Source organism: Petromyzon marinus, chromosome 37, assembly GCF_048934315.1.
Source record: "Petromyzon marinus isolate PM22_M1 ecotype Great Lakes invasive population chromosome 37, UKy_Petmar_22M1.pri1.0, whole genome shotgun sequence".
Taxonomy (NCBI): Eukaryota; Metazoa; Chordata; class Hyperoartia; order Petromyzontiformes; family Petromyzontidae; genus Petromyzon; species Petromyzon marinus.
In genome coordinates, this window is record NC_133703.1 from 13,471,342 (window position 1) to 13,536,552 (window position 65,211).

General features: G+C 50.3%; 1 protein-coding gene across 7 annotated transcripts; it reads right to left on the minus strand.

Annotated features, from left to right (window-relative positions):
• Positions 1–2,398: 2,398 nt before the first annotated feature.
• Positions 2,399–56,722, minus strand: SUZ12 (SUZ12 polycomb repressive complex 2 subunit). 7 transcript variants are annotated; one of them, XM_076072314.1, is made up of 20 exons: positions 55,786–56,722; positions 54,523–54,737; positions 50,205–50,251; positions 49,418–49,485; positions 37,014–37,085; positions 36,358–36,410; positions 35,693–35,784; positions 29,751–30,003; positions 28,644–28,746; positions 26,264–26,369; positions 23,672–23,867; positions 22,086–22,174; positions 20,745–20,888; positions 18,308–18,409; positions 17,138–17,295; positions 16,400–16,598; positions 15,443–15,522; positions 15,044–15,157; positions 14,323–14,566; positions 2,399–7,682 (listed from the first exon to the last, which is right to left on the minus strand). In XM_076072314.1, exons 2-20 carry the CDS (start codon positions 54,662–54,664, stop codon positions 7,506–7,508), a joined length of 2,439 nt encoding a protein of 812 aa, XP_075928429.1. In that variant the 5' UTR covers positions 54,665–54,737; positions 55,786–56,722; the 3' UTR covers positions 2,399–7,505. The 7 variants fall into 7 exon arrangements, 5 of the variants coding, with proteins under 5 accessions (XP_075928429.1, XP_075928428.1, XP_032823250.1 ...); XM_076072313.1 differs by having other exon boundaries at positions 55,537–56,722; XM_032967359.2 differs by lacking the exon at positions 15,044–15,157 and having other exon boundaries at positions 55,537–56,721.
• Positions 56,723–65,211: the final 8,489 nt, after the last annotated feature.

Genomic DNA, 65,211 nt, shown 5'->3' on the forward strand with positions numbered 1-65,211 from the left:
GGTCCAGGTCCACGTGTTGATGACTCTTGTAGGACGTAGAACGTAGATTCTTCAGGATGAACAACAGCAGCCGGTCCCACTCGGGGACCCGGCTTATATCCTCTGTGGCGGGGCTGGCTCCGCCCTTAGCCACGACCACCTTCTAGAATCTTCTAGCAGGTTCTCGACCCTGACACGTGACCACCCCTAGCCCCCACCTGGGGGCCCTGTGTAGACTTTACTGGTCACGTGTCCTTCGGGGTCAACCAGAATGCCATGGCCCTTAGTCACCCCATTCCCATGGCCGGCACTCTCACACCCTATCCTGTAGGGGTTGGCACTGCACGTAGAGCGTGGTGCCATCCAGCATTGCCAGTCAGTGCTCACCGAGCCCCTCTAGGGCCGGCATTACACAGTGACATCCGCGATATCACTATATATGCATTAGTGTATGAAAAAATATAGCTTTTGACATTTTTTTTAATGTTTCACAAAACCGCGGTGTATTTTTAGTAATTGATTTGTCAACGGCTAAGCTCTCAACGATGGGCCCTCGTTCTCACTAGCTGGCTTTTTAGTGCAGCTTATTTTGGTTGTAAGGGCAGCTTAGCTGCCAAAAATGGCAGCTAGCTAACTAATTTGTTATCAAGCTGAATCATATGGGCAGCAAGCTAGGGAAAATGCGTAGCTAGCTAAAATAAAGGAGAGCTAGTTACTGTAAGTCAAATAACGAATGGCTTGCCATAATGATGCCCTTCAAACTGTCCTGTTATGCAGAATGAACTGACTTGTTGGTGAAAATTGTATCTTGTCACAGCATATTGTAGCGTGCCAACCAGTCGCTCAGTTGTACAGAAGCACTGCACTCTCCGAGAGGCTCTCGTTTGAAGCATGCACTGTATGTACCAAGGGGCCCAGGTGTTACGCTCGATGTATGCACCGATGGGGCCTGGGGGCCCGAGTGGTAAGCTCACGCTATAAGCACCGAGGGGCCTCATGTTGTAAGCGCTGTGGGGCCCGGGGGACCTAGTGGTCAGATCATGCTTTAAGCCCCAGGGACCTAGGGGCCCTAGTGGTCAGCTTATGTTTTAAACACCAAGGGGTCTGGGGGGCCCGAGTGGTGAGCTCACATTTTAAACACCAAGGGGCCCGGGGGCCCTCATATTGTAACCGCTGAGGGGTCTGGGGGGCCCTAGTGGTTAGCTCACGCTATAAGCACCCAGGGACCTAGTGGTCAGCTTGCACTGTGCGCACTGAGGGCCCTGGCGTTCAACTTCCTTTGTAAGTTTTGGGCCACGCACCGCACGCGGCCTGAGGCTTGGAGGCCTCCTGGAAGTCCGAGGCCCCGGGGCACTGGCCCCACTGGCCCGGTCCAATGCAGCCTTGGGTACCTCAAACCTGAGGCATCTATGGCTCTCTGCCACGCAGCTTGGGCCGGTGGCCCTGGCTTTCCCGGAGCTTCTTCTGTAGTGGCTGCCCAGCGCACAGGCCCCCGGCCACTAATTTGGAGCGGCCACGACATCAGGAGCCCCTTGCAGCGCTTCTACACAACCCGGGTCATGGTGTATGAATGTACTGTATGCTTAACTTCTTTTGCACTGTATGTTGCCAACTCTGCTAATCGGAGGTGCCGCGAGAAGCCCCGGTGCGGACGGCTGGGGTTTCTCCCCGCCTCCCTCTCTCCCACAGCGAAGGGGGAGCTAAACCTCACCCAGGTGCAAATATCACACATTAATTTGATGCAGCAGTAGTTTTCTGGGTGCCCGGCACAGGATGGTGTTTGTAGGTGATGAGGTCGGAGCGTGTCGGCGAGGGCGGAACGAACAACCTGTTGTAGGTGTGAGATTTGCTCCAGGCCGACCCACGGTTACATGAACCCAAGCACTTTTCAAACATTAATTGCGCTTATAACAGCCCCCCCCCCTCCCCCTCGTCCTCACAGCAAAGACGTCAAAATCCTCGCGCTGCGAATTTACCACCAACACAACTGTCAAGCAGACAACTTGGAACGAAAGCATGGGGCAGTGTAAACAAAGGTTTCACCAGTTTAACACGTAGTCGGCTTTCGCAACCAATATCATCCATGTGAGGTTTTTTAGATTAGATCGCGTAAATATTTAAATGTGTCATTAAACCCACCACCCTACATAGCCAATGAATAAGGTTTATCACGTAAAGCAGAACATGCCAATTCGTTACGAGTAGAGAACACCGGTGTGATTGTAAATGTTGTGGATTAGCTCTTCTGCTGCTGAAGTTGTCAGGTATTGCCATGTTCGGTACGTGGCAAACCTTTCTAGTTGGCTATGTCACGTGGTGGCAGGTTTAACGACACATTTACATTTATGCGATCTAACCCAAAAAAAAACTCTTATAAAGGTTTCATCCCGTGACTGAAATTAAAAGCGGAATCTGTGTGTACAAAAAAAGCACTCAAATTTATTACTGTTGATTTTTTTTTTTACACAAAAAAACTGAAGACAATTTGCAGACAGCAGATATGAAACTGTACCAAAACAGTTCGTCACATTTAAATAGAATACAGTAAATCACCTCTGGAAACAGCAAAAGGCTGCTTTGAAAGTTTTTTTCTGAGCTGTTTGAACAAAAGTTGCAGCTGACTTTGGAACAATTTTAAACATTGATTAAAAATAAGGGCCATACAAATACAAACGTGACAAACAAAAAGACTTTTTACATGGGAGACTTTCTTTTTACAATTTGTTAGTAATTTTTTTGTAAGTTTTTTTTTATATTTTTCTTATTAATAAATGAATTTAACTTACGTAAAAGGTTTTACATTGGGTAAACTGGGAAACAACTTTATTACAAGAAGGAATACATTTAATTCATAACTCATAAGTTGTAAGCAAGAGACTACAAAAGAGTGAAAAGACCTCTGGGGAGAATTTGCTGTTATCAAAGTCGAAAGCCGGCCAAGTTGTCTCAATGATGAAAAATGTCCAAAGCTTATTTCGACTGAACAAAGGTCTCCAGAGTCGTCACTAACGCCTTAAATAAAAGTCCACCCCACCCCAACTTAAAAATACACGCGCGTACAAAACCCTCCCCCCAAATAGACGGCCACGTTTGGAGGAAAAGAAATGCATAACGCTGCGTGCGTGCGCGCGGTGAAACCAAACGAACGCTCGCATCTCAACCGATTGGCGGAGCCAATTGCGCCACGGCATACGAAGGAAATAAAAAAAAATTAACGTGAAATTTTGGCCACCGATTGCTAAAACAAAGTGTGCATGTTTTGTTTCCAATGCAAAAAAAGTATGTCTAGAGCAGACTTTTTTTTGGAAAATATATAAATTCTATTTCAAGAAATCTCTGAGTAGTGTTGGTATTACTCTTCCTGTGGATTTATCTTCAAGTGTTTACAATATTTATAATATTGCATATTCACCTGCTCATTCGACGTCCTAATATGCATCAAAACTCTGTGGCTCAGCTCCCGTTCCCTGGGTGAGAGGAAGCCTGCCCAGCCTTTGCAGGCCGCTACGCGTTTGTTTCCAGCGCAACACTCGCACAAGCGTCGCCCCCGCGAGTGTCGCCTCCGCGAGCTGCCGTGCACCGACTCCATTTATCCGTAACCTGCAGCGTTTGCCGGCGAGCCGCAAAACCAGAAATGGGTGCGCCTTCCCAACAGAATGGAGCTATGCTCGCAGGTGTGAAATGTTCCTCAAAGTCTCTCGACATTCAAGTAAAAATGTGTTCAATACATCGACCTTGAATGAATTAAAGAAAATTAAAGGCTTAGCATACTTGCACCAGAGGAAACAAAAAAATAGCCAAACCATACAAGATACAGGGCAGTCTTTACCGTAATCCAAAAGTTTGTGAAAAAAGTGATGACCGTAATTCACGAGTATAAAGCTCTAAAGTACACACTGTACAGCACTGCAAACCTATTTTACATGCAGTGAAATTGATTCCAGCCAAGGGAAGCCACGTCCGAGCGGGAGAGATCACCAGTCGTGCTGCAGCGCCGCACGAAGGACACCCACGGGCAAACGCGACCCTCGCCGGCTCCGTCAGCGAGCGGGCCGAGGCACGAGAGGTTCGTGCCCCGCGACGTCCTCACTCGGCAGAGAGCACCCAAACGGCGCCGCCGCCCGTCACACAAACGGTACAGTGGAAAAACACAAATCACAACCTCAACAGATTTGTTTTGTCTTTACACAATAAAAAAAAACCTATCCACACCCTTCACCTGCACCCCCCACACGAAGCCCACCCCCACCCACCCCTCCCCACAAACCCCACCACCCCCCACCCCACCCACCGCCCATCACCACCACTCGATAACAAAACACGCGCGTAGTTACGTTATTGAAGGCTGCCTCTGATTCGTTATTGTGACAGCCGCAGCGCAGGGACGGGCGAGCGGGCGGCCCAACACGCTCACCTCGGCCTCGTCGCCCACATCCGCTCTCATGCGACAGCGTGGCGCCACGGCCCAGCGGGGGGACCGAGCGGCCCTCCGCCATGCGGCGCAGGCCGCAGAATCCCAAATTTGTCGAGCGAGACGTCGATAACGACTGCGACACGTGCAGCAATCGTTCAGAATCGTGATACTGATCGGTTAGTGTTATGGCGTTGGCAGCAAATCTCAATTTGGCTTCTGGGCAAGAGGGCGTTATCGACGGTCCCGGTTCAACGGACGACCCGGGCCAGCGCACGCACGCCGGCGGAGGCGGGCGAGAAGGTGCCACGCGGCATCCACACGGCGGAGCGGCCGAGGTGATGCACGGGGCCGCGCGCACGCACATGCAACCGCGCACACGACGACGACGACTAACACGGAACGTACTGTAGATCACAAATAGCACCACAGTGAAATCATCCCACCGCAAGTACATTACGAAATGTGCTGCCAACACTCCTCCACAGTGTGGTCCACTTGCATCATCAATTTATACTTTAGTTTTTTTTTAAGTCCCAGGAACCACCACACCTAAATGTAAAAGAGTTTTGCTCGCATCCCCGTGCTCAACGCCACACCAGATCCTCCACGCGGGGTGTCGGAGCCCCCCCGTACGTCATCCAACGTTTTGTAGCACAGTTCAAGTTGGCATGGACAAAGCTCCCACAGTAAAGACCCCGCGGGGTGACGTTCTCGCGTGGGTGTCGTTGACGAGCTGCTTCTTAAAATGCTGCTAAAATGACTCCCCCCTCCCCCCATCTGCCCTACCCTCCCAGAGTGTGCACTTGTCCTAGGATTATCTTGCACCCACGCACACCTATCTTAAGAGTACTTTGGTACCGATCGATTCATAAACCGGTGCGCTTCAGTTCACCCACAACTTTTGACTATGGCCATCTAGATCGAGGCGGTGGTTTTACACACTGCAAATAAAATTACGCCGGCAGTTTCACGGCGAAGCTAAAAAAAAAAATTTGTTAAACCAAAAGCAATACATGTTTCATAAAGTACTTTTATCTCCTGCTAAGGTACTTTATATAGGCAATCCGCTGCAAAGGAATGGAGCTGCAGGCCCGAGCGTGCTGTCGTGCGAGAAGAACGCTCGCTCCGTTGACTCGCAACCCCCGACCGTGCCCGCGTCTCCACGCGCAGATTTCAACACCGGCCGATTACCACCGAAAGCCGGGAGACGGAAAATGCCTTCTAACGCCAGCGTCTCCAGGCTCGCGGACACCCAAGTGCGGAAATGCGCACAGCGCAGGCAAATAACGATGCAGCACCGATCGGTTATCTTTTTTTTTTACACTTCTTCGAAAGCAGCCGTGGAGGGACACCGAACAACACATTATCGGGCCTTCATACGTCCGCTCAGCCGAAGGCGAGCAGCTTCAGTGGAGCGGTTTTGCCGGGACGCACAGCACCAATCGTCGGCTATGGCGAACGCACGGCCAGTGGGACCTGCGCCCAAGAGTTGGGGCGACGAGCGCGCAGCCTCCGCGCCCCCCCCACCCCCACCATCACGCACGGGAATTTCAGGTTTTCAAGTAACAAGCCAGTGTGGAGCACACGTGAGCGTGAATAAATTATTGGAGAGGCTTTGTTTTTCAACAGCAGCATGTGACTCGCACTTTTAAAAAAAACTGATTTCATTGAAGTCGAGGGCGCCCCCCGCCTCTTAAGCGTCCGACAGGCAGATGAGGCGCTGTAACGGTCATCGACACGGAGCGACCCCCCCCCCACCCAGGGCAAAAATCGATTTGTGGCCACGTGGGAGAATTAAGATGCAATACCCCACACAACTTCACCACCCTACCTTTGAATTTGTGTTTAAAGCAGTGCGACATGACCAAGGCACTTCCACTTGGGAATGCCACACACAGCGTTGGTATCCAGGTACGACGGCATCGGGCGGTGCGAGCCTCAGACCCCCCGGGACACGTTGCCGCGGCGACAAGGCTGCAGCACGGAATTCGAAGTCTGCGCTCACGGCAGCCTTAGCCAATTCATTTCACCGTGACACGATTTTGAAAGGAAGTAAAACGTCCCGTGATTGGCAAAAACAAAGTTAGGGTGGAGCGGTGAGGCATTACGGAGGGCGACTCCCTCCCAGCTGTCATGCACGCGGACCGCTCGAGGGCACGACGTCTCAATGTGGCCAATCAGGGAGATCACACCATATTGTCGGACGAGAAGCAACGCCGATTAGCATCGCTCATTCTGCACTCACCATTTCATTTCCTCGAGAACACAGCACTGAGAGATAAAGAGAGCACCATCGTAAACCCGCCCATGTCATCGTGACCAATGCACCCCCCCCCTCCCACCTTGAACTCATAAACATTAAGGCCATGACACACTAGGACAGTTTTAGGGCAACTGTTGCCAAGAGTTATCACGAGCAACATATTTACTTTGAGCAACTGCCTTAACTTAATACGGCAAAAATTATATAGTCAATGAACAGTCAAGGAAAACAAGAGTTTGTTTAATAGCACGTTCAGTGAAAAATAGCTGGTCTACAGAGCACACAACCTTGGGTGGTCATGTGAACTCCACCTGCCATCCCGGTCTCACCCACAGGCGGAAACACTGATCCGATTTGTCCAGATCTGGGCCACTGAATTATTTGGAACATAAAATTACGCGTCAACTATTGCGAGCAACAGTTGCCCCGAATTTGCCTTAGCCCGCCACCTCCTTTAGTGAACAACGCTCGTCTCAAGCAGACCCAAGGGAAAACGTGGGGCAGTTTTACACCTCTCCTGTTTTTCCTTCTATATTTTACTCTCTATTGAAAGGTGACAACAAAAACAATGACTCGCATTAAAACACAACGATAAAAAAGGAACATCCGTCCCCCATCTCCCCCCCCACCACATCCCATAAATCCACGCGGACCGATACAATCCGGTTTTGACTACTCTCCTCTCGGGGGTCACGGCCGGGATGTCGGCTCCGCGTCCGTCGTCCCACACCCCCTCCCCCGTGTCTCGGTGGTCCAGTGCCTGCGGTTGCCGCCCCCCCCCCCCCAGCCCCCACCCTCAACACGGCCCCGTCACCGGCGACATCGTCGTTGCCGTGTGCGTCGGCGGCGCTAGCTGCGTTCCGGCCCCACCGAGTCTCCGCTGCCTTCGGGCGACGCGGCGGTGCAGGGGTCGGCGTCGGGCGAGGGGCAGCCGCTGCCGTCCGACGGCGACGGAGGCGGCGGCGCCGGAGAGGGGCTGCTCTTCTCCGTTTCCGTGGATACCGTCTCCCCGGCAACCGACGAGCCCTTGGTGGCAGGGGGAAAGAGTGGTTCATTGTCGGGAGGTGGTGGGGTGGAGGTGGGGTTGGGGGTAGGGAAGGAGGGGGGAAAAGCCCTTTGTGAATTTCAGAACCCGAGCGATTATGTTTAAAGCATCGTTAAGCAGCAGTGAAGACTGGGACCCGAGCAGCAGTGATAGGGCCCCTGGGACTGTCGCCCAGTTAAGCGCTCGCAACAGGCCGGCGCTGGCCTGCACCAGCGCTTCCAGCTTCAGATGAACGTTTGTGTTCACCACACATCTCCCCGAAGCGTGTGACTGGATATCGATGGCCTCGCTTAATGTGCAATGTAGAACGACCGTCGCCAGAAACATCACTGATTATATACTTTTCCTTTTGAAGGCCACAAAGTGCTATTGACAAATGTGTTGATATTTTTTTTGGCTTATTTGCGCTTGTGCATCACTGCCAATGCAGGTAGCAGCAGCATGATTGACAAGAAATGCACGAAGCCCAGCAGCGCCGAAAACCGGACGTTGGCAAGCTGATACGCGTCCGAGCTTGACGCTTTAAAATGGATACACGCGTTGTGTGGCAATGGTGGCAGCCTCTGCCAGGGCCCTCTTGGTGAGAATATCAACAGGTGCAGCACCTCTGATTAGCACGGTTTGCGACATATGGTGCGAAATAAAACGTACATACAAAAGTCTACAAACGCGTCAACAGGGCAACGTTAGCACCAAATCGGTTCCTCATCACGGATCCCACAGTCCACCCACCTGGCTTCAACCTGCCACGCCATCAGTGGGCCCTGCTGAACAAGCTTCTGGACACATGGCAAAGGTCTCTGTGCAGACTAACCTCCCCTGTTGGGGTCTTCGTGACAACCCACAACACTGCAGCCATGGCACCGCACAAGCAAGGTCACGCATATTGTCGACGACTGTCCGCTACGTTCAGCGGAGGTCTACGGGAACCACACACGGCCGGCGAGGGCACTGCCGCATGACTCGCCTATTACACATTCTCTCGCCAAACGAATGTTAGCCGTGAATGCTACAGTTGTCCTCTTGGCAGTGGACGTTAATGACCCCGTAATGTCATTAGATAAATAGTAGGGCACGTGTGCCAGCGTCGCCATCTAAATTCGTCAAATGTGAAAAATTACGCGACTCGGTAAAAATCACGCACACCAGCATCATCACCCCCTCCCAAGCAGACTATACTATAGCCTTCTGTTGTACGAAAGGCACCAATACCAAATGCACTCAATTATTAACTTTATCCTCAAGAGCGGAGTCCTGAGGGCAGAGAACGACCGCTGGCGTTTGTCTTACGCCCGCTCCTTACCCAGGCGCTGTTTAATTCTCATATTAGGTGCAATTTGAAACCCCAAGCCGCAATGCACTAATGAGGTAAGACAAGCTTGCACCACAGGCAACGAGAGGAGGCTCACCAGCTGGCAGGCCAGGTCACTAACGGAGCCTCACATTTAGCTGCAGGATTCGACTACGGGGAAGAAAAAACGTTTGCGAGTTTTATAGCTCGCGCGCGCCAACTGGTCTGTGACACAGCAAGCCGTTATTATATTTAATCGAATTGTTTTCAGTGTTACTCTGGCCCAAAACATTGTCCCTCTAGCCCAGAACATAACAGGCAGGGGTGTGGTAAGTTTTGTGGCAACTTTTGTGCGTTTTGAAATTTTTGTAAATGCGTGTAAAGTGTCCTTGGGAAAGACGAATAACATTTCATGATGTAGCAATAAGCGGCTCCTTAACGAAGCAATGAGTGCAAGATTTGGCACCGAGATTACCCAGTTACCAATGCATTTTCCCTGCTTCTCGTGTAACTGTGGGGGAGGTAATTTGGTGCCGAGTGCACCAATCCTAGGTTAACTCGGCCTGACGTCAGCAGCTGTTGCAGTGGTTGCGATTTAAATAAAACGGTGGCCGGGTGAGAGCAGGAGCCGGCCACACCTCCCCTCGTGCGGCTGCTGTGCACATCAGGGCCTCAGCCCCTGAGGGCGTCTCCGCATTCACCCGGGGCACAAAAGGAAGACCGACCCCTCCCCCCCCCCATCGTGTTTGTAAACGCAATTCGGAGCAAGCCCCGGCTGCGACCACACGGGGCGAACCACGCCATCCCGAGTGCCCTCGATCCCTGCCTCGGAAGCACTCGGGGGACATTCCTTCCTGCAGACCTCTCTCCCTATACCGCCGCTTTGTGGCTATGTACGGACAGCACCGGTGGGCCCAGCGGTGCGTCGGCGAAGGCGTGGCGAGCCCTCGCTGTGCCGCAAACTCCTGGTTGCCGTCAAGTGATGTACCTCACCTGGAGATCCCTTGAGATGGAAACATTTCGTTTGGAAGGGTGGTTTCCATGGTGTCACGTTACTAGTGCATAGCAAAGGCAGACTGATACGATGTATACAAAAATTTAAAATTTATAACCTTTACAGTATCTGTTTATGCGTTGACTATTGCACCCAGTCAAACACATCACACCATATTAGAAAATTAAAATTGTTGGCTAGCTGTCTCCTACCTACATTCCTGACTGGCTGTAACATAACCGCATGCGTGCGGGTGATGTCACCAACCCTCCCCCACCCTACCCCCCACCCCAGCCGTGGATCGCACGCATTTGCGCGGGATTCATACGATAATATCATACACAGGCGTCCCTCGCATATTGTACGACATGTGTTCTTCAAAAACAGTGCATAAGTTGAATCGCACTTATGAAGCCTATTTTTCCATAGACATACATGTTAAAAGGGGGGGTTGTGTTACCGAATAAAAATTTAGAATCATTTTAGGGGTGCCATGGTGGCGAGATGTGAACGACCTCGCCTGGGACACAGGAGGTCCTGGGTTCAATCCCGACCCTGACAATGCCTGTTGCATATTTGAAGTTTGCATGTCTCTCTCCCCGTAGTTGCGTGGATTTTTCTCCAGGTCCTCTGGTTTTTCCTTCCACATTTAGAATCAACATCACGCATTTCGAGTATTTGGCTGCTGCTTCATTGAGCTATCATTTGTGGCCAGGTCGCTTCTGAAAACGAGCTATATAGCTCAGTGGGGGCCTTACCTGGAAAACTAAAAAAAATAGTTTATAGTTTTATTTCATTTCTTTATTTTTGCCCTGGATTTACAAAATAAGCATACATTTTTTTCCCCTTGAAGACGATTGCTTGTGTTGCGGTCGAAACGTCGAGATATTTCTATAATTTTTCTATCTACGTGGCTTTACCGAAAGACCCATAAAATATAAATGTAATACTTATATTACAAAAAAAATACTTAATAAGGAGTTTAATAACAAATAATAATAATCACTAAAGATGTATAACATTATTACTTACAAGGATGACTAAATAACGAGTAACATCAGGGCTTCTTGAACGCTTTCCGTGGGCTGCTTCTACTCGTGAAAGGTGGTGGGCCGATAGGTTAACCAGCGAAATCGTTTTTCGCTTTTACTTTGAACATTGATCATTGGCAATTATTTCGTTATTTAGAAGCATTTTAGTTTACGCATTTTTGTTGTTTTTTTCGTGCGCGTGTAACTTCGAAACGCAAAGCGCAAGTGTGAATAATGTCCCCAAAAGATGAATCGCGTAACTGCGAATTCGCACGGTGGCGAGCTGCGTGACGCACGTGCGATATTCGAAAAATTGTTTCTGGCTGGCTGGCAGGGAAGAAGGGACGGAGGGCGGAACGGACGGACAGATGGCCACGTCCAAAGGACGTACGGGGCCCATTGATAATAGTAATAATAATTAAATGGTTACACACAGCGGGTCATATAGAACGTGCTCCAGCTGTAGCGGATACATCTGAGCTCTTTACTTTGAAATTATTTCTATTGAGGAGCTAAAAGATGTCACCAGCAAGTCGACATGCCTTGTGCACTGCCTGTACATTGAGTGGCAGGTAGAGCGTTGTAACATCGCGGCTCAGTCAATGTGACACGTCGATAAATAGTGAATTGTTTACTTTGGGATTATATCCCAAAGTAAACAAGTTGACATGCACACCAACGACTGTATTGTAAACACACAAAAGAAAGTGACGGCAAGCAGACAGCCCGACTAACGAACCGTGAGGATTCATAAAAGATCCACGCGGCTGCCTGAGGCCACAGAGCCGAACTAAGGCGCCTTCATGATTCTCTGAGTTTAATGTTAATTTCTGAGGCTTCCCGAGCAGGACTAAATAATCCCCAGGTTCTTAAAATTCGTCGATAATGCCGGAAGCTCAGGAGCAATTGTCAACAGTGGTGTAGCCACGGAAAAAATTGTCTCGTTAACCTATAAATATTTAATAACGTACGCAATCATCTGTTATGTTATATAAAATTATTCAACAATGCTCTCCACAACCAGAAGGGTTTTTAATTATGGAACACAGACTACAGGAAACTCGTAGTCACACGTTTGCGAGTTGAAATTCTGGCTGGGCGGTTCACTCAACTCATCATCTTTGCAGGGTCGACAAATCGATCACCACTTTGCAGGAAGCGAAAGCAGCGGTGGGGCCCATGGCGCGATTGCTCCGCACCCAGACGCGCCGAGTTTCCACCGCGGACCCGGTGCCACCGGTGAAGGGGCGCCACCACCCATCACCCCACTCCCAGGTAGACCAACAAAACTTGACCTTTGACACTTTGTCTCTGTTCACCTTGTAGTTTCGAACTTGGGAATCTCGCACTACGCGTGCGTGAATTATTTTTATGGGTGACACAGTTTAAAAAAAGATATCCTTATTGCCAATTGTTACCCAGTGCCACCCTCCTTTATTCACACCAGCATTCCCCCCAGGTCCACCTTGAATATTACTCTGCAACGCGCCAAATGGGCTCTCACCAGATCTAACTAAAAGACAAAGGTGACCGGAACAGTGTGCCACGATGAACGCTGAAATGGGGCACGATTACATTAAGAAGTGACCTGCAGTAAACTCTGTGGTACGTTTGGAGAATAACATTAAACAATAAAGGATCACGCAATGTAGAAACCACAAATGCATAGCCGGCAGGAATGTCTCCTGACAAAACAGCCATGGGCAAACAGAGCACAGTAATTGGTGCACCGACACAGAATGAATGAACTCGTTGTTTCTTGACACAGCGCATTGTTGGACAACAGCGGAGGACAATCTGTCAAACATTCCGCGTCTACGCATGCAGATTTCTGACAGCCGAGGATGAGAACGGCTGAGTGAACGTAACGATGACCACACAGCCCCCCCACCCCGCTTGCCACGCTGACCCCAGATGGCTGCTCATTAATAGCACTGCCCCTGAAAATTACCCCTCGACTTAAAGGAGGACCTACGCGTAATTACATGCACTCGTTACGTCTTCCGTACATTCCAAATATTCATATTTTCCACACAATATACAAGCCAGGACTGTGGTCGCAGTGCCAGATAAATACACTGATAAAGCGCTCACAGGCTTTAAAAATAAGCGGCTTGTTATTTCCACGACTTAGGTGTGGCATCCGCTCCAAGGGCGGGATAAAGTCTGCAGCAGCAGCGGATCTCATAACGAAACGAATCGAACCGACGTGGCGTTCACGAACTGGGGGAGAAGGGCCCTATGTCATGTGCTCATCTTGTCACGCGCTCACAAGTGCCTGATGGCCGCTGCACCTCACACGGGGCTGAGCGGCAATGAATAAAGGCCCTCGCATGCCACAGCCCTTTAATTGCCCACCTGAGTACTATTGGACTAAACGAGTGCATCAATTACGTTCGGAAGTGGAGATTACGAAACTCAAGGCTACCCACCCCCCCTGTCTGCCCCATCCCAAGCCTCCCCCCTCACCTCCATTCCTTGCGCTCTCCCCCCCAAAGGACAAATCCCATTCAATGTTAAGTCTAACCATGACTGGGGATAAATCTACGTCTAAAAACTGGTCATTTTCAGGGCAATTTCAAATGTGGCACACGGTGACTCTGATGGCAACAACTCGACATAAACACTGGGCAGCAAGGGGGGGGGGGGAATGCAGCGAGCCCTTTGCCGTCTTCTTCCCCACTGGCAAGCGGCGCTAACCACTCGGCTCTCTGACAGCTTAACGTCCCGTCGATCTCACTCGGCGCTCCACCGGCTTCATCCGCTAATTTGTCTTATTTGTTGCAGATGAGTCGCGTCCACCGTTCACCATTCACGTTGCAGAGTCGCATTCACCGATTCGGGGTGAGGGGGGGGGGGTGGTTCTTAACCAGGGTCCAACAAACCCAAAGCGGACCACTGAGGTCAGAGAAATGCCAAAAGGAGTCTGCCAAGAGCTGGACGTGAGCATTCCCCTCCCTCCTCCAAACTCTGAGCAGCGACACAGCAGTGCTCACTGTAGGTGGGGTTTGGGGCTCTGTAGACGCTGCAGAGGTCCTTAGTCCAGCTAAGGTTGAGAACCGAGGTGTAAAGTTTGTTTTGCTCAGCCGGGCACCTGCTCCATCATCTCATCCTCCTACGCGAAGGAGCTCCCACCTCCTCATCCCTGCCCGTTGAGAAGACGTAAGCGTTGCACACACCCTGGTCTATCATCAAGACCCCTTATCCTCTACCCTGTTTGTCAAGGTGTCTCGACAACTGCCCCACATATGTCAATGAGCAAAGTGCGGTGGTGGGGAAGGGTGGGTGGGGGAAGGGGGTCACACCTCCAGGCCACGGGGGGGCGGCCCTCCAGTTCGCTGCTGCTCCAGCGCTGCCAGGTGGCGCTGTCGTAGGCGGCGCAGACGCAGCATGGCTGCCTGCACGCTCGCCTGCCCGATGAGGTTGAAGTCGTGCAGACTGATGAGGTGCAGCAGGAGGTTTTGGAAGAGGCCCATCTCCAGCAGGCGCGGCCCCCACTGCTCCACAAACAGCAGCACCGCTCCGTGCATCTGGCTGTCCGCGATGAAGCTGCGCAAGAGACGGCAATCACCACCACCGTGCATCATCATCACCACCACGACCATACATCACCACCACCACCACCACCCTGGCACCATCATCGTCACCATCTCGTGTCAGCACCACATCAACCAACAAGCACCATCATCCAGATCATAATTACCGCCACCATCATCACCATCCCACCATCATCATCACCACATCATCAAGCATCATCACCACTACTATGCACCATCACCACCAGCAACCATCACACATCATCACCACCCTCACACATCATCATCATCATCACCACCACCAAGCATCATTATAGCCACCACCACCAAGTATCACGTGTCATCACCACCACCACACCACCATGTGCTATCACCACCAGCAACCATCACACATCATCATCATCGCAACCACGCATCATCAGCATCATCGCCACCAACATCACCACCACCAAGGGGCGGCAGGGTGTCAGTGGTAACAGTTGTGCCTCACAGCAAGAAGGGCCTGGATTCGTTTCCTGACTCGGGTGCCTTTGTGTGAGGAGTTTGTATGTTTTCCCCCTGTTCTGCATGGATTTCCTCCGGGTTCTGCAGTTTCCTTCCAAAGCTAAAAAAAAAACATAAAATGTAACTAGTATCGGCCAAACATCCATCGAAATGCTAACCAATCACCATTCAAATTAAATCAATTTAGATTTACGCACAGCTGCAACATCACCTCCTACTGCCAAAACCTGGCAGGCCGTTCCCGACAAAGAGAGTCTTAAGGCTCGGCGAGGCTTTCCCGAGTTATCAAGTGGATTTATAAAATAACAAAAGTGACCTTCACCCTTGGCCAACATTGTAACTCTGCGCGAAAGCCGAGCATCCGTTTTACGTGGCCGCCACTCACCCGTGTTTCATCACGTGCAGATTCCACATTTTCATCAGCTCCTTCTCCCCCTCGTTCACGTCCATGAACTCGTCAATTTGCTTCGGGAGTTAAGAGCAGAGCCAGGCAAAGAAATAAAACACAATTAAAGATCAGGGGGAAGAACGAATAAACTTTGACACATTCAGGTGAGATCTTTGCAGAGTGGTGCTGCGACAGTTTGTTCCAACTCGCAAATAGCTTTGCGAGTTAAACTTCTAGTTTAGGGGTCGATTTACTCTGTGATCTGCCTTGTGCTAAAAGAGTCCTACGAGGCAGTAGTGGCTCTTTCACAGAGCAACCCATCCCCGTAGCAAAAGTGGATTTTACATAACTGGCCCGAGACCATGCGGATGACGAACATCGTCCCAAGCCCATGTGACCCTAACCTAAGTTTAAGGTCGTCGCATTTCCCTGCGCGAACGATTACGTGCGGCGGAGCGGATCCCTGTCAGCGGGCCTCTAGCCAGTGGCTGATAAGTGATGTTCCCATGGGGGAACGATGACTCTTTAACCGCTATCGACTCACCGCAGAGTGCTGAATCAGTTGTTCCTTTTCCCCCAGTTAAAATTTATATTGCACGATTTGGTCCCGTGTCACAAGACTAAGAATCCAAATGGACCTCTCGCAAGGAATTGCAACCATCTGTGTTGGAGGCCGGCCCACAGAAGTGGGGATCACAGAGCTACTCGAGACAACTTCAAGTGACCTCTGGACTAATTATACCGACGTGGGAGAAACGACGGTGGGTTTTGTCACATCCAAACAGGAATTTTAAAAAATCACAACCATGCCCGACTATAAATCACGCACTGCAACCACAGCTCCGTCCCCACAGCCCCGATCACGAGGAAGACAAAACTCTTCTCCTAGTGAACCAAGTGAGGCGAGTGTCAGGCGGGCAATGGGTGGGGTGGGGGGAGTGGGCGCCCTCTGACCAGCACGGTTTTCTCGCGGAGCCACTCGGGGTCATTCTCGTCCTCGCTGTCCTCGTCCATTTCCTGCGGCCTCAGCGGGAGGCAGGTGTCGCTGTGGAAGTAGAGACGGTCGTGGCCGCTCACGTAAGGACGCTGCTGCTCCACCTCCAGCTCGTCCGACTCGAGGAACTCTGACAGGCTGGGCTTCGGCCGCTTCGGCCTAGGGAAGGACGGCCGGCCGGGCGGCGCGAGCGGATACACACAGGGCACACGGCAACAGGGTGACGGGGAGGCGTAGCCGGGACCACACGTCCACCCCACCATTGCAATAGTCCGTTGCCTTGCCTCCGCGCTTCTACGCTTGCCTTAGATCACGAGGGCCCTCGTTAGTCCTATACAATGATTCCGGTCGCATGGATCCCGTGCATCCTGGTTCTATTCTTTTCAGTTTCCGTTACCATCGCGATACATGCATTGAATGGCGATTTGTAATAATTGGTTATTTAATGCTTGTGAAAGTTACCTCGCAAATCATACGATCGCCATTACCTCGAGGCAAATGGACCGGACAAAATCTGAGACCGAACACAATGACTTCATGAGAGGAGTCCGATGAGTTTCATCGAAGGGAGATGGGAGCATTGATAACCAGTACGTGTGTGGGTGCTGAGTAGATTGTTGGGGAGGGCCGCATCCGGCAGTGGATTAATCATGGCCGACGAGGTTATCACGCAGTTCAGTGGTGGCGCTCCTCCTCACCGGCACACAAGGATGTAGGTGACGGGCGTTCTCTTGACGGGCCCATTTCTGCTGAAGGCAAACCCCGGCTGGGAGTGGATGTCCTGTGGATTGCCGGCGTACGAGCCGTCGTAGCACTCGTTGACGGACACGTCGATGCGAGCACCTTTGGTGAGAGGCTGTGGACGGGAGACGCAGGCCGAGTTAAAACCCTCAAGGGGACAAATAACAACAACGGCGACGACGACGACGACGACGATGCCAAGGGCGGTCCTCCCGTGGACCCCAGCGCGAGTGCCAAACCAGCGCCATGTCAGATGCCGAGCACCGGACCTTTCTGCACCCCCACCGCTCCTTGCTGTGCGATGAACGCTGCGTTATTGCCCCGTGGGCCACGGACCAGAGCAGACATTGGCACCACTTCGGGTTGCAAACCGTTAGCAGCACCGATTTAGTCCTACGACCAATACGATTGAATTACCACCTCGGGTGGTACCGACAAGTGAAATATCTGCTCTGGGCTCACGGACAGCGAAGAGTTCAAAACGCTTTTGCGAACATAATGGGAACTCCTCGTCGGACAGAAAAGTGCGTGGGAGGCTGAAATCAATCGATAAACGAGTGTGATAAAAAGCGCTCGAGAGGCGATTTCCAGAGAGCGCAGAGAACGATTGTGACCACAGGCGTCAAAGGAGGACCGATTCTATGGTCACGAATGCGCCCGTCGCTGCCTCGACGCAGCGCGCTGCTAGCGTCAAAACCATAGCAGCCGTTGCGAGCTGACGTGGCCACACGAGCACGCAACCTCTTTGACCATCCCCCCCACGTTGTTTAGCCCTGTTCATTCGGCGTCATTTAAGGGTCCTAAAAGTTACCTGGGCACACAGATTGTAAACACTCATCTCGATCGATTAGCCGCCTGTCACCGGCCACTTAACGGAATCACTCGCGGGACCAGCTCGCATACGTGGAGCAAAACGGTTTGTAAAATCAGCCGAAATTCTCGTAGCATATCCATATATATATTTATATGCAGTATGTATGTACATAAGTTTACGCAGAATGATATACATACATATTACACACAATACATACACATACGATACACTCTACACTACCTTCCAGTGTACAGGAAGAAAGGGGCGGCAAGGTGGTGCCGTAGTAACCCTTGTGCCTCACAGCAAGAAGGACCTGGGTTCGATTTCCAACTCGGGCGCCTTGCTGTGTGGAGTATGTATGTTCTCTCCCTGTTCTGCATGGGTTTCCTCCCAGTTCTCCAGTTTCCTCCCATAGCTAAAAAAAACATACAATATAACTGGTAATGATTGGCCAAGCATACCAATGCCGAACACTGTAAATTAATCGATTGGGGATTACCCACGACTTGGCAGGACGACCCTCCTGAACAAGAGCCTCGAGGACTCGCTGGGTGGACGAGCGTAAATAACAAAAAGTAAAATATTAAGAGAGGAACCATGAAGTCCTTCCAATGTCCTGGTGCCCAACTGTGCCAGCCCAGCGCCAAGCGTGCCCATGGTCTAGTGGCGTAGGCAACACCGAATACACACATTTCCATAACAATAACCAGCAGTGCCATCCAACCACGCTCAGAAAAAAATCTCCTGGGGGAGGGGGACGGGAGAGAGATGGGGGAGAAGTGAAAAGAGGACAGAGTAAGCGCACGCGCACACACATTCAGCTACGAGCACGGACACGCGCCCACTCGCATGCTCCTCAATTACAGTAGACTCCCTCTTAATGACCACCCCTGTTAACGACTAATCGCTTAACGACAGGCCTCCACAGAGCCCAATGTGTTCGCTTACCGACCAAACCCCTGTTAACAACGGGCTATTGTAGGTAAAGTAACTATAAATTAATGCATTGATTAACCGTGTTTCTTTAAATATTGTCTGTAATGTTGTTAGTATCTTTATGTATTAATATCCATTGCTTAAACGTTATAAAGTACGATTTTTGGATGAAAAAGTTGTTACTTTCGATGCTAATGGAACGAATTAAGCCTTTAAACGTGTATTTCCTATACTCGCTTAACGACCGAATCTCGTAACGTCCGATTTCGTGGAACCAATTACCGTCATTAAGAGGGGTTCTACTGTACACGTTAAAAACACTGCAGTTGCCCGCTTGTTTAAACGAGGATTGCTCATCACCCATCTCCACTGGCAGCCCTGGTGCAGTGGTGGAAATTCCATATTCCAAAGCCAGACGATTGCGACTGCTCTGCATTCTGAGGGTAAGGCTCAGGAGGGAAGGAAGGGTGACCCTGTGTTCAGGCTCCGCGACTGTGGAACTCTCTGCCCGATGGCGTCACAGGTTACTTTTTTATCAAGGCTTAAGGTAAATTTACATAAGTGGAAATTGTTAAATTGTAAATATTTACTGTTTTGTTAATAATTTTTCACGTCTTTTTATAAAGTTTGTCTTTCTAAATATTTGTTTTATCTTAACTTGTGCGAAGTGGCCTCGTAACCTGATGGCAAGAAAAGGTACTCTATAAATACAAATTATTATGCCTGGCGATGTTCTTCAAAGTGGTACTAATTGTATCGAGAATTTTACTTGTCACCTTTCAACTGCAATCCGATAGCCCTGAGCACATCACCTCATGCCCATGTTCCTAGCAACAACAATTATCATCTTAGTCATGAGTTATTCGTATACCCAGAAAAGCATTGCTGGTCTTGCAATCAAATGCCAACTCACAAAATGAAAATATACCCAGTAGAATTCATCCATGATGCATCCAACATCGTCAAATCCCGACGCTAAGCAAGTGTTAAGCCTGAATAGGGCTTGGATGGGCAACCACCACGCATAACAAGTGGTTATAGGCCGCAGGGCTAAGTGTTGTGTAGCAGTGGGCACAGTGCAGCAAAATCCATTGTTATAATATACATCTATGGTCACAAAAGCATTCTAAGAAATATACATACGTTTACACATGCATAAGTATACTTATAAAACAACAGAGTCCCAATAAACAACACGAACTGGACGAGCCACTCGAAATAAATTACTCAATTACGGATATTTACAAACAGGTCAGACAGGCTGCAGAGGGCAGGGGAGGAGAATGTGGAGTGGTTTGGGGATAAGGGAGGAGATGTCGGTGGGGGGTTGTAACGCGTTCACGCTGCACCAAAACTAAACTATGTTTTATTTTACCAGGTAAGGCCCACTGAGCTATAGAGCTCTTTCTTAGAAGCAACGTGGCCAGAAATGATTGCCCAACGAAGTGCCTTATGAGGATATTTCTAGAAGCCAAATACTCTTAAACGCACGTTGATTCTAAAGCTAACGACGACACGCGCAAACGCGCGCCGTTAACGGAAGAGTCCGCTCAGATTAGTCGTGTCCGTGCGGCAGCCTCGCGCGGTCCGGGCCGACGTCCAAGTCCGGCCTGGCGAAATATTCTACAAACTCGCGAGCTTCGATGACCGCCACCCGGCAGGATCGAACCACCATTACGACACTGTCACCACCGTTAACCCGTCGGCCCGCACGCGCGATGAAGCTGCCGCTTGTGAACAGGAGGATAAAATCAAGAGGGGGTGGGGGAAACAATGATAGCAGCACAGCCGCCAGTGCTAGGCCCTGTGGTCACCACATAGTTGAAGATGAATCGGCCGTGGCACAGCTTGAGGTGCTTGAGCAGGCTGTAGAGCTTGCCACAGTTGAGCGTGCACCAGGGGCAGTGGACGTCGTCGCGCGCCTCCGTCTGCTGCCGCAGGTTGTTGTTGTACAAAAACTGCGACGGTCCAAGAGGGGTGTGGGGGAGGGGTCGGTTAGCAGAGGAAACAAAAGGAGAAGCATCGTGGTGACAAACATCACGTTCCACCGAAATCGGGATCCTGAGCATTGTGTTGCCGGTATCGCAACATGGCGAGATGTTAACTACCTCGCCTGGTATACAGGTCGTGGGTTCCATCCCGACCCTGATGCCTGCTGTATATTTGGACTTTGCGTGTCTCTCTCCCCTTGGTTGCGTGGATTTTTCTAAGGGTCCTCCGGTTTTCCCCTCCACATTTAGAAACTCTGACGTCTATATTTTAGAAGTTTGCATGTACTCCCTGTGCTTGCGTGGATTTTTCTTTGGGTCCTCTGGTTTTTCCCTCCACATTTAGAATCAATGTGCATTGTCAGAGTATTTAGCTGCTATAATTTTCCACGTGATGAGCCACTTCGTTGAGCGATCATTTGTGGCCAGGTCGCTTTTGAAAAAGAGCTACATAGCTCAGTGGGCCTGACCTGGTAAAATAAAAATAGTAGTAGAACAGGGAGCAGTGGCACAGTGGTTCACGGACCCCCTGATCAACCCAGCGACCCAAGATTGATTTCTTGTCATGGCTAACATCAGTGGCCAGTGAACTCAGGACCAGTCCCACAGAGTGGTATTTATTTTATATCACCTACGTTCCACTATAAAAGCAGCCTACATGTCCATCATCATCGTCATCCATGATCTATCCACTGCTTTATGAAGGCCTCCCCCAGAGATTACGTTTTCTCAAAGGTCTTTTGAGGAAACACTCCATTTAGCTCCTACACAGAACTTGATTTCACCATTTCATCTCTGTGGCAGACACCCCCCTCGCGGGAAAGTTCACTCCTGTGGCTACTACTCTGTCATTATTCTCGCTCGCCAAACCGTCAAACTTTCCTTCGCCGAGCCTTTCCCAAGCCTCCTCCTCTCAACGGCCGACATTACGTTACAGACGTTCCCACGAGGCAACGCATGCAGCACTGTGATTTCATTGCCGGGGTATTCCAAAACAGGTCCTTCGAGCGCCACTCGAAGCACTGAGCGGGAGGGGAATGGCACATTGGCGGTCACCAACAGCCCGTGGCACCGCTGACCGCATTAGCAGCCGACGACGGGTGAAGGACGGTGACGGAACGACGCCGCATTCAAAGGGGGGTGAGACAGCGACCGTGCGAGGCGCACCTGGTAGTATATTCTGAGCTTCTTCTGAGGTTCCATTTGCCCCGGCTCCTTCTTCACCTGGACACTGGACGACAGCTGGTCCTTCACTCCTGCACAAAAAAGCCGACGATAGAAAGAAAAATGATGATACGAAAGAGGCAGCTAGCCACGTGTTGGGGAAGGGATGCAGTTGGTGTGAGGTGAGGCAGACGGTGCTGGCAGGGCTGGGGTGAGATGTTTACGACCTCGGTTGGTATGAAGGAGGATGTGGGTTTGATCCCGATCGCCCGTATATTTGGAGTCTGCAAGTTCTCCTGATTGCGTAGACTTTTCTCCGGGTCATCTGGTTTTTCCCTCCACATTTAGAATCAATGTGCGTTTAAGAGTATTTGGCTGCTATACATTTTCACATGATAAGCCACTTCGTTGAGCTGTCATTATGTGGCCAGGTCGCTTCTGAAAAAGAGCTACAGAGCTCAATGGGCCTTACCCGGTAAAATAAAAAGTTTCTAGTTTTTATTATTAAACCAGCCTCCTCTTCTGCAACCATAATCACCGTGTCGGCCCAGCCCAGCACCCCCCCCCCTCTTTAACACCGCGAACGCTCCCTTAGGCATTGTTACATTACTCCTGCCTGCTGCTCGGTGCGAGCACCTCGCCACCTGTGCCGTCTCTGAAAAGGTTGAGGAAATACGAGTTAATATCCTGGCCTCAAGCCTCCTGCCCAAAACCTACACACCTGACATACCTCCCCCCAGCTAATCGGTAAAAAATGCACAATGGACATCATCTCCACCATGAAAGGGTCCACTTCCATCTCCTCCCACTTGTAAAAATAATTTCCGCCTTCAACATTAACCTCCATTCATACACTGATGATGCCCAATTGGACGCTGCAAACGACCATTATTGTCTCGCATCACAATCAGTTCTTCGCTGAATGAATATTCCTAAATTGTCTTTAGTTTCACATTGGTGGCAATATGCAAATCTATTTCAGAATACTTTCGCAATGCTGCCATTGGGTTTGGGAAGCGCCGCTGGTTCAAAAAATCCTCATCCAAAACGCGTTGAAAATGATGACGCTCATTTACGCAGGAAAAGGCCACCAAGTCTCAGAACTCTTTCTCAGGAGGGTCCTGCCAAGTGAATGCACGCGGGGGATGATGACTGCCATGCACATTCCAACCAAGCAATTTGCGGTGTAATTTTCAAATTGGCGAAAATTTGGACCACGATGCCGGCACACGATGGGCCCACTTTGTGAATGACGTCACGGGGATTTTTAACCTTATTACGTGCTTTATCATTTCTCTTCCAGCCTGCTCACAAGTCACTGGCCGACGGATCACCTGCGACGGAAAACGCTCGAACCTCTCACGCATCGCGAACGTACAAATGGATTTAAACAACCGACTCGGTGAACCGCTGCACGCCACACGTTTCAGTGACAAACAAAACGGGGTCAGGGTTCAGGTGTCGAGGAGCGCCAGGGAGCGCGAGGGAGCGCGAGGGAGCGCGAGGGAGCGCGAGGGAGCGCAAGGGAGCGCGAGGGAGCGCGAGGGAGTGCGCGCAGCAGTGCCAGGGGAACGGCATCCGTCCCGCACCTGAGGTTCCGGTGGGGGCGGCCGGCTTCTGTGTGGCGGCGTTGCGGCCATCGGCGGACGCGGAAGGGTCCACGATGTTGCGCGGCGTGAGCGGCTTGGCGCTGGGAGTGAACGCCTTGTCCATGGCACCCCCGGTCCAGCGCAGCGTGAACTGCAGCGTGGGGCCCTGAGTGAACGTCTCGAGCGGTGGCAGCTTCTGCGGCGCGCACAGACCGGGTGGGGGGGCCGCGCGGAGGTGTTACCTTCCGAAGACGAGACCATTTTAAATACACTCTGGAAAAGCGTAAATTCCTTTGTAGCTCTCGCGTCACAAACCACAGAGAAGAAAAAATGTCAAAGTGAGGTATTGATTCCTACTTACTTTCTCGAAGTTCAACAATCTCGTTACTTCACATTTTCATACATAAAGTGACAGAGAGGATTAATGTTTCCAATGTAAAAGAACAACGCACCAAGTCGTTCACGATAAGTAACTCGCCAGCACGGTCGTTAATTCTCATGCATTCAGAGCCATTTAGCCCCTAGCAGCGCCGAGACCTCCCGGGTTACGGTGTCTCTTTAGCGGCGTTCACCAGTTTACCGCAAGGCTGTGCACAAGCAGTTATGTCAAGAGGGCTTTTGGTTCCTTCACTAAAAGCTGCCTGCATTCCGTTTCATTTTACCGATCCTACAATCAGCGAACCAGTTGAGCTCTGCATGTGTTACAGTTGATTCAACGGTTCCTTATGAGAAGCAAAAGTGTACTGTCTGCCTGGTGCTAAACAGAGGAAAGTCGAGATGAAGCCTCTGGACACTTCAGCTGGACAAAGAAAACGAGAGAGGAAAACACGCAGCCTCATTCCGATCTCGTCAGATACGCGATCGAAGCACTCCAATGCCCAACAGAGGCACTCACTGTCGAAAGCCCTGTTTGAAAAAACAAGTGTGTGCACAGTTTTGACTCTTTCTCGCACGACGGCTTTTGGGTAGCCGGGTTTTGCGAGCGCCGGAACGTTCCACGCGGCAGTTCTGATCGCGGGACGCAGATCCTTTTTGTTTCCATATTGCCCCCCTGCTTTGATTTTTGTCGTTAGCCGGACACCGTCTTGTGGGTGTAGCTTCGGGCGCAAGCGTCACGCTTGCATGATACGAGCGCCCTCCGCGGCGCCGTAACGGTCAGGGGCGGAAGTCCGCGTAGAAATTTCACTTGGCCATTTGCAGCTTGGGCCACACCGACGTGGGTTCACGGCGCGTTGTGGGAAAAGTTCGATCACGACTTTCCGCTCTCCACCCTCGCTGCCAACCACCCCCTCTGCCAACCACCCCCCCACCCCCCTTCCGGAGAGTCAACGCCACAATTTACCCCCTGCCTCCCCCCCCCCCGCATAGGTCCCAACCGTATACGCGTAGACGCACGCGGAACGCACGTAGATAAGAACACGCGCGGTGGCGAAACGAAGCGAGCAAACGCGACGGGCGTGCGAGTGGCTACGGGGGGTGGGGAGACAACGTGACCCAGCGATCAGTGCAAGGCGGGGCAGCCGTGGAAGTCCGGCACCAACGGCTGCCTTGTTGCCAAGGCACCTTGCCCACCTGGAGATCGTGGTGTGCGAAGGTCAAACGGTGGATCCCCAACCTTCAAACGGTGGATCCCCAACCTTCTGCTCGTCGTGTGTCCCATCACCGGCCCGAGCCACTGTCCGCGTACCCCTTAACGTCATACCATGTGAATAATTACATTCGTGAAATTTCAATAGCATGCACAAGTAATCAACGCCCTCAACGTTTAGTTAACGCTTCATAACGTAGTAACGCTAACTAAATATGCACAACTTACCAAAGTGCCGCTTGAGCGACCCCCCCCCACCCACATGACCGGAATCCCCGTGTGCCCACTGACGCGACGTGAATCACGATGGAGAGATGCCTCGCGCACCCCCCCCACCCCCGAGGCATGCTCCGCACACCACGGATTGGGAACTGGCGCCTTCACGCCACCGGGCCCACGATTCGTCGGCGTAAAAACTTTGTGGCCGCATGCCATCCTCGCTGCGCGCGCTGCTACAATAACGCAACTTTACGGAACAAATGGGGGGAAATCTTGTTGACGTATCGAACATTTCCCGCCCACAATTCGAAGTTCAAAAGGTGTTCAAAGTCGTGGCTAATATTAGTAATAGGAGCGCGAAGGGTTTGTTGTGCAACGCCCAATTTCTATGACTGCGTGCAATTACCGTGATGAAAAGTGAACCGAACACCTCGGTGGGCCCGCAGCGATTCGGCTTACAGAGGCGAGATGCGAGACGCGCGTGCCGTGACGGCAAGGCCCGACCACAGCTGCGATCGCAGCGTCGTGAGACGCAGCGTCCCTGACAGTGACCGCCACAGTTTCCCGCAAGTGCCGACGAAGCAAACAAAAAACGGGTTTCACAAGACGCGCGAGGACGGAAACGAAATATGGCAGTGGGGGCGGGGGAGGGCCAAGCGTTGGCTGGGACTGAACTTTACTTGAGCCATCGGACACCGCAGGATGGTGCCGATAAAATGTGTCAGACCTAATAAAGCGGGGGCCGGGTAGTAGGTGACCGACACTGCATCCCGCCATGGCCCCACCTTGCCCTCCAGGAAGGTCTCCCACGTCGCCCTCTTTTTGCTGATGTGGCAGTCCTCCAGCTCCTGCATGGCCACCTCGTACTCGCCGTCCAGCAGCTGGCACCGTCTGCTCGCGGGCGCGCACACACACGTGACGCCGGTGAGTCCACGCACAAAGACAAAGATGCCCCGTATAGCCTGTAACAGACTGTTGGGGCAAGTGCTGTTAGCGAGCACCTATGAAGGCCGGTACGGCACACGAGGGGGTGGGGTGGCCAATGCCACGCCTGGGTGCCTTTTTCTCACTAGTGGCGATGTTTACACACCGCACGAGGTACTCATTTGAGGCAGAGTCGATCTAGGAGAGGTCCACGACCCGTTCAGATAATCGTCACTGGTATTGGCCGTGAGCGGGAATCAAACTTGGGTCGCCAGGTTTGTAGTGCAGCATGTTAACTGCTACACTCCACTATTGCTCCCCACACACACATGTCACTCACAAGCACGGTACATATGTATGTATGTTGAACTTCTGTCACACCGTACATAACCAATCGTGCCAATTGGAGGTACGGTGATTATAACACTATTCATTTATTTTCTTACCAGGCAATGCCTACTGAGCTATAAAGCTCTTTTTCAGAAGCGACCTGGCCACAAATGATAGCTCAACGACGTAGCTTATCACGTGGAAATTGACAGCAGCCAAATACTCTAAACGCGTGTTGTTTATAAATGTGGAAGGAAAACCTGGAGAGAACCCGGAGAAAAATGCACGCGACCACGTGGAGTACATGCAATCTCCAAATATAGAGCAGACGTCAGGGTCGGAATCGAACCCACGACCTCCTGTACACCAGGCAAAGTAGTTAGCATTTCGCCAACATTCACCCCCACCGTGAACATGCGGAATTTCCACTGATGGTTCAAAGGCCGGCTCCTCCGAGCTCAGAAACGTGCGACTTTGAAGGGAAGTAATTATGCATCCTTTCCGACGTGCTTTCCAGTTACAACATGCACTTATTGTCCGACATTTCGTTCCACGTGCTTGCAACAAAATGTCAAGACATCAAGCCGGACAACAATGACGTTCAACCCAAAAACACATCGCAGAGCTGCACGGCAGAACCGTGAAACATTGTAATGATTCTGTTTCGCCCACCGGCTCAGGGCCACCCCAGTGGAAACGAGCACCGCTCCGTGCTCGTTTGAACAGGAAGACACTTCCACTTAACTCTCCCCTAAGCCTCATGCAAGTTTGAACGCTCTTCTCCAGGAAGGCCGCATCCCCACACCGAGTATAGCCGCGCGTGCACGAGAACGCAGGAACAGGAAAAAAAACCTACCCACGCATGAGAGAAGCACGCTTGGAAATGTCTACGGGCAGTTCTTTGCATACGAACCAAATTCGCTCCTGAGACCCGTTCGTAAGTCGTAACACAACGCACTGGATTTAAATCCCCATACGGTCAGTGCCGTGAAATGTCCGACGGTTCAACAAAAAGGGAAGCATTGATAAATTCGTTACTTCTCACGGAGGATCGCTCCTCCGAACAAAATAATTCCGCGGTTTAGTTTTCAAGTGCGAGTTTGCTTTTTACGTCAATGTTAATTATATTTTTTTATTTAAAGCTTTCGTGACTGCAGTAATTCATATTCTTAACTCTTTCGGTAAAGTCACGTTGAAGGGAAACCATAAAATAATAAAATATATATAAAACAATAAACATTCTCACGACATTTCGACCATAACACAAACAGTCGTCATCAGGTGACGACCGAAAGAGCTAAGAATATATAGTTAATTATTTTATATTTCATGGAAGCTGGTTCATAAGTCGGACATTCGTAAGTCTGGCACTACCTGTATATATGTTCCAGGAACCTACTAGCTGTACTGTGATCTACTATGCAGCCTAGTCTTGCGACAAAAAATTAACATAATGGAAATGTCTACACCCGCGGCAAGTCTCATTGCTAAAAGTGGCCCACATTTCGTTTTTGGAGCGGTGACGTGGCCCAGCGTGCACCGCCGGTTGCCGACATTCGCGGGTAACTTGGCGGCCGCCCTGGTTATTATTGCGGCTGAATTAACCACGCAAACATGCGCCATCTGCTTCACGGAGGATGTTAAAATATCCCGTTGACGTCATTCGAAACGAATAGACCTTTTGTGCTGGGCGTCATGGTCCAAGATCATCCACAAATTACTCAATTGGCATTAAGACATGGCAACATCGTTCTCTGCTGCCAGACTATGTCCATGTGTGAAACACAGCGCCTTCCTTCACAAGAGCCCTGCGCCATAAGAAAGGCGCGAGCGGGCGCCAATTTGTACGCAACTATTCTCATCCTTTCGTCGCTACAGAAGTGTTGTGGCGCGTTGTCCGAGGACAGTGACCTGTTTTTATCGAACACCGTGAGCTCCGAGGTGTACACCTTCTCCGTGTCCTCCCGGTGGCACGAGCTGCGCCTCCGCTTGCTGGGAATGTCGTCCGTGACGTCTGCGGAAGTGGGTGGTGGGGGGGACGCGGCAACGGGGGGATGTTAGTTTCCTGCGCGTAAGCTCCCGGGCGGGGGGGTGTCGTGACACACCATTCCTGCAAGCGGTGAGCGAGCGGACTCACGGGAAGCAGAGCAGTGGGTGCAGCACATGGCCGCCCACACAGCCAAGCGGTCACACCGCGATGGTGCGACGCACCATACGGCCCATCACATGGTAAACCTAGTGTATGGCGAGATCCGTTATTCACATACAGTCACACTTGGACACTGCCACGCCGACCGAAGTGTTACGTGAATACACGCGCTCGCATTGGGACTGAGGAATATGGGTGTGATCCATGATATGAAACGCGTGCAGCCAGGCCTTGCATGGTGCTACATAGCAGTGGACAGTGCAGCAAAGTCCATCATTGTACATTGGTACTATGGATGGATTGTTGCATCACATATTCTTGAGAGGTGGCGGGGGCGAGGAAAGGCTGTCATCCAGCAGTGGATGGATCATGGCTGATGATGATCGATGCTCCCACATCTCTGAGCAATGCTTGCACTAGCCCACACCGACAAGCGCGGTGAAATATGGTCAAAGACTAAGATCTCCCGTATAGCCTTTAACAGACTGTGGGAAAATGCTGTTAGCAAGCACAGATGGAGTCTGGTACCGCACACGAGGTGGTGGCTGGTCAGCACCACACTCAGCCACCTTTATCTTCCCAGTGCTGATGTATGCCACCTAGGGGAGGCCCAGGACCAGTTCAGATATTCATCACTGATTACAGCCACGAGCTAACATTAGTCCCCTCAGTGCGATAACCACTACATTACCGCTCCCCACGAAATCCGCATGACACCCAGACGAACAATCGCACCGCTCTGCAAGAGTTGGGAATGGATCCTTGGTCTCATGATGTGACGCGGATAGCACAATGGGGATATAACTGGGGCGGGGGGGAGGAAGAAAAGAGTTAAACATTTTAATTAAAATAAATAGCCTCGGACGCACCCAGATTCTCGTCGGCATCGCGGGCCAGGCCGGCAGCCCCCTGACCCTCGCGCCCGAGCGGCCGGTAGATGCGAAACAGCAGCGAGTAGGACTTGACGAGATGCGGATTCCCTGGCTGGAACTCCCCATGGGGGATGGAGAGGGAGGGGCAGCCCGCCCCCGCCCCTGCCTTGCTGGATCCGCCCACCACCGGTGGGTTCAAAGGCACCTGCTTTTTACCCAGAGGCACTTGCTTGATAGGGCAGCTCACATCCTGCGCCAAGAAGAGCACAGAAACGCACGCACGCGGGTGCACAAGCATGTTGCAATTATTGATTTCACCAGGCGCTTAGTTGCGCCACAAATCGCCAAGCTTTGCAATTCGTTCGTCACGATTCATGGTCGTGATGTGATTAAATAAATAATTTTGTGCTTTTTACATTGTGGTGAATGTAATGCCTCTGGTGGCAGCAGCGGACACGTGACAATCGAACACAAAACATACAAATCTCAATTGCTTCTCACGCAATACGAATGAATCCGTTATTCGGCAAATTAATGCATCGTTTCATATATACCAGCAACTAAGGTCTCTGTTCGACACCTCCAAATCAACCTCGCCTCAAAGAGAGGATGCGCTCCTCCTCTCCTGCCCCCATCAGCGGGAACTCCTCCCCTACTCATACCTGTCAATCCCTTATCCGTGCCCTACCTTAGACCAATTCAGACCTTATTGGTCGCCCCCATGCCCTTATAAATCTCAACGTTCATCCTATAAAGCCCCATCACAAGGGGGAAACAAAGACAATTTATTTTGCCCGTATTTAAACGGCTGTACGTACGCCGTATGGACCTGAAAAAACTATTTCCCTGTACAAGAATACGGGTAAAACGTATGGGTTGACAGGTATGCCTACTCATTGGTATTGCCCACTCCTTCCCAATCTTCCTTTTCTTTTCCCCGTATGAAACATTTTCCTCCCTACCCTGAACCTAACCCATATTATATTCTAATTGCACCTTCTTTCGCAGTGCACGTAGCCAACCGTGATCATCGGAGGTGCGGGAAATAGCTCCTATAGTCACTCACCCATGTACAAAACTCTGTCTCCTGTCCCTTATCTCATGTACCCGCCCTTATTTTTCACAGCGTCTTGAGTTACAATGACAATTAAAAGATTGACAAAGTATGGCATTCCAAATAAACGAGCACAGCAAACCCGTAAGCAATTACGACGAGGCTCACCGATTTGCATGCATTTAAAAAAAGTGACCTTACAGGATGTAAAAGACTTGATTCGAAGCTTTCGTGACTGCAGGAATTACTCTTTGTTTTTTTGCGGTAAAGTCACGTATAAATAAGAAATAATAAAATAACATAATAGCGTACGACGTTTCGGTTGCAACACAAGCAGCCATCATCAGGTACAGAAGAGCTCAATTTACAAGAGAGAGGAAAACACATAACCCCAGATGTATATACAGATGTATATAACCCCAGATGTATATACAGATGTATATAACCCCAGATGTATATACATCTGGGCTTATGCGTTTCCTCTCTCTCGTAAATTTAGCTCTTCTGTACCTGATGATGGCTGCTTGTGTTGCAACCGAAACGTCGTACGCTATTATGTTATTTTATTATTTCTTATTTATACGTGACTTTACCGAAAAAACCAAAGAGTAGGATGTAAAAGATTCGTTTCATTATCTAATTTAGCGGCGACCCGGCAGCGATGAAATGGGTGAGCGAGTAAAACTTTACCGCCAAATTTCAGCCCGCGGTGAAAAATAAACACAGGGCTCGCCCCCCCCCCCCCCGCAGGTCAAATCCCCGTCCGGGAAATCGTCTCAACTCGCTTTGCTACACGCTGCCACCACACAGTCATAAAAGGGGCAGGTTTCAATTTCAGCCTGGCCTGTCCACATCGAGTATTTTATCTCTCGCTCTGGGCTGTTGCTACTACAAAATCACGTGCCACCCACTCCGGTCTATCAGTGACCCAGAAAAATATTCGGCGAGAAATTGAACCCCACCAAAAAGGCAAACACAAGACGGATAAAGTAACGGCCATGCGCGCACCTGCGCCGTCAGGAAATTGTGAACACATGTTTAACCACAACGCTGCTTTGTGCTAGGCTCTTGGGCTTGTCCCTTGCTTGTGTAATACACTCACTCTCTGAACAAACACTTACAAAAATATATACTTTTAAATCCCCGTTATATTCCAAGCAGCGATCACAGCCAGAAATAAAACTTAGTGGCAGCGGTGTAGGACCAAAAACACAACGGTTGATAGCATATTGCCAGAGAGAAACAGCAAACATCCTGCAACTCCCCCTCTCTGAAGAAGCGCTCTTAACCGCAAATGTGAGCTTTCTAGGTGTTTCACGCACACATGCGGTACAATCACAGCTGCCGTTGTAACTCTGTCACAACAGTTGTAACTTTCTGACCCGCCCCTAACTGGACATCTGTGAAAAAAGATATGCGAAATCTGCTGCTTAACGATCACTGCAACAAGCGTGGCTTGTCGGCCTGAGCACCAGCGTCAATGCCAGCGCTCCGCTGGTGCCTCCGCCTCGCGGCTCAGCGTGGGGCGCAGGCCGCTTCAGTCGCCCCGCTAACGGCTACGACGCGGCGAGAAAACGCAACCAAAAACACACGGAGAATCGAAACATCAGCGCCGCAATGACGTACCGCCGATGGAAATGCCTGCCAAACAGGCGTTTTACGCGCAAGGCTAAAACGTAAAATCAGAAGACCTGACGCCACGAGATAGAAAGCTTGCACGCTCGCCACAATGAGCGAGCCCGTTGAGAAGAACGCGCGGCGTCACACATGGGTGGCAGCTTTCGTGCGAGGTCATGGTTCACAGGTAGCTACGAAACAAGCGGGGGGGACGGCTCCGCCAATTCTCCCTTCACGCCCGCTCATGTGAAGATGGCAAACGCGGTCGCCCATGCCAGGCGGCGATTCCAGCAACAGCAACAACGCCTCCACTGCTCAGAAACCCCCCTCCCCACACGGCCCCCTCCTCTAGTTCTGTACACGACTTCTTCAGCCGGTCACGTATCTCATCTCGCACCTGGCAAGCGACCTAAAACCGTCAACACTGCTTCACCCTCTAGCGTCAGCCACCCGCGTTGGGTGTGGAGCAGTGTTCCTCGCATACGAGCTCACGTGCACAGGTTGGGAGGGTTCATTTTGAAAAGTAATCAGTGCCCGATTACAGGTTACTGAAAGTGTATTGGAGGCAGCGCAATATAACCACGTGTTTGGTATTTCTTTTCAAGTAATTCAAGATTACACGCCTCACTTGAGACACACGTGAGGTTAATTTAACCCCTAAAGTAACACAGCTAAATGAGGATTTGTAGGCTTTGTGTGAGTGACTGTGTAGTAATCAGCTATTGCTCTCCTTGAATTAAATAACACAAATGAGCAGTGACCGGCGTCGTGAAGTACGGTCAAACTACCCTACGACCCACACGAAGAGAGGAGGCCGAGCCACAACACTCCCCACCCCCCTATTCAGCAGTGAACTGACAAAAGGGCTGTAGGTGGACGGGGTGTTGGCCAGGTTTGGGCCCTGGGAGGTATTGGCGTTGTACGTGGCAGCAAATTCAATGAGAGGTGGGATCACCGCAGACATCCAAAGCCACGGAACCACGACTCCCGACGTCTCACACACACGCGCAACCCAACTGCCGTCTGCATCGTTATAAAATTAATTGGTTCAGACAAAAAAGCACTCACGTCAAGTTAGATAGTGACAACTTTAACATTTAGTACTGAGGTTTTACTCATTCTGTTATCTGTAAATCAATGCAATCAAAGTAAATGTGAAAAGCACTGAACACGAACACAATCAAAAGGCTGACAGCTCATATGTTGCTCCGAGACAAACACAGCCAATCATCCTCACCGAGTTGCTAAAACAAGCGCCACTGAGGGATGTTACTGTGGTTTTCCCATGGCAAGACTCATCTTCGCCATAGAAATATTAGAATTTCCACCTCTGACTCATGGCCACCAGTGGAGACGAACACCGCGCTCGCGAGAGCGGTGAGACAATCGACAAATTCTTCATGCTGCGTCTGCCACATAACGTGGGACAATGGCGCTTTTCACGAGGCTTGGAAACTTAAATCCCTCCCGATTGTGTATAAAAAAAAACACCGGCACAATCGGTGCACACACGGGGTTGCCCGATCCACACGTCTCTCGTTGTCCGACACTGCGTGCGCCTGGGTTCACGCAGATGGGGCCCCCCAGTGTCGACAATTCGCTAACACCCAGCAGCATCACCTTCTGGGGAGCACCAAAAAGCCACGCTCACCAAATCTCAAATGGTTAACGCGGAACCTGCAAGGTGCCGATATTTTTTTTAAACCTTTGCACCAAGAGCAAAGCAAAACACACTGCAGGTGCTCTCTTCAAAGTGAGCCTAACCAGGGGAAACATGAATATTTAGCAGCATTATAGTGAGTAAAAGCTCGCTTACGGCACAAACCACACTAGCATTCGACACTGTTCACATTAAAAAGTGCTGCTCGCCTGCCTTAACCCTTACCCACTTGGCGCCACGCTGGGATTCACATGCATGCACACACACCACACATGTGTTCACCGCTGTCGCCCACGCAGCAGACCTGGGACCTCGTTCTGAACGCCCTGACGCTTCACCTCGCGGCGCTGCGCCTGCATCCAAAACCGTGCGATTTGGCACGCCAAACATGTTGACAACCGCATTGCCGAGCGAGAAATGCTACCGTCCCCAGCGGCGGTGCCGCCAACGTTTGAAAATAATCACAATTCAGACTTAAAACTTTTGTGACTGCAGGAATTCATATTCTTGGTTCTTTCGATAAAGTCACGTAAATAGAAAACGTGACCTTACCGAAAGAACCAAGAATATTATCACAATTAACCGAGAGTTTTTTTTTTATCTTGTACCCCGAAGTCCGAGCAGATCATCCGGAATAAATATCGAACAAATGACCGTTTTGGTCAACGGACAATTAACAAGTAAAATGCAGAGTGGGGGGGAAAATGTGCAGATTGCCACGGTGGTTTCGGCAACCTAAGTCGGACCTATAATATACAGCGCGGTGGACGAATCCGCACTCACTGGAGCGTGGCCAGCTTTCTGCCAACACTCACGAGCCGGGGCGGCTCACACGCCGACGTAGCAGTCACATTTGCTTTAAACGGTTTAAAAACTAAAAAAAACGTGACTAACAGTTACGGTTTAAATATCACATGTTAAGCTGCTTCAGAGACAAAGTGATGGCGAGGTGGCAGCCGGTTCGGAGCAGGCCGGTCTGCTGCGTGAGCGACGGCGGTGAGCTTGCGAAGCCCAGCGTGGCACCCGCTGTCGGGGCTTAGGCTAGGGCGAGCAGCTCGTCCAAACGTGAATAGCGACGGAAACTCCACCTGAATATGGCTCCTTATTCAACATGCACACAACACTTGGTGAAAAACGAACAGGGACATGCGTGCAATCGATTTATGAAGCTCCTCATGCTCGTGATTTCCGTACGAATTTCCTTACTTTCGGCCCAAGGCTCGGGCTTACCGCTTGTAGTCGCGTCATGGTTAGCAGAAACAATGTTAGATTTATAAAGCGTACGAACGCGACCACATCTCAAGGTGCCGTACCAAAAACGGTGGATATATTACAGTTCATTTCGTTAAAGCTTAGTTTGGTGGTAGGGACAGTGACTTGCACTGGCTGAGGGTTTTAAGCCACGGGTAGCGGGGTGGCGGGGATGTGAGAGGGTGGCCCGAGTTCGGTACACGATATCTCAGTTTTTCCGCTCTGCGAACACGCGCACGCACACACGCACGCACGCAGTGGAGGCGTGCACGGCCGCGGCGAGCCGACGGCCACGAGAGATTCACGAGCGGTGACTCGTGGTGACGTGCAACGATGGGCGGAGGGGGGGGGACACACCTTGCGTTTCTTGTGGCACACTTTGACGAGGAGCACCTCCAGTATTGCCGAGTTCTGTTCGTTCTCAGAGTTTTGCGTTGTCTTTTCTGTGCCTGCAAACAGCAAGCAAGGCCCTCGTCACTCAATCACTCAATACGGCCGCACAAGAGCCCTCGCCTCCTCAATAAGGCGCATGCTCGGCGCCCAAAGTCAACTCTTACAGAAAGCCTCCTTCCCTCGACGCTCGACTGCACGGACAGAGTCGAGGGGGCTGCTAGCGTTCGATTTCAGTTTGTACGTGTGTATGTTGTACGTATGTTTGTGTATGTATGTTGAACTTCTTTCCCACCATATGTAGCCAACCGTGCTAATCGGATGTGCGAGATGCACGTGCAACGCTTACTCTCTCTGTTCGCCCTCGCCGCTACGACAACTAGTGAACTTAATGACACGAAACATCATACATTTTATTTCACGTGGTACACAGCATACACTGCACATGCCAAGACAAGCTTATAAACCACCCCCACTAAGTGTTTGATAAAATTAAGGCCTTCGGCGGATGGGCCACGTGGACAGGCATTTGTCTGTGTAGTGTGTGACGGTGGAAAAATTCATAGCAAATCAATTGTGATGGAAGAAATGCCATATAATTTTCCAGTTATTAAAAAAATACTCCAACTTACCACTCGTGTGGAAAAATCCAGTGAAGTTTAGCTGCAAATGTCCAGATTGTGTGCTACAAAAACAAACACAGGTAACAAACCTCAGTTTAATAGATGTCATAATAACGATAATTAAAATAAATGGATGAAACAACTGCTTTCCTATTCTATAGAAAACCCAATATCTTCAGAACACCGTAAATGTATCTATTACAAAACATCCACTTACACCCACCGCAACTTCACAAGTAGAGCCCCACCCCCCCAGTGCACCGTAGCCAATGGAGAGTGAGCTGCGCTCGACAACAGCACAGTCGTCACAAAGGCAGCTCACCTGCAATTGGCCGCTCTGCGGCGACGGTAGGTGGATCTCAAAAACAAGGTTAACGTGGCCCCCAACGCTCACGATAACAAACCCTGGATCACGTGTAAAAGCGTGATCGGCGCGATATTGAATTATGCAGCTTCGCTTCAGACAATGGGCACCAGGCGTGTGTGCCAGAGTAGGACCCTCCCTCCCACCCACCCAGTGCCCTTGAGGAAACCGATACGGTTGCTGCCATGCCGTTTACCAGGGCCGCGAGGCGCCCCGTGGCAGCTCGCTCCACACACCTACATGCCACGGGGACACTCGGCGCAGCCATACACAACAGGGGCACGGGCCAACCGTCACCCACCTTGGAGCGCTGGGGTCCCCCTTCATTTGATCTTCGACCCGAGACAACATTTCATCCAACTTGAACACTTTCCTGCACAGCGACAGAGGGGCACGCGGGGCGGAGAGGGGTCAGGGGCGTGGGGTGAGCGGCAGCAAACCAGCAGCGACATCTGTCGGCAGAGAAGGACCGATCATCGCTAAATTCGTCGCGATGGTCCAGCGTTGAACATGCATTTCGCGCTGCCACCCTCATGTGGAAAAGGTGAAGCTAGCAAGCAGAGACAGGGAAACAAAAAAAGCATCTCGTCACGTCAACGTAAACTGTGTTTAACTTGGCTCACAAGCAGACCTCGCTTAGTACTCAAGATGCGTTCATCGAATCAGTGCTAAAAGGGTGAATTATACCATTGTATGTATGGGGATGCATTCCCGACAGCATTACAGTTTATCATCGATTATCTGACCGCTTCCAACATTATCCGGCGGTCCCGGGCCGATCCGGTGAAACCGGCAAAGCTGCTCCAAAGGCTGTAACCAGTCCGGTGATCAGCACCGTTTGCGTGACAAAAAAAGCAGCTATGCTTGATTTCAATGTCAAATATTATATACAGTACATTATAATTTTTCAATTTAAACACGTATATACATTTTCATGAGTAATAACGACAGTAATAAAAACGATTCAAGGCCATCCAGCCTGAAGTGCGTGTAATTCGGCATTCGCATCAGTCCGGCAAACGTCAAACACAAGTTGTTGAAGCAAGAGCGTAGTTGTAGTCCTACGTATATCAGCCAATGATACAGAGTCTTCGAGATTAGAGTGGTAAGTACGGTATACAGTAAATCCGGTAACTTTTTACATTGGGATATTTATTTGTGTATTTGTAAGTTTATTTATGCCAATTTCATATAGCAAACTAACTTTAAATACTAAAAAATATACACAACACCTACAAATATGTTATGCAAAAATAAGCTATTTTAAATGTGATTATTCGTTGATTTTTTTTTTATCCGGCGCCCCCTTCTCCCCGAAGCCGCTGGATAACCGATGATCTACCCTATTTCTTTCGCATAAGCAATGAGGACTTCATTGGGGTATTTACAACTATATTTACCCAAGAATGTCAGTGTGTAATGTGCGTGACGTCACTCCACGTCGACCAGCCCCCCCTCTTTCATAATCATGAACAGGTTACATCCTCCATATGGACCCGCCCCTCATTAATAATCCTGAGCGGGTGACGTCACTCCACATCGAACAGCCCCCCTAATAATCATGAACAGGTGACGTCCTCCAAATGGACACCCCCGCTGCATGAATAATTAGCGGGTGACGTCACTCGACATGGGGGGGGGGGGGCGAGGCGCCTCCTCCCCCCTCCTTAGCGTCAATTTATAACCCTCACTACAACGGCAGAATCCTCACATCACGCGATCTCCGTAACACTATTGAGACATCGAGGTAAAAAGGACGTCATGATGAACAAGGGATTACAAATTGCACACGAATGGATGCAGTGAATATCACGTCGCGGTCTGCTTTTCGCTTGCAAGTTTAAAAATTTACTGCAATACACCCCGTCCTTGGACGGGCAAAAGGTCGTCAGGAATATCGCTAGTCACAACAACGATGGTAAACATTATTTCATACATAAATATTATGTATTCTAACTGTACTCTTCGAATGCGTTCTACTCTACTCTTCCTATGTGTCAGCGGTGGAAGATGAGGTTGTGGGAGCTGTTGCCCTCCCAATTTGGGTCACTCAGAGAAGAGCTCCGGGACCTCCGTGATCTTAGCAAAGCCCTCAAGTCCACATTTCTCTGGCGAGGTTTCTTTTTGGGGGAGACTGACTCCATCTTGGTCCTGCGAGTTCTCCTCCTTGGCTAAACAAATAGATTTTTTTCATGGAATCGTCACCACGAATCGTAATAATCGTATCACGGGGGGAGGGTGATTGTCTGAGGGGCACAAGTCGCCGCTCTCATTGGCTGGCGAACGATGGGGGCGGGGGGGACGTTTCCTCGACCAGCGCTGTTGCGTGGTGGTCTCACTACTAAGCGCTTTGTAGATCATTTTGATTGTCTTAATTTTTTTTGTAAACATATTCTGCAGGACAAAGAATGCTAGAACAAGACGGCTTTCTAAGGGTCACGTGCTAAGCGAGGTCTGCCTGCATTTTCCAGCTTTCCACCGAGTCAAACCCAATGAATATAGGTTACATAAGAACGTAGGTTTAGATGTAACAAGTAGATTCCACGGTTAAATTAAATAAATACCACGTGACTGAAAGTCAACACTGGTTGTTGTATGGCTGGACTGAACCCTGCCATGGGAATGTGCAATTTCCACTTCCAGCTCAGGGAAACCAATGGAGAACTGCCCATTTTATCATTAGTGTGTGAGCACAGTCTTGCTTTGCAATGCTGCTTACACTGCCTCCTGCTGCTATGCTTTTAAACTTCCATCGCGTACACGCCGCCAAAACACTGAGTGACTATCCACCTCCATCCGTTTCCAGCCAAAGAATACAAACACAGAATCACCTCCATCCCTTTTACATTATTAATCTCTCAAAGAGCGTTTAATCGATGAGCAAAATGCACCCTTCTTTCTCCACGCCTCCCGTCTCGATATAAATACAGCTCCTTCAAGAGCCGAGTTCGTCCACTCCAAAGGATTCATTATCGTTCCAGAGGCAATGCAAACAGCCTCAGACACAGGCTCAACCGGCAAACAAAAAACGCTCGCTCCACTTCTCGCTGTGAGTGTGCGCCAGAAAAAACAGGGTCGTCATGGTCTGCAAGCCACATTTACACACACAGACACGCAGAAGCGTACACACATGCAAACACGTGCACACACGTATAAATACGTATACAGACACGGAGACGTACACACACGCAGACACAACAAATAAACAAAGATTCCCTGTATAGCCTTAACAGACGATTTGGGCAAGGGCTGTTAGCGAGCATCTATGAAGGCCGGCACAGCACACGAGGAGGTGGGTGGCCAGTACCACGCTCGACCACGTTTGTCTCTCTGGTGGCAATGTTTACACATCGCATCAGGCACTCATTGAGGCTGAGTCGACCTAGGGGAGGCCCAGGACCGGTTCAGATAATCGTCACCGCCGCTGGTCGTGAGCAGGAATTGAACTCGGGTCACTGGGTTCATAGTGCAGAGTGCTAACCACTGTTACCGCTCCCCACACACGCAAACACCTACACGTACACGTAGATACACACACAATACACAAGCAGAAATATAGACACACACATGCAGACGAGTACACACACACACGTACACATACACGCAGACATACACACAGATGCTAGGGACGATCAGTTTTGAGAAGGGGATATTAAAATATGCACACTCACACTTTTTCATGCATTTTTTATAACAGTGACCCCAGACACCAAAATGCATTACATATTAAATTACCACTGCTACATTTCATTGAATTTTGGGTCCCATATAAAATGCTTCGTGTGCCAGTAGTTAATTCCAGGTCTCCTTTAAAAGGGACTCGTGATAACAGAGGTTATAAGAGTTGCACGTTTATAAATTAACTCGCTTACTGAATTGGTGCTCTCCTGATTACAAATTAAATCTGTCCATCTCTCTACCTATCTATTCACATGTAGACAAATCGCTTCACAATCTCCCTCATACAAAGACCCCCCGTATAGCCTGAACTAACTGTTGGGTCAAGTGCTGTTAGCGAGCATCTATGAAGGCCGGCACAGCACACGAGGAGGTGGGTGGCCAGCACCAAGCCCGGCCACCTTTGTCTCCCTTGTGGCGATGTTTCCACACCGCACCAGGTACTTATTGGAGGCAGAGTCGAACTAGGGGAGGCCCAGAACGGATTCAGATAATCGTCACTGGTGTTGGTTGTGAGCGGGAATTGAACTCGGGTCGCCAGGTTCATTGCCCAGTGTGCAAACCGCTGCCCTTCCGCTCCCCACATAAACACGTGCACACACACTCTGAACGTACTGTATACATGTAAACACGTTCAGCATATCTACAACTACTGCTGCACACCGGGTCTAAAGAGAGGTACCCCCTTCATCACTTCGCCGATGAGAAGGGGCTGTGTTTGCGTGATGGCGCTTTGCGTCTACAGGGGCCGAGTGGCGCCCCGTCCCTGCAGGCTCACAGCCTCGCGCGCGCTCACGCGCGCATTTTTGTGGCGTCGGCCATTACCGGCTTCCCAGCGGAAACTAGGCGGCTTTGGGGAGAAGGGAATTCCACCGCGAGTTCGTTTTTTTGCGCTCCGAGCACGGTGGATGCAAGCATGAGCACGGCTCCGAAGGCCGTGGCCGGCACGTGCGCGCGGGGTCGATCCTCGAGCGGCGGTTACGAAGCGCCGGGCGTCGTTAGCCGCGCCGTAGCATTAGCAAGAGCACGCTAAAAGGCGAGGCTTTGATGTGCAAAAAAGCGCAAACCCGAGTGCCGGGCAACCGCGACTCGTTTTCATTACAGTCAAAACAAATGGTGCTCAACGGCGTGTTCGTATATTACACACACATACGCTAATATCCCCCGTGCAGCCACACTGACCGCTGGAGCAAAGTGTTGTGAGCGAGCGTCTATTAGGGCCACCGCAGCACTACAGCAACACGGGACAGGGTAACGGTGGGGCCAAAACAGCACGTGGCTGGCCACCTTCCGTTTGCCCAGTTGTGCTGCTGACAAAAGAGTTTACCGGAAACTCATCTCAGGCCGAGTCACCCCGGAGGAATAACCCAGGCGAGGTTCGGATACCAAACGCCGCGAATGTTATGTTGTCAGAAACTCCATTCAGGTCGTTGGAAATGGCCGTGTGCAGGCCACTGCATCATGTCCTACGTCCACTGCAGCCGCCACCACTTACGACAGAACATTTGGATTGATAAAATTATCAGTAGAGTAGCGCATGTCATTTTAGTGCTGATCCAATACAAATGCACATTATTATGATCGCATTGGTATGTGTAATGTACAGAATAGTTTCACACGCCTCTTTAAGATATAGTCTTGCAAAAAATAAAAATCCCACTTCATCCCAGCTTCAAGGGCTAACTACACCTGACACCCTGGAGGCACTCTGCACGCAAGCGGCCTTTACCGAAGAACGCTAATTACCAACGAAAGATCGACTTTATTCCACGGCCACTGATCAAGCAGCACGTATCGGGCACGCGCGTCTGCGGTGGCAGGGGCGCACGCGCCAGCCCCTCGTCTCCCAAAATCACCCTCCCGCTGTCGCTGGAGAAGGAATTAAGCAGCAGTTGCTATCGGGCCAGCGCGGAGTAACCCAGCACTCAGGTGAGTACGCCGCCCGCCTCCGCTGCCTCCACCGTAAGCCGCGTTCAAGCCGCCTCCCATTACTTGTGAATGTCAAAGCCTGGAATCGTGCCGGACGGGCAATGGGGGGGGGGGGGGGTGTGGGGGAGGGCCCTGCCACACGAAACAGGGGCCTACATCCGTCACCAAACAAGAGCCCCACGCCGTACACAACTAAACGCGACAAAAACTAATTATTTACCAGGGAAGGCCCACTGAGCTATGTAGCTCTTTTTCAGAAGAAACCTGGCCACAAAACGAGAGCTCAATTAAGTGGCTTATCGTGTGTAAATTTATAGCAGCCAAATACCATAACTGCATGATTCTAAATGTGGAGTCAAAAACTGGAGAACGGAGAAAAATCCACGCGCCCGGAGGGAAAAACGCAAAATTCAAATATACAGCAGGCATCAGGGTTGGGATCGAACCCATGAACTCCTGCATACCAGGCGAGGTAGTTAACATCTCGCCACCTCCGTACTTTCTCGAACGGAGACAAAGGCAAATGAAGAGATGCAGCCTGACATTGTCTGGTGCGTTTGGGTCAATATCAGGAAATTTGGGCGAAAAATAAAATCCAACCAGCCGATGTCATGTTTGATGTGCACTCGTTGCAATTGTTGAGAGCACTTTATGATGATGTTTGTGCAACGCTCTTTGGGGATAAAAAAGTTTGTTTTAAGTGCCTATATTTTTAAAAACACACAAAAAATACTATTGTTGTCACTTCCAGTTGTTTGTATATCCCAAGTGATAACAAGTAGCTCTCCGCAATGGGCTGTCCTACCCCCCAGGCAAGTGGCGATACCCGATGTCATTTTTAACTGAGCCAAACAATGGAAAGGCAATATTCCCCAGTGGGTAAACTCAATAAGCAGCCGACTCCCACATCATATCCGGAAGCATTTGCAGTTCTCACCCAGTCAGGTTTTCAAAATATTTTCGGCTAAGCCACTGCTGTCATACCTGAAACCGCCTACGTGTGACTCAATCGGCCATGACGGAAAGCCCATTTTCAGACATTTTGACAATGGGATGTTTTATTTTACTGCACCTAACTTTCAGCACTGCCTATATACACCGTTAACCATCAAGCAAACATGAGCCTGGAGTTTTTACGCCACGAATAAGCATAATCTATGCAATGTGAATCCGAGAATGTCTGCTGACATTTTGCCGAAACGGTTGAGAGTGAAGGATGCTACGCATTGTTTCTAATTGCCACCGGAGCCCGCCATAAACCGCAATGAGCAACGGTCACCATCGCATTTATCTCATTCATAAGTAACACACAACAGTGCCCCTCCATTGAACAAATAAACGAGCGCTTTGGATTTGGATCAAACAAATTTTGGGTGCCAACCTGCTCCAAGCATTTCTGATGAATGAACGCGCACCCCCCACAAAAGCAGGGCCAAACACTGCACACGCCGCTTTGCTAAACGGGGGCGAGGATTAAGCGAGAGAGTCGAATGCGCAAGCCACGCACACAAGCTCGCGGTGTAAAAGCACCGCCACCGATGGTTTTGAGAGTTCACCGACAGCGGTGCTCGCAGCCAGTTGGGGGGGGGGGGGGCACATTCAGACACGTGGTCAATCCGGGGCAGATTAATCCTAATTAACCCTTCAAGTACCTGGTATTGACAAGACTGCCTGTGCTCAAGGTGATTTAATCATTTATGTGCCACTTATTGCCGAGCAGTGGTTTTGGCAACGGGAAGCCATCTTAGTTCAGCACAATTTATTTTTAGCCACGTGAGCATTACATTTTTGTGGCTCTTATTTGGTAATTCGAGGCGTTATAACATTAAGACGACTCTTAACCAGTGTACATTTGCCTGTCAAAGCCAAATACTATTAATATAACTCTGAGAATACTCAGTAACAGGTGTATAGTGAATGCATTGCTTCCGTGTCGGATGGTGGTGGGTTTAACAACACATTTATATTTACGCGATCTAACAAAAAAACTCTATTATGGATATTGGTCGCGAAAGCTTACTACGTGTTAAACTGCATTTCTTCTCCAGCACAAATACAGGACGCAAGCGGGAAAGCTGAACAATTCAAGAAACCTGAAGCAATGACAAAAGCGCCCATTGAAAGGCACAATATTGCAACGCCATAACCATTTACAGCCTAATCACGAGGGTTTACTACTTTACAAAGTGCAGCATGCGAGCAACAGATACCAAAAGGGCTAATTGGTCATAACCTCAATTTTAATTAAAAGCCCTCGATTATAATATGCTGTGTAAAACGACAGCGAGGCTTTTACGTGGAGCTGATATTATTCAAAACAAACCCCTCGCGTGGCCATCGCACGCACGCGTGACGACAACGATGATTACAGCAAACACATTTTTCAGCATTGTAATAATACTTGCGCAGCTCATCATGTTTACTGCGCCGTATTGTCTTTTGAGGGTGGGGCAGGTGTGCGCCTTAACGAGCTGCGAAGGAGAGGCTTTTCGGCCGCCTAGTGACAGCTGAAACTGGCACCGTTGGCGGTCGGGACTTGAGAACAGGTTTGGTGGTGACGGCGGAAAGGGGGGCTGCTGTTGCGTGTGTTCAGGATGATCGGTAGAACGATACCTCCTGTCCGCGGTGCCCACAAGCCGAACGTCAGAAAGGGCGCCTGTGGCGTGCAGCAACTGAGAGCGCCGTGCACTTAACTGGCACGAACGTTGAGCATTACGTTATGCTCACGATGCATAATACATCCAGTCGTACGCGAGAATTGATTGCTGGTGATTTACGCGACGGTAATCACATGCAAACGACGAGCTCTTACTTGCGCACAAGCGAACAAAACTGTAAAACCAAGAACAACACAATTCGGGAGAGAAAAAAACATGACAAAAAACCGATTCTTGAATACAATCGCAACCCCGAGTCGTGAAAAGTAATCGAACCGCTGGCGGAGTGAATTGTACAATGCCTAATGGATACGCTGTGGCAATATGGACGTAAGTGGCCCCCCACTTCTCAATTGCCTGGGTGTCTGCATAACCTCAGCCGTGAGCCACATTCAATTACGTAAAGAAAATAGGACGCGTCTGAACACGCCCATTAAGCTTCCTTCCTCTCGACAGGCAGCAGCGACAGGCACAGGGCCCTCTACCCAGAACCGAGAGGCCTCTCCTTCTCAAAGACGTGGAGCGACAAAGAGGAGCCCAAATACAGTGAGGAGAGGGAGGTCGTTTGTGTCTAAAGGTGTCTGTAAAGTGGTGACGCTCAAAGCGCAATTCATTTGAAGCAAGCGGTCAAAGGAAGGGGTCAATTTTGAAGCCATTTCTCCATCAAACAGCACTGTATTTATAACCCATTTCACATACACAAAGACGGACAAACTGGTGGATTTCCCCACACTTGCCGACCGCACACACACACACACACGGACACACGTACGGACACACACGCTTCATCAGACACGAAAGTCGCTGCTACGGGTAGCTCTGTGCATTATGCACCACGAGGCAGCTGTGTACATGGCGGTGGGTGTAAGCCGCGGTACTGTATGTAGTCTTGCGCGCAAGCGAGACCTCACACGACCGGCACAAAACGCCGCGCCGGCTTTGAGGGGCGACTGCGCCAGGTTGTGCCCGCGCGGCCGGAAGTGCTGTAGAAGCGCTGCTCAGGACTCAGGCGTGGACTCGGGAGAAAATATCCCCTTGGTAAAGCACGCACAGCTGGACTACTCCGCATCGTCGGGTCGTGAGGCCATCACCATTGGCGGGACCCCGGGCCACTGCATTATGTATGCCTGTAAAAGAGACTCGGGTAGCCCTGCTTCCCCGAAGAGAACGTGGAGGCGAGTGCTGTTGGTAACCACCTGTTAAGACCGTAACAGGCCAAGTCGGGGTGGTGCGGCCGAACCCATTACTGACACACTTTGTTTCCCCTGTGCTATTGTTGGCATGCCACATAAGCTACTCAAATGTGGCACGGTCAACCTTGAGGAAGGCCCTGGACTGGTTCAGAACCTACTTGCTACCCATGTGCATCAAAGCTGGTACTCTATCCCTGGTTGGCAAGACGGTAGCGGAGAACATCACAATACTGCTTTCCCAATATTCCTTCCCTTTCAGCCCCCTCGGCTTTAACACCTCAATCCCTCCCCTCTACAATAACCGCACAGAATTAAATGACAGTCTTCTCCACACAGGTACACCGCGTTATTTGTAAAGGATCTTGAGATGTACTGTAATAGCATTTCGATGCTTTAGAATATCTAAATTGTATTTGATAAAAAAAAATTGGTACCCAGAATCTCACACACACAAACTGTACAACCACAAATACGTGTGAATTATACCGCTTGAATAATGTCTTAAGCTCGTAAACACTGCGAAACTAAACACTACACACTATCATTATTTCTCCTCCTCCCGTAACCACAGGGCTCCCCTGCAGTTGTTTTTTTTTTTTCCCACAATGCTGACAGAAGGAATCCTACCGACAGATTATTTAAAATGTATTTTGGTTTTGTCAAGAGCGTACACAACTGGCTACCCTAGAGGAAATGGCACACGTGCTGTGGGTCAGTAGTACAAACACAAACCATGGCAGATTCGGATACCTGATGCACAGGAAAAATAAAAACTCTTTTCAGTGTGCGACTGTGGTCATCCAGAATAGACCATACCGCAATGTAACGACGCAACGCCCGATCCACAAATACGCAGGAGATATCGCGGCGGTACACTTCGCTGCTCCCGACATGGTTGTTTGGCTTCACCACCTGAATGTGAAATTGTAGTTGTTGCTCTGCATATACATCAGCAGCCATACGAAAGAAGAAAGAAGCAGTACACACTCCAACCACCCCGCACTGTATTCACAGGATAGAGCGCGAACCCAACTGGATTACGTAATGGTTCCGCGGTTTCAAAAAAAAAATCTCAAATTGATGCGAAAACCTTTTTCTTTTCCCCCAATAGACTACGCACAGAGTTCGCTGCCCACACTCGGGGATTTCCCAAAGTTGGCGACGTTCGGCACACTCGGCACAGTTTGAACGGAACAATAGCCTCGGCGATGACCGATGAGGTCAGTTGGGAGAAAACCTTAACTGGATCATTTTACTGCTCACCCACAAGGCCGAAAAGCAACGTGGAAATTTCCACTAAGTTGTCGAAAATGTGTCCACACGTACAAAGGGCAACAAAGTCAGTTACAAATCCTATAACTATGACTCATCCTCAATAAGTCATACACAATGTATACAGAAATGTATAAGGCACCGCTTTATGAGGACACGCCACGCCTTTGATGGTCTGGCTGCAGTGAGTGTGGTTGAAACCAGCGGACCCAGAAACCAGCGGACCCAGAAAAAACTCCACACGACCACGTGGAGAGAGACATGCCCAAATATACAAGTGTCAGGGTCGAGATCGAACCCACGAACTCCTTCATAGCAAGTAAGGTAGTTAACATCTTGGCAATGTGCAACAACCACCGACATGTCTGTGTAAATGCAGGTCGTCACTGCAGCAAGTTTCAGAAAATAAGGATAATAACAGCCAGAGGTGATTGACCATCGCAGACAGTGACGTTACCTCAACGTGTTAGAGGCAGCCAGCTGTAGGTTTTGAGCACTAAGAAACTTCTCCGAGTGTCTACAAGGGCAACTTTAACAACAGGAAACTAACACTCACCGAACTGTCTCTTACTGGGAACAACTGCCACCCATTAAAGCAAAGTGTTCTAAACACTAGCGCAATAAAAAAAACTTGAGAAAGAAAGGGAAGATAAATGACCGTTTTCAAATGTTAAACAGCAGAGATCAGGTCTGCTATGTGACCCTGGAAAACCTTTTGGTCGGACCAAAGGTTCGCCTTCCAAGGTCCCGTTAGGTTCCGACAGCTCTGTGGAGAATGAGTCGAATCCACGAAAGCCAAGACACGTATCCCATCTCAAGGGCACAGACGAAAATACATGCAGTTTTGCAGGTGGGAAAACGGACTTCGTTGTTAGAAATAATTATAAAAAATGCATTCAATAAAACGAGAGGCTTTCCGCGGCTCTATCTGCAAAACGAAACTATGTGCATGTTTACCTCGCTGCTCGCCAAAGAACACAGGAGGCTACGAAGATATTCTTTGATGGGGGGAATTCAGTCAGCAGAACTGTTTAACATCATGAAAATTATATTTTTAACTAACCCCAGCACTTACACCAATTGATACCTTCACTCCACTCAAATTTGTTTGCAATTTCGCATCATATTCGTGCTTGTTCGCGGTTATAATACACACGTATTTTAAGCACTTTGTTTACAAAGAGAGCAGCATGCAGCGGTGTGTATGCAAATTAAGATTTTAAATGCACATAAATTTAGTGCAGCAACACTAAAGCCCGGATGCATTCACCCCCCTGGAGATTTGATCAATCGTCACGATTCGGGCTCGCGATTGGATTCGAGAGTAAACATGGCGAATCTAGCGGCTGCAGCAAGGGTCATGTAAACCGCATTACATGCAACATATACAAATAGAACATTACCGATTCTTACATGTGCATGTAAATCCATGTATTATTAAGGCCGAACTTCAGAGCAGCACTGGCATTATAGAATTTAGGCATAAACAAAACAGCCCTTCACCGCCTGAACATCACCTGAACATCGGCGACACTCTCAACCACAAAACAACATCTGCACGTGTTATCTTTTGTCCAATATCCTACTTATCTTTCCGTTCTTAGCCCAATAATAATACGTGACCAGAATGTTTACGCACATTGTTTAAAAAATGATCTTGTACTAGAATGTGTTTGTGGCACCAAGGACACAAGACAACTTGTTTGCCATCTGAATTGTCACAACAACAGCAAACAAGCATTCTTTACCGCGATATAAAATCACTCCCGTACATTATTTTATCAGGGCACACGTAACCTTTTTTTGGATAATGTATTTTGAATATTTATCACCATCTGGCATGTAACGTGCATGAGCGCACGGCCACCTACACAAAATGTAAACGAAGCACCGCATCCACTCCAGCAGCTGCGGCCAGCCGGCTACTCCGAGCAAACAAAACAAACGCAAAATAACAGTCACTTGACGTGACGTACCTTTTTTCGCTGGTTGACTTGGAGTTTTTATGAGGCATGTAGGTCAGAGTTCTGTGTAAAAAAATCGGCTGGAAACAGAGAGACACGCAGAGATTTTCCTATTAGAATGGTGAAAGTGCATGCCTTCACATGGGACACATCTTCTTGAGCAAACTAAGTGAGACAACATCACGGTTAGACCTTGAATAGACCAGGAATGGCCAAAGTTTACCAAAAGGGTGGTTATGGCATTAGCAGGTTGGTCCACGCCTGAGTGTGGGAGAAAACTGGGAAATGCTTTCTGCCTTATTCGGAAACACGGATAGGGAATCGTCAACATAACCAGAGCACTTCATCCGTGCCTTGTGGGCAGGAAAAAATATACGTGCGCTCTTCCAGATAACAACATCCCCCATGAAGGCACCGTCTGCGAGCAAACGTCCAGCAACATTCAATAACGTATAGGGCGCAAAGAGCATTCAGCCCCAATGCCACAACGTAACGAAACAATTAACAATATAAAGGTACGCTTCACAAGCAGTGGGCAAAACTCTGGGACACGATCATTAAACAATGAGAAGTTGCCAAGGATTGTCTTCAGTTTTTCCAGGATTGTGCCGCACGACTCAGTCTAGTGCTCACAGCATGACAAACCAAAGATACCTCTCCTAAAAATACACCACGCGTTTCAATTGCACGTCTCACTCTTGGCAATGGATCATCAGTAGAAAAAAGTCTGCGTTACAAACAAACATAGATAATTATTGGGGTTATGTCGCCAGGTGAATGTGCGTCCGAGTGCACTTACCGCTATTAGGTTTCTTGTCCGGAGAAAGCGGTAAATTTGAGTTGGCTCTGCAAAAAAAGCAATCAGGCCAAAAGATAAGACATTATTGTACAATTACACATGCATAAACATTCTTGATGCGTGTGCATGTACACTCTATGGTTGTGTTTACACAACAGAACACACAAAGAACATGTACCTACACGGTGTGTGAGTAACCAATAGCGCGACAACACGTTGTGTGAAGTGAAATATTTTTTATAAAACATTGACATGTTCACGGGAAAACATTAAATGCAGACAGCTTAAAACACACACACACACCATGCAATTGTGTACAATGTTTGATAATACGGTTCACAATTACATTTAATATCCTCCTCCCATGAACTGAGATTTGTTTTTACTTTAAATAAAAATTGTAAGGTCATCCTTCAGAGACATCGCCATCTCAGTGGACTTGCATGCTTTAAACGCGCGTTCATATGTTGCGTGTAAAACAGACGTACAACATAAGTCTGCTGTCACCTTTTTAAAGGACCTGTTTATAGCAGGGGTCCACACCTCACAGTGTTTACCTGTACTCCGGTGTAAAGCACACAGGATGTGTTGTATGCGCAGCAAAAAAACTGCAGATGCTCACACAAAAGTATGACTTTACGAGCTTGGCGTGCTACGCTTGTTGGAGAATTCATCAAATTTCTTAGACCACCAATTCCAAGAACAAGTGTTGCCAGATAGGGTGGATACAGCCACCCCACCACCACCAATGACGCTGCCTATCCCGCTCGTGCTGCGATCAGCAGTTAACCTGGCACAAGCCGCCCCCCCCCCCCCCCCCCCCGTTCACTTTTCTCGCGATGTGTTCGTTTTGGGGGCAGGGCTAGCTTATAGCTAGCTAGTAGCCAGGCTCCATCTATATCCAGTGCTGCACAACGCACGTAGACTGCATCAAATACTGCACCCGCAATGCCTCTCTCGCAAGTTCACAAACAGGCGACTGCATTTCATGACGATACACGATGATGACAAAATGGGCGAGCTTACTGCCAAAGAGAACGTGGTGGTGGTGGCGGCGGCGTGTGGATATTTATGTGAACGTGTGTATGTGGGGGGCAGCGTAATTGCTGCTGGCTCCTGAGTAAGGGCAGTGGCCCGAAACGTCTACTCAGGTTTTTTTTCTTGCCATGTATCAGGAAAATTACCTGCTCGTTTTAACATTGTATGTGTGTATGCATGTATATACACGCGCATATATATGTATGTGTATATAAATACACATACATGTACCCTTGTATTTGTAACAGGTTATTTGAAATGGCACTATGCAGGTTTAAGTCTGTACACTGAAGTATGTTTATGGCTGATAGGACTAAGCTTAATTGCAAACGGAGTACGTTATTTCGTTAAGTGGCGAGGTGAACATTTTGTTTGTACTTTGGCAATCTCTGCACCGATGTGTGAGCACGTGTGCACCTGTGTGGACATGTCCACTCATTCATATGTTTACATCTGTCTGTAAACTAGATTTACTTGCTGTGCATATATGCACGTGTGTATACACGTATTATTACATGGCGTGTATGGCTACATGTACATGTCACATATATGAATTGAACGATATATCCATGGAGGCTGCATATATATGAACGCTTTACAGACGCATGGGTAGATGTGTCAATATTAAATCACACGTACACACCTATACAGGTGTATACGAAACGAAACCTTTGCTTGCGTGTGAAAATTGTGTACGTTTGGGGAAATATAAATACCTTGCGCTACTATTTGCAACGTTTTGGACAATACAATGTCTATTTTGTCTGCTACGTATAGTGCATATGCATACATTTTACAATGCATTTGTACATGGTACGTGTAAACATTCTGCAAATATTAAGAAAATGTTTCCTGTGATTTTTGAATATATCTATGTGTTTGTGTACAATGCGTTTCAACTAATGTCAACCCAATTGCATGTGTAATGTGTTTGTGCATTAACATTGTGTTGGCGTGCAAACGCAGCGGATTTAAATGCGTACACGAGAATAAGCAGCGGATCTTACTGGTGCATGGTATGTACAGTACAGTATTTAAGTTATTTTGGGTGTGCACGTTGTGTTTGTTTAGAATACACACGTGTGAATGTTTGTAGTACACGCATGTGTATGTCCTGCATATACTGCCTACACATTGTGCACTGCGTGGCCTGTACCAATGCACGTGTACACACGTCGTGTACCCTATATCTGTCTTGTGTCACGAACAATCACGAGATATGTGAAGACTACTGATCGTCTTTTGCATGGACATATAGCAGTGAACATGTCACACTGTGTACGTGCAAGTTAACGCTTTGAGTGTATACTCTGTGTGTACACAATTACAATGCGGGTGTATTGCAGGAACAGTGTATAAAAACATGTAAATGGATATTTAAAGGATTATCATGCCAATGTGTATATTGTGTTAGAACGTGTATGGCTTGGGTAATGTGAAATACATGCGTACGTGTCGACGAATGTGTGAATGAATGTCTATGTACATACATTATGCATAATGCATGAATGCGTGCACGTGTATGTGCGCATCGGTGTGTTGTGTGCATTAATGTACGTACATTAATGTCTATGCATGTACGTACCGGTGCAAATGCAAATTGTGCGCATTGTGTACCCATGAGTTGTGCATCATTGTGTGCATTCATGTGCGTGCGCGCGAAACCGCGTATGTGGATTAATGTGTACGCATGTATATACATTCTGTGCATTCATGTGTTTATGAATGTATGCATGTGTGTACGTACGTGCGTACACGCGTATACACGTGTGTACACGTGTTCATTCATGTTCGCATGTTTTCGTGTTCGCACGTGTAGACATGTGTGTAGACGTGTGAACTTGAGTACGTGTGCGCACGTATGTGAACGTGCGCGCGCACGTGAATACACGTGATGACGCGCGTAGACCGTGTGTGAACGTATGTGTGCACGCGTCTGTGTGTACGTGCGCGTGTACGTACGTGTGTATACACGTGTTAATGTGTATACGTTACACAAACAAACGCGGAGCCATGTCTGGCACCGCAATTTCTCTACGGCCCTCGTGTCGAGCAAAAACAAAAAAATATCCCAAGCCCACCCAACCCCCACAACAACAACAACCACCACCACATCGACATCGTAACCTCAAGGCACGGAATGTTTTAGCACGGAGGGATGTGGAATGAAATAATAAATGGCGAGAGGCAGCCGGGACGCGGCGGGCCCGTCTCGCCACGGCTACAGCACAAAGTGCAAGACAAAGAACCAACACCGGGGCCGCTTCGTGGCGAGACGCGAATAGCAACAGCAGAGCCACTCCACCACCACCATCATGTCTTTAACAACACTCAACATCATCATCCTCATGCCACCATCATAATCATCCCAAGCACACAAGTGATAGACAAAAGAACCAGGGTGGGTGGCGGGGTGAGACGTACAGCGTCGATACTCGACCACTCACTTTAAACCACTACCTACCATCGCAGCAAAGCCTCCCAACCCTCGCCCACCACCATCATCATCACGATACCATCATCACCATCGCAAACACACAAGCGATAGACAAAAGAACGGGGCCATTCCGTGGTGAGACGAACACAGCACCGCAGTGGCTCAACTCTCAACCGCACAACCACCATCATCATCACCACCACCAGTCTTCAACAACATTCACCATCATCAATCACAAACTCACAAGGTCTAAATGTAATAACATTCTTTATACACCGCCCGACCTCCTCCCCGCCAGCCTAGAGCTTTTCCCACAATCGGATCGCGTTGTTGTTGTATGTTTCGTGATACATATGCGCGCGTGTTTATGTAAAATTTAAACACATACAGGCACACGAGAATCATTAAGCTTCTCGGCGATCAAAGAGAGAACCGGTGAGAGAGAGAGAGTAGTCAAGAGCAGAGTGGAGAGAGGGAAGAAAAAGGAGGTTACGGGAAAGAAATCGACGGTAAATACAAGAGAACGGAGGCGCTAGGGGAGAAAAAGAGACGAGAGAAGACGAGTGGGGAAAGGCCAAGACAGAGAGGGAAAGAGTGCAAGCAAGAGGCGAGTGGAAAGATAGCCGCGAGAGCCATGAGCAGGAGGCGGGAGTCGTCCCCGCGTTTTTCAAGTTCTCGGCACAGGGGCCCGGCAACGGACGCCGAGCCTCGCGCTCGCCTGGCCTCGCCGGCCGGCGAAGCAACGCGCGGGCCCGCGGGGGACTCGGGGGGGGGGGGGGGGTGCCGACCGACTTCTCTTCCTCCCCTCCCTCCCTCTACCCGTCTCCCGAGCCCGAATCTCACTCTCAAACGCCTGCATGAAGAGGTCGTGGTCCGCCTGTATCTGCTCCATGCTGGCCTTTTTGTTGCAGGAGGCGAGCGCTGAGGAGGCGGTGGCCGAGGAGGAGGAGGCGGCCTTGCCGTTGGCGTGTTTGTTGGGGGCCATGCTGCTGCTGCTGCTTCGTCTTCCCGCGGAGCGCGACTCCCTCTCCCCTCCTGCTCCTCCTCCTCCTCACGGTCTGGCGGCGGAGACGAGGGGGGAGACGGAGGGAGCGGGAGGGGGGGGCACCGTGAAGGCGAGCGAGAGGGGGCGCCGTGCGAACCGCGGGGGTCGGGAGGTGGGGGGTGGAGGAGGCGGAGGAGGAGGAGGCGGTGATCGAGGGGGTGAAGGCGGCGGTGACTGATGGGAGTAGCGATAGCTTTGAAAGTAGTGGAGGCGGTGGAGATGGTGGAAGGGATGGTGATGATGGTGGACTCGATTGAGTGGGTGGTGATGGTGGCGCAGATCGTGGCGGTGGAGTTGTTGAAGGTAGTGGTGGTGGACGAAAGTGTTTCAGGATGGAAGGTGGTGGAGGTTGTGATGGCGACGAGGGGATGATGATGTGATAGGACGGCGACGGAGCTGGTGGAGGTGAGGTGGTAGTCGAGTCGGTGGTGTTAAGAAACGGCGGTGGTGAGAGGGGAAGGGATGGGTGGTGGCGACAGAAGGCGGTAGGGCTGTACTTCTGGTTAACGTGTAATTGTGATGATTAATGGGGAATTGTGTCGATGACTAAGATAGTGGAGTTGTGCTGATGATTAACGTGGTGGTGGTCGAGTTGTAGTGCTGGTGGTGGAGTTGTGCTGATGATTAAGGTGGTGGTGAAGTTGTTGCTGATGATTAAGGTGGTGGTGGAGTTTTTGTCGTGAAGTTGTTGAGGTGTAGTTGTGTTGATGATTACGGTGGTTGGTAGTGGTGGTGATGATGGACGCGGAGGCAGAAGCTGGTGGTGGTGGTGGTGACGGCGAGAGTTGTCGAGTGACTGCGAGGAGACCGACCCTGCCTGGGGGGGGGGGTTCTGGCTGCTGCTGCTGCTGGCGGGGCGAGGAGCAGGAGGATGGGGTGGGCGGTCGCTCTCTCCCTGCGGTTCGATATCGGGGTCCAGTTCACGACAATGCTCGATCGCACGAGAAGCGGAATAGGTCAAGGTTTAGAGGTCCTCCTGCCCGAGTCTCTGTCTGTCCCTCTCCTCGTCTGTCCTGTAACTTCACGTCTCTCCGTGTCTCTTCCTCGTGTCTTGTGCTTACCCCGGCCTGTTTTCCCTCTCGTCTTGCTTGCTCCTTGTCGCTGGCTGCCTCTCTTGTCTGTCCCCGTGTCCCTCGTGTCCCTCTTGCTACGTGTCCGACGGTTTTGTCTCCCTCCCAATGTCTTCCGCTCGCTATCACTTCCTGCTGCTTCGCGTGTCTCTGCGCTCTTGTACTATGTCACTGCATCTATCACTTCCTGTTCAGAGTTTTGTCTTTGTGCGTTTCTTCCCGTCTCTCCTTCTCACTGTCAATGTTTGTCTCACTTGCTACTGATGGGCTCTGTCCGTCTCTCAGCGGCTGTCTTTCTCGTTGTGTCTTCACCCCAACATGTGCATCTGTCCCTCCGATTGACAGTGTCCGTGTGTCCGTCTGTCCTATCTCTCCGCCGTTTGTCTTAACCCTTTATTTCCCTCTGTCTCTGTCTTTGTTTCTCCCTCCGTGCGTATCTTCCCTGTCCTAGCTCTCCTGTGTGATTCCCTGGTCTCAGGTCTCTCTCTCTCCTTGTGTCTCCCCGTATCCCCTTGTCTCACGTGTGTCTCTCTGTCCCTGGCTCTCTCTCTTACTACGTCTCTCTGTATGTATATCCTTGTTCGTCTGCCCCCTGTCTGTCTCCTTGTCTTCGTGTCTTCTTGTCTCTTCCCTGCACTGCCCCCGATGTCTCCTCCGTTCGCGTTTCCCTGTTCGTGTTCCTCAGCCTGCCTCGGTGCGACTCGCGGTCACCTTGTCCCTGCCTCTCCCTCTGTGTATCTCTGCCCGTCTTGTCTGCGCGTCTCGTCTCTCCCTGTGTCTGTCTCTGTGTGTGTCTGTCTCTGTGTGTGTGTCTGTCTCTCTGTGTGTGTGTCTGTGTGTGTAACAGGAGGGAGCGATGGGCCCCGTCTCTGCCGCCCCGAGCCAGACGCGAATTCGCGGGAACACGCGCACGGCATGCTGGGTCGCGCGCGCGCGCGAACGTGCACACACACGCGCGCGCGCACTGACTCACGCACACACGCACAGGGCGCGTGCGTATGTGTGTGTGTCAGCGCGCGCGCGTATGTGTGTGTGTCAGCGCGCGCGCGTATGTGTGTGTGTCAGCGCGCACGTGGGGGGGGCGTGCGTGTGTGTCAGTGCGCCGCCACGTGGGATCACAACAGCGGCGCGCGCTTTTGGATATGTCTGGGTGTGCGTTTGGACGTGTGTGTGTGTGCGTCTGGACGTGTGTGTGTGTGCGTCTGGACGTGTGTGTGTGTGCGTCTGGACGTGTGTGTGTGTGCGTCTGGACGTGTGTGTGTGCGTCTGGACGTGTGTGTGTGCGTCTGGACGTGTGTAGTGTGCGTCTGGACGTGTGTGTGTCTGGACTGTGTGTGCGTCTGGACGTGTGTGTGTGTGCGTCTGGACGTGTGTGTGTCTGGACGTGTGTGTGTCTGGACGTGTGTGCGTCTGGACGTGTGTGCGTGTAAATGCCTGGTGTACGGTGTGGGTCAACACCATACTCTAGGGAGACAAAGACGGCCGAGTGTGGGTTCTCGCCACACCACCCCGCTAGTAGAATTTCCCCCCAACAGTCTGGTTAAAGGTGACTTGGGAGCTCCGGATCTGTGGGTCATTGTCCACCCCACCCCCTTAGATCGACTCACCCTTAAAGGAGTACCTGGTACCGGTGTAACATCAGCACTGGGGATACAAAGGCGGCGCGGGTGTGGCTCTAGCTCCAACATCCACTCGTGAGCTTGTCATGGCTTCTTAATAGGTGCTCACTAACAACAGTCCTTACCGTGTTAAGTCTGCCAATATGATATACCGGAGATCTCTGTACGTGTGTGTGTGTGGTAAGACAGTATATTAAGATGAATGCGGAATCAAGATGTTAACCTATTAAGGATATCCTGCCTGACCCCTATCAGATGGTGGTGTGCATACAGTCCTCGAAAGAGTGACTCTTTTGGTCGTTATATGGAATACATTACCCCCCGTCATAGGAATGTGGAATGAGCGCCGCCCTGTCGTTTGATCTCTAACCTGTTCACGTGTATGTGTATAACCATACCTATGCACCCTGTGTTGTAAATGCAGTCACCCAATGTGTAAAGTGGATTGACATGTACAGTATATAACAGTATACATGTTGATATATACCGTGTGTAACGTTATCACCTATAGGTGAACACATGTTAAACATTGTAATACATATGACGTGTGCATGCCAGTATTTAGTGTCCATGTATGAAGCTCAATCGTAATCTATACAATACTGTCAATAATCAATAACTTATATCGACATGCACGTAACCCTATAGTCTATCCAGTCTTTATATAACAGACTGGATATCCTGTCTGACATGCAGACTGTGACCCAAACAGTATATAGCTTATAGATGTACATCATATAACTTTATGGCATACACATAACCCCATAGACAACCCTCTGCACATGCTTACTTTGTGCATTAACTAACGGAGGCAATGACGGATCGATCATCTCCATACGTGGCATCACAGCTGTCAAATATCAATACGAGAGCGCCAGCACACGACGACTCTACAAGCGAGACCGAGAGAGATGGACGCACAGTGCTTAACCACCGTATAGACTGGACGTGTACAAGCAGGCTGGTGATTGCAGCAAGTCGTAATGTACATCGACGAGTGCACAAACTTCATGAGTGATAAGCTGGTGTGTACATACTATACAAGATACGAGTCTATAGAGCCCCTTTAATACATAACCCCATGCAGGAATTGATATGTAAATCTATAGCCCCGTTTATGTTGTATACGCGGAAGTCGATGAGTTGCAATACACTAAAGTGTATCTTACACACTTGCCTCTGCGGTGCATGTATGTATGTGATTTTTGTTAATTCTAAACGGGCACTCGGTTTGCAGGAGCTGACCATTATGTATACATTTAATTGTCATTGCATTGTATTGAAACGCCCGAACACAATACCATATGCGAAAAAGAAGAAAAAACATCAAACTCTACCAATTTACATTGTCAAGATAATTATTCGCGCATATAATATTAGTATTAACTGCTCGATGGGCGTTCACCTGGCCAAACACACGAATCCCCTCGATCGGGCAGTCGGTGGATTCGTTCAGAACCTGTCGTGTACACATACATGCACGTGCGGACACAAGCCACGTGTGTACACGCGTGCGCGCACACGTGGGTTGGTGTGCGCTGGAACGAAAAAAGGACGTAAGGATCAGTGCGTGTAATTACCACTCCAATTAGTTGGGGATTTCAATCCCATTAACGGCCATAACGGGATTTGAGACTGGGTAATTGATAGTGTTCGGTTTAGGGGGTAATGTCAGTAACAGGGTTAGGGGGTGTGCTTCGTAGGGGGAGTGGAATTATATAAATAATTGTTTTAGAAGGGGGTGGGGGGTGAAACTCGAACGCGTCGCTTATTGCAGTTGCACCCCCCCCCCTCCCCAATGTTCTGAGTGTTTCCGTAAGCGGCCGTCTGTGATGCCGGGAGCCCCCCACCCAAGGGCCGGCAGAAGCAACTGTAGGGCGAGAGAGGAGGGTCCGTCCCGTTCCGTGCGCACTGCGATGTCGAGAACGACCGCTGCCCTGCACGCGTTTATCCACCCGGGGCTCGCCAAGCGATAGCCACGCGCCACTCGACGCTTTTTTTCTCGGTCCGAAACAAAAAAACGTGCGCACGCGGGAGCCCAAGTCGCGTCGCTTTTGTTCCCCCGTTGGAGCGAACGAAAACAGAACGAATACTCGCGAGCGAGCCGCGGGAACGCTCGCCCAAGGGCAACGTTGAGCCACGAATAATTAGCGCAGTGCCGAGCCGGGTCGGTTCGGACGGCCACCTTCCCCGATATCGCACGATACCGTGAAGCGTGTTCGCGACACACACACACGCGCACACACACGCGCACACTACAGCCCCACAATAGCGAACCGCGGAGAACCCCCGCGTGGAGCGCGCTGACGTCACCGCGCGCGGTGAGGATGAGTGGAGGAGTCACGTGGTGAGGAGGAGTCGCGTGGTGAGGATGAGTGGATGAGTCGCGTGGTGAGGATGAGTGGAGGAGTCGCGTGGTGAGGATGAGTGGAGGAGTCGCGTGGTGAGGAGGAGTCGCGTGGTGAGGATGAGTGGAGGAGTCACGTGGTGAGGATGAGTGGAGGAGTCGCGTGGTGAGGATGAGTGGAGGAGTCGCGTGGTGAGGATGAGTGGAGGAGTCGCGTGGTGAGGATGAGTGGAGGAGTCGCGTGGTGAGGACGAGTGGAGGAGTCGCGTGGTGAGGACGAGTGGAGGAGTCGCGTGGTGAGGATGAGTGGAGGAGTCGCGTGGTGAGCGGATCGCGGAGGGGCCTCACCGCAACGAGGGGCTGCTACTGCTGCTGGTGGTTGATGATGATGCTCCAGCGATAACTCTTAACCCCCAGAACCAACCAAACACCACCACCACGTTCAACATTACTCCCGATTAACACGCACCGTAATTGTAATCGCACGATATGCGGCCAGATGGCAGTGCAGTCATGGATTCTTGAATCTGTCTGTGCGGAGCTGTGAGTGCTTCCCCGCCTTCGTACGCACGGTGGGCTGGCTGTCTCTGCGTTCCTCCGCTTGCTTCCACTCAAATCCAAACTCTCGTGAATGGGATTGGCCAAACACCCCAATGTGGCAGGACCCTCCTGAAAAAGGAGTCTTGAGTCTCATTGAGTTTCTCTTGGGTCAAGGGCATTGCTATTTCAACCGGCGTGCGGACACCACACGCACTCGTCACGCATATGTTCTGTATAAATGTGGAGGGTAATGCATGAAATGGCCATTGGCTGATAACACTCAGCATCTTTATCTTTTCAGAATCGCAATCATTTCTGCTGCAGGAATCCGATGAGCTATACATCTTTTTTTCACAGATGTCCAGTGGGGGCGGGTCAGAGAGTTACAACAAACAATACAAAAAAACATGATAGGAGTGCAAAGTAATGGAAAACAAATCACTTTTAAAAAAAAAATCTAAAATAAAACATTTTTTTTATCCATTTTACCAGGTAAAGCCCACTGAGCTATCAGCTTCCTTTTCTGAAGCGACCTGGCCCGCAAATGAAAGCTGGAAATGTATAGCAGCCAAATAATACCACTCGCCCTCCACGCCCGTTTCATCACAAGCGCTCATGCCTCGCATCGTCGCGTCGACTGTAGCGACAGCACGCGGGGTGTACTGCAAGTTGCAGTACTACGCAACCCCCAGCAGGCACGCCGTGTTCCACCACCACCACCTCTACCACGAGCGACTGCAGTATACACAATGAACGATAGGCTGCTGCCACGCAGCTACGCGAGCCCCGGAGCCAACCCCTCTGAGGTTTGCTGGTTGTGCTGGGAGCAGTGCTGTTTGTGTGCGTACGCACAGCGAAGTCGCTCACGGACAACGCCAGTGACGACTATCTGAACCCGGTCATGGGCTACCCCGAGGTCGACTCATCCTCAAACGAGTACCTGGTGCGGTGTGTAAACATCGCCACTTGGGGAGACAAAGGCGGCCGGGCGTGGTGCTGGCCACCCACCCCCTCGTGTGCTCTTCCGGCCTTCATAGGTGCTCGCTAACAGCACTTGCCCCAATAAGCTGTGCAGGCTATACGGTGGATCTTTGTCTTTGTTATGGTAGGGCTGTGACCAGTGCCGTGTGTGTTAGTACTCGGGCTGTGTGTCCGTGTGTTGGTAGTGGTGGTAGGAGATGGCCTGAGTCTGCTCAGACAATACATAGCTGCATTAACCACAGCCCCGAATTCCATCACACCAATACTCATCCTAACGTCACCACTAACTCAATCCTAACCCTATTGCTAACTCTTACACTAATCTTAACCCATACCTCACTAACCGTACCACTCACACTAACACTAACGATTACCCTGTCACTAACTCCACCACTCACAAAAACCTACCCACTAAGCACACTTACCCCAAATACTAACGCACAGAGTAGAACACACATGCTGTGAAGCACGTGTGAGTACTGTAGTGAGCGTAGACTGTACAGGGAGTGTGTACGGTGAACACGTGCGCCGCGTGTGCGTGCAGCCGGCGCCGAGAACAGAATCGCTCCGAGTCCACAGCACAGACGTCCGGCCCTGCGCGGACGGGGACACGGGGAGGGGACACGGGGGGGGGGGGCACGGGGGGGGGGGGCACGGGGGGGGCACGGGGGGGGTCACGGGAGGGGACACGTTGGAGGGGGGGGGGTCACGGGAGGGGACACGTTGGGGGGGGTCACGGGAGGGGACACGTTGGGGGGGGGGGTCAAGGGAGGGGACACGTTGGGGGGGGGGTCACGGGAGGGGACACGTTGGGGGGGGTCAAGGGAGGGGACACGTTGGAGGGGGGGGGTCACGGGAGGGGACACGTTGGGGGGGGTCACGGGAGGGGACACATTGGGGGGGGGGGGGAGTCGCGTGGCGAGAGCAACGGGAAGACGCGAAGAGAGGCACGGGGAGAGAGAGACAGACGCGGAGACAGACGCGGTGAGCGATAGTGGCAATGGAGACAGGGAGGGAGACTTTGAGAGAGAGAGACTCGTGGAGGTACAGAGAGACGGGGGGAGACAGCGCGCTACAGAGACTGGAGAGAGAGAGAGAGACAGGGGACACGGAACCAGGATAAGACACGGAGAGAGAAAGCGACGCGCAGACAGACAGGGAGAGAAACACGGAGACAGACACGGAGACGTTTGTGGGACACTTAAAAAGCGTGGGGGGAGGGACCCCCCCGGGAGGGACACCCCCCCCACCGCACGGTGCTGCAACACGCGGCGGGGTCGTGATCCACGCACTGAGACGAGGTGGCGGCAGAGTGGGGACAAGAAGAGACAGACACTGAGAGAGGAGACAGACACAGAGAGAGGAGACAGACACTGAGAGAGGAGACAGACACTGAGAGAGGAGACAGGCACTGAGAGAGGAGACAGACACTGAGAGAGGAGACAGACACTGAGAGAGGAGACAGGCACTGAGAGAGGAGACAGACACTGAGAGAGGAGACAGACACTGATAGAGGAAACAGACACTGAGAGAGGAGACAGACACAGAGAGAGGAGACAGACACAGAGAGAGGAGACAGACACAGAGAGAGGAGACAGACACTGAGAGAGGAGACAGACACTGAGAGAGGAGACAGACACTGAGAGAGGAGACAGACGCTGAGAGAGGAGACAGACACAGAGAGAGGAGACAGACACGGAGAGAGGATACAGACACTGAGAGAGGAGACAGACACAGAGAGAGGAGACAGACACAGAGAGAGGAGACAGACACAGAGAGAGGAGACAGACACAGAGAGAGGAGACAGACACAGAGAGAGGAGACAGACACTGAGAGAGGAGACAGACACTGAGAGAGGAGACAGACACTGAGAGAGGAGACAGACACAGAGAGAGGAGACAGACACTGAGAGAGGAGACAGACAGAGAGAGGAGACAGACACGGAGAGAGGAGACAGACACAGAGAGAGGAGACAGACACAGAGAGAGGAGACAGACACTGAGAGAGGAGACAGACACTGAGAGAGGAGACAGGCACTGAGAGAGGAGACAGACACTGAGAGAGGAGACAGACACTGATAGAGGAAACAGACACTGAGAGAGGAGACAGACACAGAGAGAGGAGACAGACACAGAGAGAGGAGACAGACACAGAGAGAGGAGACAGACACTGAGAGAGGAGACAGACACTGAGAGAGGAGACAGACACTGAGAGAGGAGACAGACACTGAGAGAGGAGACAGACACAGAGAGAGGAGACAGACACGGAGAGAGGATACAGACACTGAGAGAGGAGACAGACACAGAGAGAGGAGACAGACACAGAGAGAGGAGACAGACACAGAGAGAGGAGACCGACACAGAGAGAGGAGACAGACACTGAGAGAGGAGACAGACACTGAGAGAGGAGACAGACACTGAGAGAGGAGACAGACACAGAGAGAGGAGACAGACACTGAGAGAGGAGACAGACAGAGAGAGGAGACAGACACGGAGAGAGGAGACAGACACAGAGAGAGGAGACAGACACAGAGAGAGGAGACAGACACTGAGAGAGGAGACAGACACTGAGAGAGGAGACAGACACAGAGAGAGGAGACAGACACTGAGAGAGGAGACAGACACGGAGAGAGGAGACAGACACTGAGAGAGGAGATAGACACTGAGAGAGGAGACAGACACTGAGAGAGGAGACAGACACTGAGAGAGGAGACAGACACTGAGAGAGGAGACAGACACTGAGAGAGGAGACAGACACTGAGAGAGGAGACAGACACGGAGAGCGGTGAGAGGGAGACAGGGAGGAGATATATAGTACAGACATAGACGGGGTGAGACACATCGCTGTGTAGGAGATATATTCAGAGAGAGGAGACAGGGGAAAGATAGACATGAGTGGAGACACACACAGAGGAGACACGCACACAGGGCAGAGAGATACACAGAGACGAGAGAGAGGTAAATTGAGAGTCAGAGAGACGCCTGGAAGGGAGAGGGAGGAGTAAATTAGCCGGCGGGCACTTGAGTATCACCGCCCACACACAGCCCGAGCTCAGCACACTACATTACACTACACACTACACTACACACTACACTACACACCACACTACACTATACACTACAATACACACTACACTATACACTACACTATACACTACACTACACACTACACTACACACTACACTACATAACACACTACACTACATACCACACTACACACTACACTACACACTGCACTACACACTACACTACACTATACACTACACTATACACTACACTCTACACTACACTATACACTACACTATACACTACACTACATACCACACTACACACTACACTACATAACACACTACACTACATACCACACTACACACTACACTACACACTGCACTACACACTACACTACATACTACACTATACACTACACTATACACTACACTACATACCACACTACACACTACACTACACACTACACTACATAACACACTACACTACATACCACACTACACACTACACTACACACCACACTACACACTACACTATACACTACACTATACACTACACTACACACTATACACACTACACTACACACCACACATTACACTACACACCACACACCACATACACTACACACCACACAAACTACACTACACACTACACTACACACTACACCACACACTACACACACACTACACACTACACTACACACTACACTACACACACACTACACTACACACCACACACACTACACTATACACTGCACACACACTACGCACACACTAAACTCACACCATACACACTACACACTACACTATACATACACTACACACACACTACACTACACACCACACTACACACTACACTACACACCACACTGCACTATACACTATACTACACACCACACTACACTACACACCACACTACACTATAC

Excerpts from the sequence above, each read along its gene's own strand:
- SUZ12 (XM_076072314.1), bottom strand. The coding sequence starts at position 54,664 with ATGGCCCCCAACAAACACGCCAACGGCAAGGCCGCCTCCTCCTCCTCG. Across the intron at positions 50,252-54,522 it reads CTTCATGCAGGCGTTTGAGA|AGCCAACTCAAATTTACCGC; the intron begins GTGAGATTCGGG and ends CTTTTTTTGCAG. Across the intron at positions 16,599-17,137 it reads ACCTACATCCTTGTGTGCCG|GCCGAAGCGGCCGAAGCCCA; the intron begins GTGAGGAGGAGC and ends GTCCTTCCCTAG.